The sequence below is a fragment of the Scyliorhinus torazame genome, chromosome 5 (genome assembly GCF_047496885.1).
Source record: "Scyliorhinus torazame isolate Kashiwa2021f chromosome 5, sScyTor2.1, whole genome shotgun sequence".
In the NCBI taxonomy this organism is placed as follows: domain Eukaryota; kingdom Metazoa; phylum Chordata; class Chondrichthyes; order Carcharhiniformes; family Scyliorhinidae; genus Scyliorhinus; species Scyliorhinus torazame.
The window spans coordinates 108,982,965-109,038,665 of record NC_092711.1 but is presented as its reverse complement, the minus strand read 5'-3'; the positions used below and the strand labels follow the sequence as shown (position 1 = coordinate 109,038,665).

The 55,701-nt window shown below is 48.7% G+C and overlaps 2 protein-coding genes across 9 annotated transcripts; one reads left to right on the top strand and one right to left on the bottom strand.

Moving 5' to 3' along the window:
- Positions 1-11,828: 11,828 nt before the first annotated feature.
- Positions 11,829-15,071, bottom strand: LOC140419386 (uncharacterized). The gene is made up of 2 exons (XM_072503255.1): positions 14,974-15,071; positions 11,829-14,451 (listed from the first exon to the last, which is right to left on the bottom strand). The coding sequence occupies exon 2, from the start codon at positions 14,038-14,040 to the stop codon at positions 13,018-13,020; it is 1,023 nt and encodes a 340-aa protein (XP_072359356.1). The 5' UTR covers positions 14,041-14,451; positions 14,974-15,071; the 3' UTR covers positions 11,829-13,017.
- Positions 15,072-15,263: 192 nt separating this feature from the next.
- On the top strand, positions 15,264-40,138 carry LOC140419397 (uncharacterized). 8 transcript variants are annotated; one of them, XM_072503267.1, is made up of 5 exons: positions 15,265-15,626; positions 17,491-17,614; positions 23,305-23,489; positions 30,023-30,148; positions 38,590-40,138. In XM_072503267.1, the coding sequence occupies exon 5, from the start codon at positions 38,708-38,710 to the stop codon at positions 39,827-39,829; it is 1,122 nt and encodes a 373-aa protein (XP_072359368.1). In that variant the 5' UTR covers positions 15,265-15,626; positions 17,491-17,614; positions 23,305-23,489; positions 30,023-30,148; positions 38,590-38,707; the 3' UTR covers positions 39,830-40,138. The 8 variants fall into 8 exon arrangements, with proteins under 8 accessions (XP_072359374.1, XP_072359368.1, XP_072359367.1 ...); XM_072503266.1 differs by having other exon boundaries at positions 17,488-17,614; XM_072503264.1 differs by lacking the exon at positions 17,491-17,614.
- The last annotated feature ends 15,563 nt before the right edge of the window (positions 40,139-55,701 follow it).

Genomic DNA, 55,701 nt, shown 5'->3' with positions numbered 1-55,701 from the left:
TCGTATTCAGCTGTCTCCCCTTCACAAACCCAGTTTGGTCCTCATGGACCACCCCCGGGACACAATCTTCTATCCTCATTGCCATTACCTTGGCCAGAATCTTAGCGTCTACATTCAGGAGGGAAATAGGCCTATAGGACCCGCATTGCAGCGGGTCTTTTTCTTTCTTTAGGAGAAGCGATATCGTTGCCTCTGACATAGTCGGGGGCAGCTGTCCCCTTTCTCTCGCCTCATTAAAGGTTCTCATCAGTAGCGGGGCGAGCAAGTCCACATATTTCCTGTAAAATTCAACTGGGAATCCATCCGGTCCCGGAGCCTTCCCCACCTGCATGCTCCTAATTCCTTTCACTACTTCCTCCATTTCGATCTGTGCTCCCAGTCCCACCCTCTCCTGCTCCTCCACCTTAGGAGATTCCAGCTGGTCCAGAAAACACATCATTCTCTCCTTCCCATCCGGGGGCTGAGCTTCATATAATCTTTCATAGAATGCCTTGAACACTCCATTCACTCTCTCCGCTCCCCGCTCCATCTCTCCCTCCTAATCCCTCACTCCCCCTATTTCCCTCGCTGCTCCCCTTTTCCTCAGTTGGTGGGCCAGCAACCTGCTCGCCTTCTCCCCATATTCGTATTGTACACCCTGTGCCTTCCTCCACTGTGCCTCTGCCGTACCCGTAGTCAGCAAATCAAATTCTACGTGTAGCCTTTGCCTTTCCCTGTACAGTCCCTCATCCGGTGCCTCCGCATATTGCCTGTCCACCCTCAGAAGTTCTTGCAGCAACCGCTCCCGTTCCCTACTCTCCTGCTTTCCTTTATGTGCCCGTATTGATATCAGCTCCCCTCTAACCACTGCCTTCAGCGCCTCCCAGACCACTCCCACCTGGACCTCCCCGTTATCATTGAGTTCCAAGTATTTTTCAATGCACCCCCTCACCCTTAGACACACCCCTTCATCTGCCATTAGTCCCATGTCTATTCTCCAGGGTGGACGCCCTTCTGTTTCCTCCCCTATCTCCAAGTCTACCCAATGTGGAGCGTGATCCGAAATGGCTATAGCCGTATACTCCGTCCCCCTCACCTTCGGGATCAACGCCCTTCCCAAAACAAAAAAGTCTATTCGAGAAATAAACTTTGTGGACATAGGAGAAAAACGAAAACTCCTTACTCCTAGGTCTACTAAATCTCCATGGGTCTACTCCTCCCATCTGCTCCATAAAGTCTTTAAGCACCTTGACTGCTGCCGGCCTCCTTCCAGTCCTGGACCTCGATCTGTCCAGTCCTGGTTCCAGCACCGTGTTAAAATCTCCACCCATTACCAACTTCCCCACCTCTAGGTCCGGGATACGTTCTAACATGCGCCTCATAAAGTTGGCATCATCCCAGTTCGGGGCATATACGTTCCCTAAGAAGCCTCCCCCTGTAATTTGCCACTCACCATCACGTATCTGCCCCCACTATCCGCCACTATGGTCTTTGCCTCAAACATTACCCGCTTCCCCACTAATATAGCCACCCCCCTGTTTTTCGCATCTAGCCCCGAATGAAACACCTGCCCCACCCATCCTTTGCGTAGTCTAACCTGGTCTATCAGTTTCAAATGTGTCTCCTGTAACATAACCACATCTGCCTTAAGTTTCTTTAGGTGTGCGAGTACCCATGCCCTCTTTATCGGCCCGTTCAGCCCTCTCACATTCCACGTGATCAGCCGGGTTGGGGGGCTCTTTACCCCCCCCCCCTTGTCGATTAGCCATCCCCTTTTACCCAGCTCCTCACCCGGTTCCCACGCAGCTGTGTCCCCCCCAGGCGGTGCCCCCCCGCCCCGCCCATCCCACCCCATACCAGCTCCCCCTTCTCCCCAGCAGCAGCAACCCAGTAAATCCCCCCCTCCCACCCACCCCGCTAGATCCCCCACTAGCGTAGTTACACCCCCCATGTTGCTCCCAGAAGTCAGCAAACTCTGGCCGACCTCGGCTTCCCCCCGTGACCTCGGCTCGCACCGTGCGACGCCCCCTCCTTCCTGTTTCCCTATTCCCGCCATAATTATCATAGCGCGGGAACAAAGCCCGCGCTTCCCTTTTGGCCCCGCCCCCAATGGCCAACGCCCCCAACTCCTCCACCTCCCTTCCTCCCTCCCCCACAACCTGTGGAAGAGAGAAAATTTACCGGGTCACAGGATTAACAGCATAAAAATCATCTCTCCCCCATTTTTCCCCCCTCTTCGCCGCCCATATTCACCCCACCACTTTGTCTCAAACGTTCTTTTTTAATAACCCACTCATTCCAATTTCTCTTCAACAATAAATGTCCACGCCTCATCCGCCGTTTCAAAGTAGTGGTGCTTCCCTTGATATGTGACCCACAGTCTTGCCGGCTGCAGCATTCCAAATTTGATCTTCTTTTTATGAAGCACCGCCTTGGCCCGATTAAAGCTCGCGCTCCTTCTCGCCACCTCCGCACTCCAGTCTTGATATACGCGGATCACCGCGTTCTCCCATCTGCTGCTCCGAGTTTTCTTTGCCCATCTTAGGACCATCTCTCTGTCCTTAAAACGGAGGAATCTCACCACTATGGCTCGAGGAATTTCTCCAGCCCTCGGTCTTCGCGCCATAACTCGATAGGCTCCCTCCACCTTCAGCAGACCCGTCGGGGCCTCCGATCCCATCGACGAGTGCAGCATCGTGCTCACATATGCCCCGACGTCCGCCCCTTCTGCACCTTCAGGAAGACCAAGAATCCTTAAATTATTCCTCCTCGCATTATTCTCCAGCACCTCCAGCCTTTCCACACATCGTTTACGGTGTGCCTCGTGCATCTCCGTCTTCACCACCAGGCCCTGTATATCGTCCTCGTTCTCGGCAGCCTTTGCCTTCACGACCCGAAGCTCCCGCTCCTGGGTCTTTTGCTCATCTTTCAGCCCTTCAATCGCCTGTAATATCGGGGCCAACAGCTCCTTCTTCATCTCCTTTTTAAGCTCTTCCACGCAGCGTTTCAAAAACTCGTGTTGTTCAGGGCCCCATATTAAACTGCCACCTTCCGACGCCATCTTGGTTTTTGCTTGCCTTCCTTGCCGCTGCTCTAAAGGATCCACCGCAATCCGGCCACTTTCCTCTCCTTTTTCCATCCGTATCCAGGGGGGATTCCCTTCTGGTTTACCGCACAGTGCTTTTAGCTGTTAAAATTGCCGTTGGGGCTCCTATTAAGAGCCCAAAAGTCCGTTCCACCGTGAGTTGCCGAAACGTGCGACTTAGCTGGTCATCGCCGCACCCGGAAGTCGAGAGTCACTTTATTAATCAGAACCTGGATATTATTGGTCTTTGAGTGTAAGCATTGAGTTCCAGGTCAGTACCACTTTCCATGGGGGTTCACTATACCAGCGATCCAGACACAGGCTAGTGTTCTGGGGACAAGGATTCAAATCCCATCATGGCAATTGGTGGAATGTAAATTCAATTAATAATCTGAAATTCAATGTTCATCTCGGTATTGGTGACCGTGAAACCATTGTGGTGAGTTTGTGGGAAGGGGAGGGTGTGTGGGACTGGGATTTGCAGCTTTGGGGAGATGAGAGCAATAATTAAACCCCGGGAACTAGAATTATCTGTTCTACGTTTCTGTCCTGGGCTAATCCGTGCAAATTGGTTTTAAAGGGTTACAAGGAGTGGATTGACAGAAAGGAAACTCAAATCAAACATCACATCAAGATCATTCAATTCATCAGGACCTGAATATCATTGGCTTTTGAATGTGGATGGAGACATGCTTGGCTGTGCTGTCTGTGGAAAAAGATTTCAAAACACCGGTGTGCCTGGGAAAGCACCGAGAGACACACACACCCGAGTGAGAGTGTTCCAGTGAACTGACTGTGGAAAGAGCTTTGACACTGCCTGAAAATAAATCACACCATTCAGTTTTCAACCGATTGTCCAACCTGGAGAGACACATGGACAAACCGTGGAAATGTGGGGACCATGGTAAGGGATTCATATCTGTCTGTGCTGGATATTCATCAGCGCAGTCACACCGGCGAAAGACCATTCACTTGCTCCAAGTGTGGGAAGAGGTTCACTCAACTAACCCACCTCACTACACATCAACTTGTTCACTCTGATACCAGACCTTTGAAATCTTCCGACTGTGAGAAGAGCTTCAAAAGAAAAGCAAATCTGCTGACACACCAACGAGTTTACACCGGGGAGAGGCCGTACCCCTGCTCTAAGTGTGGGAATTCACTCAGTTATCCAGCTTTCTGTTACATCAGCGAGTTCACACTGGGGAGAAACCATTTGCCTGCCCCAGGCTGAATAATTCCAATTCCCATTTGATGGTGTGACCGTTCTCTTTTATTCTCAGTGGGACATCCCATTAAGGATCATTCTATCTTATTCCGGAGCCCTGAAATTCCCTCCCAAGGTCAATGGACCTTTAAATTTTCCATTCCGCCCGCTACGATTCCCACAACCGGAAATATGACCCCAACAAATTGGATAAAACTAAATCTTTAAAAGACAAGTCTTTATTTCAAATCATTGCTGCGCTGTCAGGGGAAAGAGTTAACTTCTCTGCTTGTTTACAAAAGGGAAGAGGAAACAGTCACAAAGATTCCCACAGCTTGTGAGCTCCGAAACATAACTTCAAGGCTGAAGTTTATCTTCAGAGTTTGAAACGTTTTGGTGCCTTTTCCAATTGTACCAGTAAATTATGAGACACACTTAAAGGTTTACTTTCACTCACTAATTAGAACATTTCACTTTCTCAGCACTGATACTTTAGATCAAATCCCAATTGTTCACTTCTCTTGTAGCTGGTGTGTGGAGAAGATCATGTTCACTGTAGATCTGTCAGTACAGAAACCACACTGTGCTTCTGGATACACTCAGTCTGCAAGTAGATTAATCTTTAAACATGACCCGAGTGAAGGTCTTCCCCCTGACTCTAAGGAGTGAGATGTCCCTGTAGTTGATGCTGTCTCCTTTGTCACTGCTGTTTTTATTGCATCTCACATGTTCCGTGGACCAGTCTCACACCCCAAAAGAGGAGGTTATGAAGGTGGGACAGTTGATGGGACTTTCTGTGTGTGAGCAGTTCAGCTGGAATTCCATCCTCGCCGGGCACCTTGTTGCTTGTTCAGCAATCAATGGCCTTGTCCAGCTCAAATGATGAGGGTTCTTGTCCAATTCAACCATGATAGGAAGCTGCAGGAGAGTCAAACAGAGACGAGGAGCTGTCCGTCTCACAGGAGTGCACCTCACGGTCGTGTTCAACCCAACGGGACATCTGTTTATTTCTGTCAGTGAGGATTTTAGAGTCTGATGATTTCAGGACATCTACTTTGGTGAAAGCAGTACTAATTGTCCTCTTAATCCCATCAAATACATTACAGATATATTTCCATTGTCATAGGCAGTTGGGAATTCTTGATGTCGGCTCATCCCGTGTTTATTTGCTACTGTCCTTTGCTACTTTCTGGGTTACTTTCACATGATGCAGTGTTCTCGGTGTTGGATTTATGTTGTACATCAGGTCGGCTTTGCTTTTTGCTTCAATGACAGATGTCATCTCTGCTGAGTGGCTCTCAAACCAGACTTTGTTGTGGGTTCCACCTTTACCAAATGATGCTGCTACTGTGTCAGAAATGTTTCAACTCAGCGACTTCCAAACTTCATCAATATCAATGTTGACTGTTCATCAATGTCAATGTAAATTTTATTTGTGTCTGTGAAATACTTTACTGTTTTGTTCAATGTGCCGTGATAATATAATGGAGCTCCCAATGTGAAGAACGTATATGTCAGAGAGAATTGTCAGCAAGGATTAATCAGCACGTTACAATTGGAGATGTTCATCAGTGGAACCTTTCAGACACGGAATTGCAGATTTTACATCAAAGAGCAATTTAGGATTCGAGTAGAAGTTAATAATTTTATTGTAAAGTAGCTTCTGTTGAGAGTTCTTGACTGAAGGGGAAAGATCCCAGATGGTGTTTTAAACAGGGACATTGCAGCCCCGAGAATCAGGGTGATATCCAGAACATTACAGTTCCGTCTGTTATTGGGTTGTTTCACCAGAAACAAACCAAATATTATCAGACTAACAATCCTGGATGTGTGTAACAGCAACAATAATAGCATAATCCAATCCCTGCAGTCACTTGTGAACTCTCTGGTGTGTCCACAGATTGTGTGACCGACTGAATCCCTTCCCACACACAGAGCGGGTGAACGGCCTCTCCCCAGTGTGAACGCGCTTGTGTACGTTGAGATCAGATGAAGATCTGAAACTCTTTCCACAGGCTGTGCAGCTGAACGGCTTCACCTCAGTGTGAACTCGCCGGTGTGACCAAAGGCCGGATGACTGAGTGAATCCCTTTCCACAGACGGAGCAGATGAACGGTCTCTGCCCGGTGTGAACATGGAGTGCAGTGAGGTCGGAAGACTGCCTGAATCTCTTTCCACAGTGAGTGCAGGCAAACGGCCTCTCCTCAGTGTGAATTCGCTGGTGTAACATGAGGCTGGCTGATTGTGTGAATCTCTTCCCAGATAAGGAACAGGCGAATGGTCTCTCTCCAGTGTGAGTGCGTTGGTGTGCAGTGAGTGTAGATAACTGCCTGAAGCTCTTTCCACAGGAAGTGCAGGTGAATGGTTTCTCCTTAATGTGAATTCTCCTGTGTCCCACCAGGTTGGTTGACTGAGTGAATCCCATCCCACACTCGGAGCAGGTGAATGCTTTCTCCCCAGTGTGAACACACTTGTGGGTGCTGAGGTTGGATGAAGACCTGAACCTCTTTCCACAGGAAGTGCAACTGAATGGGCTCTCCCCAGTGTGATTTCTCTGGTGTGTCAGCAGGGCTGATAACTGAGTAAAACCCTTCCCACAGACAGAGCAGCTGAATGGCCTCTCCCCAGTGTGATCTCGCTGATGTAACGAAAGGCCAGACGACTGAGTGAATCCTTTCCCACATATGGAGCAGATGAATGGCTTCTCCCCAGTGTGACTGCGTTGATGGATTTCCAGCAGGCATGGGTAATAGAATCCTTTACCACAATCCTCACATTTCCACGATCTTTCTGCGGTGGTTATCATAGAATTTACAGTGCAGAAGGAGGCCATTCGGCCCATCGAGTCTGCACCGGCTCTTGGAAAGAGCACCCTACCCAAGGTCAACACCTCCACCCTATCCTCAGAAACCAGTAACCCCACCCAACACTAAGGGCAATTTTGGACACTAAGGGCAATTTATCATGGCCAATCCACCTAACCTGCACATCTTTGGACTGTGGGAGGAAACCGGAGCACCCGGAGGAAACCCACGCACACACGGGGAGGATGTGCAGACTCCGCACAGACAGTGACCCAAGCCGGAATCGAACCTGGGACCCTGGAGCTGTGAAGCAATTGTGCTATCCACAATGCTACCGTGTTGGTTCCAGTGTGACTGCGTCGATGGATTTCCAGCTGGCATGGATAATTGAATCTCTTCCCACAATCCTCACATTTCCACGGTTTCCCCATGGAGTTGGTGTCCTTGTGATTCTCCAGGTTGGACAATCAGTTGGAGCCTCGTCCACAGAACACGTGTATGGTTTCGCCCCACTGTGAATGATGTGATGTTTTTTCAGACTGTGTAACTGGTTAAAGCTCTTTCCACAGTCAGTTCACTGGAACACTCTCATGCGAGTCGTGTGTGTGTCTCGGTGCTTTTCCAGTCACACTAATGTTTTAAATCTTCTCCACCAAACAGAACAGACAATAATTTCTCCTTCCACATTCAGAGAGCGATGATATTTAGCTCCTGATGGACCTCTGTAAAGACTTTGACATGATTTTTGATTCGATTTTCTGTCTGAAAATCCTCCCCTGACCCCCTGGAAAGTGAATTGAAAAGAGTGCTCACTGCGAGTACAGGATAGAAATTCAGAACAGACAATTCTAGTTTCTCTGGAATATCCCTTCCCCAAACCTGTCAATCCCAGTTTCTGTCTCTCATGGGAAAGACCTGAACCCTGTCCAAGATGGCGGTGGCCGGTTGCCTGGGTAACTCGGGCCTGTCACCGGGGAGGAAGCCCCGCCTCCCTGACTCCCACTCGCAAGATGGCGACCAGTGAGCCCGCTCCCCCCGGGCCTGTCGCCGCAGGCAGCCATCTGAGGTAAACATGGTGCCTGTGGCCTTTTATTTGTGGCCTCAGGCCGACCCCAGAAGTTGATAAAGTTTCCAGTGCAGCCGCGGCTTCCATTCCTACCCTGTGCTCACAATCTCCTCCCGAACCATCCGCTCCTCCTCAGTCTCTCACCATGACTGACACTGAGCATGCTCAGAGCACGCACCCACACTGCACCTGTGCACTGGCCTCCTACACTCACTGATCGGTGACTTTCTGCAGCGTGGGGGATTCTGGGTAAAGCAGCCGCCATAGAGAGCAATTAGTAAACAGAAAGATTCTTTTTCCCAGTTAGCAAAACAGAAGACCACAGACAGGCAACCTGCTGGGCATGAAACACAATGAGAGGTTCGGATACTTTATTTAAGACCAGCACATTATTCTACAGTATGCACAGTATTTACCAGTGATAGGTTTGTTTACTGTTCATAATTGTGACTGGGTCACACTCACGATTCATGCAAAATGCAACTCCCCAGGTTTTTTGACCCACTCCCTCCAGATTTCCTTTCCCTCCAAGGATCTTGACATCTGCTTTAGTTGTTATCCAGCCATGTATGTTCAGCTCACACTGCCCAACAACCAACCTCTCCTGCACTGGGGCACAGGGTTTCTATTATATTGGGAGGGAGCAATCTGCCTCTCTTGCATTGGTGCACTGCATTTCTCTAATCTCACAGTGGCATAGAAAGGTGACAGCACAGAATGAAGGCACTCGACAAATTGTATCTGTGCCAACTTTCTGCAACAGTCACAATCCCCTGTCATTGGCCCTGAACTCTGCAGATATTTTTTTCCTCAAAAGATACGAACAGATGAGCAAGGAACTGGAGTTGGCTATTCAGCCCAGTCTGCCCCACCATTTAATAAGGTCATGGCTGATCTGATAGTAAGATAGTTGTCCAATTCTCTTTCAAAACGTCAATTGAATCTGCCTCCACCACATTTCCGAGCAGTGCTTTCATGTTATCACATGCAGCACAAAATGTTTTTCTTCACATCAGCATTGCTTCTTTTTATAATCACCTTAAATCAATGCTGTCTGTTTATAATCATGCCCTAAATATGACTTACTAGAACAAACGTCTGTTGCAGATCCTTACTTTTAATGTGGTCAAGTGCCTTTCTATTTGAGAACTGTTCAATAATGTTTTGAGAATTAGTTGTAGTTTGAAGGGGTGGAGTTCAGGTGTGGATGGTGCGGGTGAGCCCACAAATCATGTCCGTATGTTTTGGGCATGCCCAAGGTTTAGGGGATTTTGGCAGGGATTTGCCGATGTCATGTCGAAGATATTGACGGTCCGAGACCAGAGGTTGCAATGTTTGGTGTGTCGGAAGACCCGGGAGTTCAGGGGGTGAGAGAGGCCGATGTTTTGGCCTTTGCCTCCCTGGGAGTTGGGAGACGGATCTTATTGGCGTGGAGGGACTCGGAGTCTCCGAAATCGGGGCTATGATTTAGTGACATGATCGGGTTTCTCAGGCATGAAATGATCAAATTCACCCTGAGGGGATCGATGTTAGGATTTGCGAGGAGGGGCCAACGGTTAACGACTTTTTGGGGGATAATTAAGCTTGTAGAAGGGGGTGGGGGGTTGGTTGAGATGGGAAATAGTTAGTAGGAAAGGGGGATTGGGGAATTATGTATGTAAGCCACGTTGGCTGGGTTTGGCTGAGTGGGTGTTATTTACTTTGTTGTTTTTCCTCTTTAAAATTATATATGCTGTAATGAAATATTTTCAAAAAAATAATTATTTGGACGGTCCCCACCTGTCTGCCTTCTGTTTACAACCCCCCCCCCCCCCCCCCCGCACACACACACATCACCTCGGGGCGCAAGGTATTTAATCCTTTTGCTGCTTCAAAGCTTTCCTCTTGCTCAGTGCAAACATTCCCGTTGCATTTTTCTCTTTGTAACCTGTCTTAGATTCCTCTTCATCTCCCCATCAAGCTCAGGGGAATTAGCATAATCTGTAATACCAGGTTGCAATGATTCAAGGATGGTGCCCTGTATTGTAAACAATCTCACATTGATCACTGGACGGTTAAAACACTGGATGGTTAAAACTGCTCACAGTCCGGCAGGGATAGGTTTACTTGAATTTCGGCAAAACTGTGGACCTAACCACAGTAATAGTCAAGTTGGTTAGTGAGAGGAAAAATTTCCATCTGATTGGACTGGAAGTGTCCCCGTGTGTGTCTGTGAGTGTGTGGGTGCTTCTGTGTGTCTGTGAGTGTGTGTAGGTGCTTATGTGTAGAAGTGTGGTGGGAAACCTGAAAACTACATAATTGCAGTTGGATCAAACCTGGGACCTCAACGCCGTGAGGCAGCAGTACTAACCATTGCACCACCGTGCCACCTTTAAATGGTAACAGTATTAACCTTCTCCCTATCCTGTCCTAGTTGTTAGAATGTTAACCTTCTCCCTATCCTGTCCTAGTTGTTAGAATGAGAAACAATACTTGTTCTATTGGTGGCTTCTCCCTCTGTGTACCCGAACAGGTGCCGGAATGTGGTGACTAGGGGCTTTTCACAGTAACTTCATCATAGTGTTAATGTAAACCTACTTGTGACAATAAAGATTATTATAAAAATCAGCTTTCAAAATGATGCAGACTTTCAGCAATGTGGGACATCCGGGCTCAGCCCCGCCTCCCATTCACACTGATTGGTTGGAGGACCAGCCGTTCTCGTTTGGTCCTCCAGCCCGCAACTCTTCCGATTGCTCCATACCTGCCGTCAATCAGTCCCCAGACATTGTGAGCTGGAGCAAACCCTTCACAATCATTGTCAGCTCCCTGGTTTGCAGCTGCGGGGCTTCTCCCTCCCTCCCGGGAACAGGCCCAGGTTAACGGGCTTCATCCTGCTTCAGACACTGGAAGATGGTTCACATCAGAGGACGGGGGATGGCGGATAATAAATAAGAGCTTACACTTTGCATTCAAATCATTGAGGACTCTGATCTCTGGCAAGGAAGGAAACCCTGGCAGGTGGGCAGGGGGGATTCACAAATACCCGCTGGAGGCCCCAAACCCTCATTAAGAACCATTGATTTTATTGTCAGTCTGCAGACAGGAGCTGGAGAACTGAACCCAGGCAGAGGAGAGGGAGGGAGAAAACTGGGAGTGGAGGAAAGAAATGGTGCAGATGGTGAGATGGGTTTGGTTCTTATCACAGAAAGAAGGCAGAGTTTGTGAGATGAGAATTTACAGCTTTGGGTAATTGGAAGAAAACATTGAAAGTGGAATTGACTGTCCCAAATTTTGTACAAGGTATTAAAGAGGAAAATTTGCAGATGAGAAACTCAAACCAAACATCACATTGAAGGGTAACAGTTGTTCGATTCATTGGGACTGGAATATCACAGGCCTGTTAATGTGGAAGGAGTAATGTTAAGTCTATTCTGCCCGTGGGAAAAGATTTCAAATATTATTGTGACTGGAAACGTGCCGATACACACACACCCAAATGAGTGTTCCAGTGAACTGACTGTGAAAAGAGCTTCACCAAGTTACACAGCCGGCAGAAAGATCATACATAGGCTAAGTCAGTGGGAAATATTTGGCAGATAAAGTATAATTTTGAAAAAAAGTGAAGCTGTCCCATGTTGGGAATAATAATAATAATTTAAATAGAAAGACTGCAGAATACCACAGTGAAGAAGGATCTGTGTGTCCTTGTACATGAACCACAAGTGTGTTTATTACTTCACACTTCTCCAGATTGACAATCATTTGCTTCTTTGCTGCCCAGCTGAGCAGTCTACCGATATCTTCCTGTCGTCTCCAACTTTATTCCTCACTGTCAACCACGGGACTGCAAATATCTTAACCATGTCCCTTTCTTAAAGTCTAAATCATTCATATATACCACACAAAGCAGGGAATCTTGTACTGAACAATCCAGAGCTCCACTGGAAACAGTCTTCCGGTCACAAAAATACCTCTGGACCAATCCCCTTTGCTTCCTGCTGCTCCAGCACTTGTGATTGCCAAGCGTAATGGAAGTGCCCGATTTTTTCCACATGGAACTGGATGTGTATTCCACAGGGCTGAGATGTTCTGCCGTGTCTTTATTTATTTCATTATTAACTGACTTAAGTAAATAAACTTAAGAATAAAACAAATATAGATTCATCAGATCCTCACCAATCAGTTTTTTCCATTATCCTGAAGTGACCTTATTTTTATAGGAAGTTAACTGAAGTGTGTTCCTAACCTCTCATTATCTAAATTTCCATTCACCACTTTTCTGTCCACCTGACCCAGCCCATGGCTTTCTCCCTCATTGTCTAAAACACATCAGCAACTTTTGTATAATCGTGGTGCTTACATTTAAGTCTAAATCATTGATATATACCGGCAAACTGTGGAGCCCCACTGGAAACAGACGTCCAGGCGTCATTCAGTCCCAGATGTGACCAACAGCAGCAACAACAGCTAATCCAAACCCTGCTGTTGCCTGTGAACTTGCTGATGCCTGTGCAGGTTGTTTGACTGAGTGAATCTCCTCCCACACACGGAGCAGTTAAACAACCTCTCCCCAGTACCGCTCCCACGTATGGGCGTCACGGTAGCACAGAGGTTAGCACTGTTGCTTCACAGCTCCAGGGTCCCAGGTTTGATTCCCGGCTTAGGTCACTGTCTGTGCGGAGTCTGCACGCTGTCCACGTGTCTGCGGGTGCTCCGGTTTCCATAGTCCAAAGATATGCAGGTTAGATGGATTAGCCATACTAAATTGCCCTTAGTGTCCAAAAAGGTTAGGTGGGGTTGTGGGTTAGGTTGGAGATATGGGCTTAAGTAAGGTGCTCTTTGCAAGGGCCGGTGCACTTGATGGGCCAAATGCCCTCCTTCTGCACTGTATATTCTATGATTCTGTTTCAGTGTGAACTCGCTGGTGTTTCAGCAGATTCTGTTTACTTGTAAACCTTTTTTCACAGTCAGAACATTTAAAAGGTCTCTGATCAGTGTGAACAAGTTGGTGTCTAGTCAGGTGGGATGACTGAGTGAATTTTTTCTCACACACGGGGCAAGTGTACGGTCTCTGCCCAGTGTGAACCCGCTGGTGTCTCAGAAGCTGGGATGAACATATGAATCCCTTCCTACACACGGAGCAGGTGAACGGCCTCTCCCCAGTGTGAGTGATTTGATGTATCATTAAACACCTTTTACTTTTAAAGCTCTTCCCACAGTCAGCACATTTAAAAGGTCTCTTTTCAGTGTGAACACGTTGGTGTGTCCGGAGGTTCGATGACTGAGTGAATCCTTTCCCACATGTGGAGCAGGTGAACGGCTTCTCCCCAGTGTGAGTGCGTTGGTGGAACAGTAAATCATTTCTGCTTTTAAAGCTCTTCTCACATTCAGCACATTTAAACGGTCTCTGGTCAGAGTGGACCTGATGGTGAGTCCGGAGATTTGATAAAACATTAAATCCCTTCCCACACACGGAGCAGGTGAACGGCCTTTCTCCAGTGTGAGTGCGTTGATGCATCAGTAAATACTTTCTGCTTTTAAAGCTCTTTTCACAGTCAGCACATTTAAATGGTCTCTGATCAGTATGAACAAGTTGGTGTGTCAGGAGGTGTGATAACTGAGTGAATCCCTTCCCACATTCCAAACAGGTGAATGGCCTCTCCCCAGTGTGTGTATGTTGGTGTATCAGTAAATCCATTCTGCCTTTAAAGCTCTTTTCACAGTCAGCGCATTTAAAAGGTCTCTGATCAGTGTGAACAAGTTGGTGTGTCAGGAGATTCGATGACTGAGTGAATCCCTTCCCACACACGGAGCAGGTAAATGGCCTTTCCCCAGTGTGGCTGCGGCGATGAGTTTCCAATTCAGACGGGTAATTGAATCCCATCCCACAGTCCCCACATTTCCACGGTTTCTCCATGGTTATTGACAAGTTATCAGGTGTAGGTGGGCCGCAGATTTGAGGTCACTATCAGATCAGCCGTGATGTTATTAAATGGTGGAACAGGCTCATGGGGCTGAATGTCTAATTGCTGCTTCATGTCCTTCTGACTCTCGAGCTTGGATCACCAGTTGAAGCCTGAGTACGGTGTCTCCCTGATGTAAATGCTGCAATTTAATTTCATGCTGTGTGATTGGTTAAAGCTCAGTCCCAGCTAACTGTGGAAAATTATTTGATGTCGGTGTCTCGGTGATTTTCCAATGACAGTGATTTTTGAATGTTTTCCTCAAGACTAAACAGACAAACATTTCTCCTTCCACGTTGAAAGGCCGGTCCTGATGAATCAAGTGACTGTCAGATCTCGACATGATGTTTGCATCTGCAAATATTCTGTAAAAGGAGATTACATTGAATTACTGTGAATATATAAGACACAAACAGGCCATTCTGTCACAGATTCTGCTGCTGTCCATATGCGGCACACATCTCCGACTGTCCCACCTCTCAAATCTCAGCCTTTCAGCTGATTTTCGATTCCATTTTCTCTCATGTGTTTGTCCCGTTTACTTTTGAAAACATCTCAGCACTTTCCTCAACTCCTTTCCATGGTAATGAGTTGCACATTCTGAACCTGTGAGTAAATACATTTATCCGTATTGTCCCCTTGGATTTATTTGTAACTATCTTGTATTTATGACTTGTTGTTTATTGATGGTCCCTGGTTTTGGACTCTCTCACATCGCCCCTCTCCAAACTACTGATAATTTGAAAGATTTCTATCAGGTCACGGCTTAATTCCTTGTTTTCGATAGAAAAAAGGCCCCACTCCATTTAATCTTTCCTGAGAGTTGTAATCTCTCATTTACAAAGTCATCACTGTCAATGCAGGATAGAAATCACAAAGACACAAACCTTTCTGTTGGATTGAGTTTTTTGTGAGCAAATTCTCCACTTCTGACCCTGGCTGAAGATTTCCACCCCACCGCCTGAATCCTGAGCCGTCATCGACACTGCGCATGCTCCAACACACGTGGGAGGTCGGGGCTCAACCCCGCCCGTCATTCACTCCGATTGGTTGGCGGAGCAGCTGCTTCCGGTTGGATCTCCGAACCTGCCCTCGTCCGATTGGTTCAGAGAAGCCGTCAATCATTCCCCGGACATTGTGAGCTGGAGCATGCGCAGTGCCGATGCTGGACTCGGCCGGGAGGTTTCACTGAAACCCGGTGGAAGCTCCAAACCCCAAGAAGAAGTTTCCGGGCCCGGGTTTGCATCGAGCGGCGGGGACAGCTGCGGCCTGCTCCCGGTGACAGGCCTGAGTTAACGGCCGCCGTCTTTACAGAGGCTGCAAACCCGCAGGGGGCAAAACATCAGAGTTTGTTGTGAAACCAATGGGATGTAAAACAGGAGGTCAGGGTTACAGTCAACAACAACAACTTCTATTTATATAACACCTTTAACATCATAAACCATCCCAGTCAACTTCACAGGAACATTATAAAACAAAGTGAGAAACCCAGACACAAAAGGAGATATTAGGACAGGTGACCAAAAACCGGATGAAAGAGGTGAGTTTTAAAGAGAGTCTTCAAGGAGGTAAGTGAGGTGGAGTCGGAGAAGTTTAGGGAGGGAATTCAGTGCTTGGGGCCGAGAACTTAAAACCATGACGGAGTAATTAGAATCGGGAGTGTGCAAGAGTCCAGGATCAGAGCAGGGACCGAACACCCTGGATTCAGTCCTCTCCATATTTGATTGGAGTTACTTAGTCAGCAGGAAGAGAACCAGAAACCAGAATGGGCACTGACACAGATATCCAGTGTAACTTAGTTCGAGAGGGAGAGGAAGAACAAAGGTAACCTTGGGCAGCACGGTAGCATTGTGGATAGCACAATTGTTTCACAGCTCCAGGGTCCCAGGTTCGATTCCGGCTTGGGTCACTGTCTGTGTGGAGTCTGCACATCCTCCCCGTGTGTGCGTGGGTTTCCTCCGGTTGCTCCGGTTTCCTCCCATAGAAAAGAAAGGTTCCCCAGCAGCTGGGATTGTCTGTTCTGAATTTCTATCCTGTATTGACAGTGTGACCTTTGAAAACACCTTTAACAGGGCATTAGGAGAAGATTTTCAGACAGGAAACACAAACCAAATATCACATTAAGATCCGACAGTGTCACTGAATTGATCAGGACCTGAATATCCTCAGACGATAAATGTGGAATGAAAAATGTTTGTTCTGTTTGTGGGAAAATATTTCAAACATCAGTGTGACTGGAAAAGCACCGAGACACACACACACGAGTGAGAGTACTGCAGTGAACTGACTGTGGAAAGAACTTTAACCAGTTACACAGCCTGAAAAAACACACCATTCACTGTGGAGAGAAACCATCCATGTGTTGTGTGTGTGGGCGAGCTTCAACTGATTGTCCAAAGGAGAGGCCCAAAGACACTGACTCCATGGAGATACCATGGAAATGGGGAGATTGTGGAAATGGATGTTCAGCAGTTTAGTGAGAATCGGGTCAAAGGATAATTCTCACAGACAAGATGATCTCTGAGAGGGCATGATGGGAGATAGCAGAAAAAGAGGGGAAAGATGTGAGTTCAGAACTTGGACAAGAAAGGACTTTCGAGGCAGTTTTACTGAGTGGTTTAATGGAAGAGGAGCAGCAGAATCAACTGATCGGATTGTTTCAATGGGTGGGATTTTCCAGCCCTTCCTGCTGGCTGGAGCTTCCAGACCCACCAATGGCCAACCCCCTCACGGTGAGTTCCCACACGGCGGGATGGGTGAACCACACAAAACGCCAGAGACTTCGGAGGGACCGGAAGATCTGCTGGCGGCCAATGGCGATGTGCCTCCCCCACTGGAAAGCATGCCCGGGAGAACCGGAAAACCCTGCCCAATCTCAGTGACAAAGAAGCTCGATGAGCTCCTCACATTTGTTGGAGGTGAGGATGGAGGGACAGGGGAGGGAGAAAAAGGTTTGAGATATTAAAAAGACTCAACACACAGTATTTAACACAAGGCTGATTTTATTAGTATTGTACGCAGAATATTAACCCCTATAACTGGGCTGATGTTTATTAACATCAGCAGGAACAGAAACCAGTGAATCATCTTCACTCCTTCATGTGATTCAAAAATAAATAAATTTAGAGTACCCAATTCTTTTTTCCAAATTAAGGGGCAACTTAGCATGGCCAGTCCACCTACCCTGCACATCTTTTGGGTTGTGGGGTGAGACCCACGCAGACACGGGGAGAATGTACAAACTCCACACAGACAGTGACCTGGGGCCGGGATCGAACCTGGGTCCTCGCTGCCTTGAGGCAGCAGTGCTAACCCCTGTGCACTGTGCCACCCTCGTCCCTCATGTTATGAACAGCAAAATCCAATCACCATAATCACTTGTGACCTCGTTGGTGTCTCAGCAGATTGGATGATTGAGTGAATCACTTCCCACACTTGGAGCAGGTGAATGGCCTCTCCCCGGTGTGAATACGTCGATGTGCCAGCAGGTTGGATGAACGATTGAATCCCTTCCTACACTCCGAGCAGGTGAGCGGCCTCTCCCCGGTGTGAATTCTCTGGTGTTCGGTGAGTTGAGCTAATTTCTTGAACCCAGTCCCACAGCAGGAGCACAGGTCTCTCCTCCGTGTGAACACGTTGATGGGTCACCAGTTCCCCAGAGCTTTTAAAGCACTTCTCACAGATCAGGCATTTAAAAGGTCTCTCCTCAGTGTGAACCTGTTGGTGATTCAGCAGGTGGGATGACTGAGTGAACCCTTTCCCACACTCTGAGCAGGTAAATGGTTTCTCCCCAGTGTGAACTAGCTGCTCAGCCATCAGGTGGAATGACGAGTGAATCTCTTCCCACACACAGAGCAAGGGAACGGCTTCTCCCCAGTGTGACCACTTTGGTGTCCTAACAGATTGGATAACAGAGTGAATCTTCTCCCACACTCGGAAAATGTGAGCGGCCTCTCCCCATTGTGAACTCTCTGATGTCTCAGCAGGCTGGATGACTGAGTAAATCCCTTCCCACACTGAAGGCAGGTGAATGGTCTCTTCCCCGGTGTGACTGCTTCGATGGATTACCAGGTCAGATGGACAACTAAATGCCTTCCCACAGTCCTCACGTTTCCATGGATTATCCCCAGTGTGTCTATGCTTGTGTCTCAAAAGGCAGAAGATCGGCTGAAGACTTGACCACACACAGGACACGTATATGGTTTCTCCCCGCTGTGATCAGTGCTTTTTCCTTCCATGTTCAAAATCTGATGATATTCAAGTTATGATAAATTGTGCGACACTGTCAGATCCTTCTGTGGTGTTTGGTTTCAGTTTCCCAACTGCAAACCTTAAGAAATTGATTTAAATCGGTAACAAAGTGAGTGAGAGAGAACCCACAAAAACACAAAGGCAGGTTGTGAAATTCAGCTGAATGATTCTGCTAATTTGTGAAGCCGGCACTGGGGAAAATTGACTATGAAAATTACTGGATTGTCATAAAAACCCAACTGGTTAATTAATGTCCTTCAGGGAAGGGATCCTGCCTCCCGATCTGGGCCTGCACAGACCCGGACCTCTGCTTGAGGAGAGAACAAGGTAGGGGGAGGAGAAGAGGAATAGTGGGAGAGTTGAGGTTGCAGGGGCAGGGGGCATAGTTGGTGGGAGAATGAGAAGGATTTTACCTTTCTAAAACTCATCGAGAACTTTCACAGAATCTCCCACACCCTCAAACTCTACCACCTAGAAGGAGCAGGATTGCAGGTAAATAGGAAAGCCATCACCTCCAAGTATCCCTTGAAGGGGAAAACAGCAGCAGCCAGAGCAGTGGCACCACGGCTGGCTCTGATGTTCAGAAGGGTCAAAGTGCAGAAGAGCAATAGTAATAGGGGACTGTATAGGCAGGGGCACAGATAGGCGCTTCTGTGGACGTGAAAGAGACTCCAGGATGGTATGTTGCCTCCCTGGTGCCAGGGTCCAGGATGTCTCCGAACCGGTAGAGGGTATCCTGAAGGGGGAGGGCAAACAGGCAGAAGTCATTGTACATATTGGTACTAACGACATAGGCAGGAAGGGGCATGAGGTCCTGCAGCAGGAGTTCAGGGAGCTAGGCAGAAAGTTAAAAGACAGGACCTCTAGGGTTGTAATCTCGGGATTACTCCCTGTGCCACGTGCCAGTGAGGCTAGAAATAGGAAAACAGAGCAGCTAAACACGTGGCTAAACAGCTGGTGTAGGAGGGAGGGTTTCCGTTATCTGGACCACTGGGAACTCTTCCGGGGCAGGTGTGACCTATATAAGAAGGACGGGTTGCATCTAAACTGGAGAGACATAAATATCCTGGCCGCGAGGTTTGCTAGTGTCACACGGGAGGGTTTAAACTAGTATGGCAGGGGGGTGGGCACAGGAGCAATAGGTCAGAAGGTGGGAGCATTGAGGCAGAACTAGGGAATAGGGACAGTGTGGCTCTGAGGCAGAGCAGACAGGAAGAAGTTGCTGAACACAGCGGGTCTGGTGGCCTGAAGTGCATATGTTTTAATGCAAGAAGTATTACGGGTAAGGCAGATGAACTTAGAGCTTGGATTAGTACTTGGAACTATGATGTTGTTGCCATTACAGAGACCTGGTTGAGGGAAGGGCAGGATTGGCAGCTAAACGTTCCAGGATTTAGATGTTTCAGGCGGGATAGAGGGGGATGTAAAAGGGGTGGCGGAGTTGCGCTACTGGCTAGGGAGGATATCACAGCTGTACTACGGGTGGACACCTCAGAGGGCAGTGAGGCTATATGGGTAGAGATCAGGAATAAGAAGGGTGCAGTCACAATGTTGGGGGTTTACTACAGACCTCCCAACAGCCAGCGGGAGATAGAGGAGCAGATAGGTAGACAGATTTTGGAAAAGAGTAAAAACAACAGGGTTGTAGTGATGGGAGACTTCAACTTCCCCAATATTGACTGGGACTCACTTAGTGCCAGGGGCTTAGACGGGGCAGAGTTTGTAAGGAGCATCCAGGAGGGCTTCTTAAAACAATATGTAGACAGTCCAACTAGGGAAGGGGCGGTACTGGACCTGGTATTGGGGAATGAGCCTGGCCAGGTGGTAGAAGTTTCAGTAGGGGAGCATTTCGGGAACAGTGACCACAATTCAGTAAGTTTTAAAGTGCTGGTGGACAAGGATAAGAGTGGTCTCGGGTGAATGTGCTAAATTGAGGGAAGGCTAATTATAATAATATTAGGCGGGAACTGAAGAACCTAGATTGGGGGTGGATGTTTGAGGGCAAATCAACATCTCACATGAATGGGAGGCTTTCAAGTGCCAGTTGAAAGGAATTCAGGACCGGCATGTTCCTGTGAGGAAGAAGGATAAATACGGCAATTTTCGGGAACCTTGGATAAGGAGAGATATTGTAGGCGTCGTCAAAAAGAAAAAGGAGGCATTTGTCAGGGCTAAAAGGCTGGGAACAGACGAAGCCTGTGTGGAATATAATGAAAGTAGAAGGAACTTAAGCAAGGAGTTAGGAGGGCTAGAAGGGGTCACGAAAAGTCATTGGCAAATAGGATTAAGGAAAATCCCAAGGCTTTTTACACGTACATCAAAAGCAAGAGTGTAGCCAGGAAAAGGGTTGGCCCACTGAAGGATAGGCAAGGGAATCTATGTGTGGAGCCTGGGGAAATGGGTGAGGTACTAAATGAATACTTTGCATCAGTATTCACCAAAGAGAAGGAATTGGTAGATGTTGAGTCTGGAGAAGGGTGTGTAGATAGCCTGGGTCACATTGAGATCCAAAAAGACGAGGTGTTGGGCGTCTTAAAAAATATTAAGGTAGATAAGTCCCCAGGGCCTGATGGGATCTACCCCAGAATACTGGAGGAGGCTGGAGAGGAAATTGCTGAGGCCTTGACAGAAATCTTTGGATCCTCACTGTCTTCAGGTGATGTCCCGGAGGACTGGAGAATAGCCAATGTTGTTCCTCTGTTTAAGAAGGGTAGCAAGGATAATCCAGTGAAGTACAGGCCGGTGAGCCTTACTTCAGTGGTAGGGAAATTACTGGAGAGAATTCTTCGAGACAGGATCTACTCCCATTTGGAAGCAAATGGACGTATTAGTGAGAGGCAGCATGGTTTTGTGAAGGGGAGGTTGTGTCTCACTAACTTGATAAGAGTTTTTTGAGGAGGTCACAAAGATGATTGATGCAGGTAGGGCAGTGGATGTTGTCTAGATGGACTTCAGTAAGGCCTTTGACAAGGTCCCTCCTGGTAGATTAGTACAAAAGGTGAAGTCACACGGGAGCAGGGGTGAGCTGGCAAGGTGGATACAGAACTGGCTAGGTCATAGAAGGCAGAGAGTAGAAATGGAAGGATGCTTTTCTAATTGGAGAGCTGTGACCAATGGTGTTCTGCAGGGATCAGTGCTGGGACCTTTGCTGTTTGTAGTATATATAAATGATTTGGAGGAAAATGTAACTGGTCTGATTAGTAAGTTTGCAGACGACACAAAGGTTAGTGGAATTGCGGATAGCGATGGGGACTGTCAGAGGATACAGCAGGATTTAGATTGTTTGGAGACTTGGGCGGAGAGATGGCAGATGGAGTTTAATCCGGACAAATGTGAGGATGCATTTTGGAAGGTCTAATGCAGGTAGGGAATATACAGTGAATGGTAGAACCCTCAAGAGTATTGAAAGTCAGAGAGATCAAGGTGTACAGGTCCACAGGTCACTGAAAGGGGCAACACAGGTGGAGAAGGTAGTCAAGAAGGCATACGGCATGCTTGCCTTCATTGGCCGGGGCATTGAGTATAAGAATTGGCAAGTCATGTTGCAGCTGTATAGAACCTTAGTTAGGCCACATTTGGAGTATAGTGTTCAATTCTGGTCACCACACTACCAGAAGGATGTGGAGGCTTTAGAGAGGGTGCAGAAGAGATTTACCAGAATGTTGCCTGGTATGGAGGGCATTAGTTATGAGGAGCGGTTGAATAAACTTGGTTTGTTCTCACTGGAACGACGGAGATTGAGGGGCGACCTGATAGAGGTCTACAAACTATGAGGGGCATAGACAGAGTGGATAGTCAGAGGCTTTCCCCCAGGGTAGAGGGGTCAATTACTAGGGGGCATAGGTTTAAGGTGAGAGGGGCAAGGTTTAGAGGAGATGTACGAGACAAGTTTTTAACACAGAGCGTAGTGGGTGCCTGGAACTCGCTACCGGAGGAGGTGGTGGAAGCAGGGACGATAGTGACATTTAAGGGGCATCTTGACTAATACATGAATAGGATGGGAATAGAGGGATACGGACCCAGGAAGTGTAGAAGATTGTAGTTTAGTCGGGCAGCATGGTCGGCACAGGCTTGGAGGGCCGAAGGGCCTGTTCCTGTGCTGTACATTTCTTTGTTCTTGTCACACACCTTCCTGACTTGTCTGACATCCAGTGTTGGACAAACAGATGTTTAATATATTGACAAGACTGAAGCCATTGTCTTCAGTCCTTGTCAATCCTTCGCCTCTGATTCCATCTCTCTCCATGGTAACTATCTGAGGCTCAACATGATTGTTCACAACCATGATGGTATATTTCACCCCAAGATGGGTTTGCAACTGTGTGTGCTAAATGGCCTCTCTCTGTGATGCAATCATTGCACTGGAGGAAAGGGTCCGATCTCTGCCACCAACCCCATACAGACCGTTTCTTAATTGGCCCATCTGTTTCTAGATATAATTTTGTATGAAACTCCTGCAAAAATATTGCATTGCTCGAAATGTGAAATAAGAGAAAATGCTGGAAAAACACAGCAGGTTAGGCAGTATTTGTGGAGAGAGAAACAGAGTCAATATTTAATGATGTGCAGAATTAATTATATGGAATAGAAATGGTACAGAATCTGTTGGTCAAAGTAAGCTCAGAATTGAAAGAGAAATTATATCTAGTGCAGAAAATGTAATTCCTGACCATGGGAAGGTCAAGCTGGTAAATCAGCAGCACATCGCCAAGGGATGGAATGGAATGGAAACCTAATTTAGAAACAGTTGACCGGAAAAACAGTTCAATACCAAACATGGTTGGAATTAACCACTATTAGAGACAGAGGAAGTTAGACAATGGCAGAGAGGTGAATGGGAATCAAATGATCAAATAGGGAGCAGACTTAATGAGACGAATGTCCTAGTTGTAATTCTAATCTTATCTTTTTTGTTCACCGGACTGCCGTGCATTCGCCCCACCGCACATTGTCCATCCCTAACTCAGGTCTGTTAGGTTGGAACTGCTGGGTGCAGATTGAGATGAAAATGAAGACTCAGCGATTTTCTCTCCTGGTCACTGGGATCCTGAAGCCCCGCCCCTCTGTCTATGTGAGCAACAGTGCCGCATGCGCACTGCTCCTGCTGAAACAAGATGTTTTTATGATGTTGTGATGCCGGCGTTGGACTGGGGTGAGCACAGTACGAAGTCTTACAACACCAAGTTAAAGTCCAACAGGTTTGTTTCGATGTCACTAGCTTTCGGAGCGCTGCTCCTTCCTCAGGTGAAGGAAGAGGTCCGTTCCAGAAACACATATATAGACAAATTCAAAGATGCCAAACAATGCTTGGAATGCGAGCATTAGCAGGTGATTAAATCTTTACAGATCCAGAGATGGGGTAACCCCAGGTTAAAGAGGTGTGAATTGTACCAAGCCAGGACAGTTGGTAGGATTTCGCAGGCCAGATGGTGGGGGATGAATGTAATGCGACATGAATCCCAGGTCCCGGTTGAGCTCATGTGTATGGAACTTGGCTATAAGTTTCTGCTCGGCGATTCTGCGTTGTCGCGGGTCCTGAAGGCCGCCTTGGAGAACGCTTACCCGGAGATCAGAGGCTGAATGCCCTTGACTGCTGAAGTGTTCCCCGACTGGAAGGGAACATTCCTGCCTGGTGATTGTTGCGCGATGTCCGTTCATTCGTTGTCGCAGCGTCTGCATGGTCTCGCCAATGTACCACGCTTCGGGACATCCTTTCCTGCAGCGTATGAGGTAGACAACGTTGGCCGAGTCACACGAGTATGTACCGCGTACCCGGTGGGTGGTGTTCTCACGTGTAATAGTGGTATCCATGTCGATGATCTGGCACGTCTTGCAGAGATTGCCATGACAGGGTTGTGTGGTGCCGTGGTCACTGTTCTGAAGACTGGGTAGTTTGCTGCAAAAAATGGTTCGTTTGAGGTTGCGCGGTTGTTTGAAGGCAAGTAGTGGGGGTGTGGGGATGACCTTCGCAAGATGTTCATCGTCATCAATGACAGTTCCAACACGCCACAGCGAAAAACCGGACCGACCTCCTCAGAAGACAAACATGGGACACAACCGACAGAATACCCTTCGTCGTCCAGTACTTCCCCGGAGCGGAGAAACTACGTCATCTTCTTCACAGCCTTCAACACGTCATTGATGACGATGAACATCTTGCCAAGGTCATCCCCACACCCCCACTACTTGCCTTCAAACAACCGCGCAACCTCAAACGAACCATTGTTTGCAGCAAACTACCCAGTCTTCAGAACAATGACCACGACACCACACAACCCTGTCATGGGAATCTTTGCAAGACGTGCCAGATCATCGACATGGATACCACTATTACACGTGAGAACACCACCCACCAGGTACGCGGTACATACTCGTGCGACTCGGCCAACGTTGTCTACCTCATACGCTGCAGGAAAGGATGTCCCGAAGCGTGGTACATTGGCGAGACCATGCAGACGCTGCGACAACGAATGAACGGACATCGCGCAACAATCACCAGGCAGGAATGTTCCCTTCCAGTCGGGGAACACTTCAGCAGTCAAGGGCATTCAGCCTCTGATCTACGGGTAAGCGTTCTCCAAGGCAGCCTTCAGGACCCGCGACAACGCAGAATCGCCGAGCAGAAACTTATAGCCAAGTTCCGCACACATGAGTGCGGCCTCAACCGGGACCTGGGATTCATGTCGCATTACATTCATCCCCCACCATCTGGCCTGCAAAATCCTACCAACTGTCCTGGCTTGGTACAATTCACACCTCTTTAACCTGGGGTTACCCCATCTCTGGATCTGTAAAGATTTAATCACCTGCTAATGCTCGCATTCCAAGCATTGTTTGGCATCTTTGAATTTGTCTATATATGTGTTTCTGGAACAGACCTCTTCCTTCACCTGAGGAAGGAGCAGTGCTCCGAAAGCTAGTGACATCGAAACAAACCTGTTGGACTTTAACCTGGTGTTGTAAGACTTCGTAAGATGTTTTTAAACCTGGGCCTATTCCCAGGAAAAAGCCTCCGAGCTACAAACTCCGGACCTGCTGGGTCATATTTGGGCTTGGGATCTATCCTGGGTGTTTATGAAGCCTCCGCTCCCTCCCCACCCTCACCTCCCTTCATTCCTCCCTCCGCCCCGCCCGCTCTCTCCCATGAACAAAAACCTCTCCCGCCTCTGAACAAGGTGACACTGCGCATGTTCCGGAGAATACAGCACTGCGCATGCGCACTGACCTCCCGCACAGTGAATCGGGCGCATTCACACCTGCAGGGGATGCTGGGTAACAGCAGCGCCATCGAAGCATCCCAACATAAGAAAAACTATTTTGCTCCACAATTGAAATGAATTAATAAACTCAACAGGTAAACTATTGCGACCATTTGCGCAAATTAAGCGGTTATTCTGATGTGATAGAGTAGATGATTGATGTAGCATCCTCAATGTTACAGGCATTGGAGAAGATGGGCACTGCCTGGCTCAACACCTTCAGGGAAAACCACTCCACCCGTTACACACTGTTCAATGGGAGATAAAGTAATGTTAAAAATATTGCTAAAAGTGGCTGACTGGTCGATTGGAAAGACTCAATCATTGTGGTGCAACTGGTCAGCTATTCAGAGAAAGGTGGTTACTCCGATACCATCAGGACAAAGCTCTCGCTAGTTTTGTCCCAGACAGTATTCATTGTCACAGTCCCAGGTTATCAATGGGTACTTAAACCAAAACGTTGAAAACCAGTGACATCCGGTGAGTTGACACACCTGTGTTACTGATTGAATATTCATTTAAAAGAAACATCAAAATTGACAGACCATGTATCTAAATCAAACTCATGAGAAAGCTATGAAGTTATTAGGCTCCAATAAACTCATCAATGATTCGCTCATTCTCAGCTCCACAGTGAGTAGGACCCGGATAAGCAGAAACAGAATAGAAATTGGACACATTGCAGTGAGAGAGTTCACTGTGTGAAATGTTGAATGGCTCCTAATCTGCTCTGACATTCTGATGTTAGATCCGTTTCTCTGCCACGTGACTGTGTTTTCAGCTGAATTGGGCTTCCGCAATGAAAGATGTGAAGCACAAAGAGACTGCAAGGTTTGACACTGTGGTCAAGCTGCAACGTTGGGCAGATATTTTCCCCCCATTGATAACCTGGAGCTGTGTGATGATGAATGCTGGTGAGGGGAAAACAAAGATGTCTTCATCCCTCGATGGTCTGGAGCTAAGAAGAGAGGTCACGGAGCTGAAAATGAGCTTTGTTTTCCTGTGTACAAATGCCGCTGGATTTTTACGGCATATTGGCCCTTTGACGCAGAATTCTATTCGGCTTTGGATTGCAATTAAAGCATCCTTTGATTCACATCGATCCCAGAAAGTTGGTCTAGGGATATGATTCCCACTTCGGGTTTTTCAGTGTTGAAGTTTGCGACAGGTCCCGGGTTAAAATCCCGGACGAGCCCTATAGTGTTGTTTTTCTCTTGAACAAGGCAGAGAGGGCGGGAATAGTTCACAGAAACATTGAAAATAGGAGCAAGAGGAGGCCATTTGGCCTATCGAGCCTGCTCCACTATTCATGATGATCCTGGCTGATCATCCGATCAAAACCTGACCTCGCCTTCCCTGCATATCCTTTTGCCCCATCACCTTCAGTGCTGAATTTGACTGTTTCTTGAAAACATAAAATGTTTTGGCATGAATGACTTTCTGTGGAGGCTAATTCCTCAGGCTTGGCTTGGGTCACTATTTGTGCGGAGTCTGCATGTTCTCCCTGTGTCTGCATGGGTTTTCTCCGCGTGCTCTGGTTTCCTCCCACATGTCGAGAAAGATGTGTTGTTCGGTGGATTGGGCATTATGAATTTCCCTCTGTGTACCCGAACAGACACCGGAATGTGGTGACTAGGGGATTTTCACTGTAACTTCATTGCAGTGTTAATGTAAGCCTACTTGTAAAAATAATCAAGATTATTATTACTATCTCTGGGTGAATAACACTACCCTGAAGAACTCCTGCAGTGATGTTCTGGAGCTGAGATGATTGATCTCCAACAACCAATTTTAATCCTGCCTGAGGCAGCAAGAGGACTGACAGAGCTGGAAAACGTCACTTTCATTCCCATTTGACCGGAGTTTACTCGTATACCCGGAGTTACAATTAGCAGAGTGTGAGTCATTTCCTGCCTTTAACATTCCACTGAATAGGGAATGAAAGGTTCAGGAAAGTCAGACAGACTGAAACCTATTGTTAGGCAGAGAGTGTCAAAGTGCAGGAGTCATTAGTGAGTTTATATTGGAGTGGAAATTTGTTCAGGGAGATAGTGTCTGAGCAGGAGTTTGTTGGGATGGAATTGATCAAATATCCAAAGTGGAGAATTGAGCTGACTGGAGAGCTGGATCTTAACGCTGATCTCCTGGTCCTCGGCCTCCTGAAATGTTCGAAAGAAACTCAACAAACACTCGAGGAACAGCAGCGCATCTTTCTACTGGGCTCAATACAGCTTTCACACTCAGATTGTGTTCAACAGTTTCACACTGTAAATGCTGCCCCCATTCTGTGTGTCCTTACATCGCAGATTTGGGTTTGAATCTTGTTTCCACTTGTTCTTTGTGTCCGGGCGGCAGTTGTTGATCAATCTGCCATTGACAGCTCCTCCAGACACATCTTTTGTTTCTTTGTTTCTTCCATTGTTCTGACAGAGAGCTGGCACAGACACGGCAGCCCGAATGGCCTCATTCTGTGGTGTAATTATTCTCTGAATCGATGTTAACTTCACTCTGAGGCCGAGAACCGCAGTCTTTCCTTAGTTGGTTTGTTATCACATGAAAATGTGAGAGGACGCGGGTTCAAATTCCGGACGGACCCTTTGATGTTCTTGCTTACTGACCAAACCAAAGATTTTGTTCATTTCTTTCGGTGCAGATGGCGGGATTCATTCATATTGGGTTTGCTTTGAGAAGCTGAGCTCACGCTGCAGGGAATCAATACGTTCCCGAGACAATCGATACATTTTCGAAAAGCTTGTCTATGTGAGTGGACATTCACTTATCTCCATTCACTAATTCAGGCAGCTCTCTGTCTGTTTCATTTTATCCATTCGGGGATGTGAACCTCGCTGGCCGCTCCAACATTTACTGCCCAGGACTATTCGCTATTGAGGAGGTGGTGGTGAGCTGCTTCTTGAACCGCTGCAGTCCATTGGTGTAGGTACACCCACAGTGCTGTTAGGGAGGGAGTTGCAGGCTTATTTCCCAGTGACAGTGAAGGAACAGCCGATATATTTCCAAGTAATCTTAATTATTGTCACAAGTAATTTTATATTAACAATGCAATGAAGTTACTGTGAAAATGGCCAGGATGGGGAGCGGCTGGGAAGGGAACTTTCAGGGTGTCGGGGTCTTGGGTTTGAAAGGCGCTGTCTAAGATGCCGTTGGTGAGTTCCTGCACCCATCCAGGCAAGTGGACAGTATCCCATCACATTCCTGACTTGTGCCTTGTAGATGGTGGGCAGGTTTTGTGGAGTTAGGAGGCGAGTTACTCGCTGCAGGATTCCCAGCCTCTGACCTGCATTTGTCGCCATTGAATGAACTGTTAATATTTGTGCCGAGTCAAAATAGGAGCATCTATGTTCCTGCTCAGTGCACCGGCAATTTTCAGCTTCTCCTGAATGCATTTTGAGGTACATGTCAGGGCAAATGACACGTGCTTGTAAGATATTATATTCAGGTAATATTGGATGGTGGATTCAATGGGGGAGTGGCTGGTGGTTGAATAGTGTAATTGGCTCCAGACCAGTAAACCAGGCTGGAGCTCTGGGGACCAGGGTTCCACGCGGCAGATTAACTCAGCCACTCAATTCAAGGGCAATTCAAGATTGGTGTAAATGAATAATGAAAATGTCAATCATGTAACTTTTCCACACACGGAAATGAATGGAGTTTGACAATGTTTCTGTGCGGTTTTAAAGCCTTTGTGTAAAGCAAACTTGATAATCACCACACTGCAGAAACAGGGAACAGCGCTCAGCGCACTGGCCGAGAATAGTAAACTGTGCGTCCTTATTGCACTGAAGAACCTTCTATTGTCAGAGTACCATTCAACTGAAAACTTAGACAAGTGGCAGCGAAATCGATCCGACATTAGAATCATAAAATGTCAGCACATTAGAAAACCATTCAGAGTTAACACGTGTGAACTCGGACTGCGATTCCTGCCAGTATCAGAGTACATCAATACATCAGAGTATTTTGCAGGGTATCATTTGAAACTTTGCGGGTGTAAGATAATGTATTCGCTTAACTATTGAACAACAAATAGCAAGGATACAACTCATCTGCAAATTTAGACGAGTAACGTCAATAATGTTTCGAATAAGGGACATTCCCCTCACCATTGTCCCCTTCCCCCCACCTGGGCAATCTGCTCCCTGGTCCTCCTGTCCTTTGCGTCACTGCTTACCTTTGTTCTGCCATTAACACATTCTGATCTCTTAATGCGCCACTATCAGCACCTTTCTTAGCCTTGATCACCTCCTTTTGCATTCCCTTTGTCTTTCCTTCCAATACATCACAGTCATCCTCCACCTATCGCTGGCCCTCTATCCAGCCCCAATGCCCCACTCCCCCCCCCCCCCCCCCCCACACACACACACACTCCTCTCCACAGGCCACAGTCTAAATCTGACCCTATTTCCAGTTCTCCAGATTTCACAAAGATTCATCCAGACTGGAAACGACAGCTGCCATCTCTCTGCACAGAGGCTGCCAGACCTTCTGAGAGTGTCCAGTATTTGCGTTTCTGATTCAGATTCCAGCATCCGCAGTAAGTTGCTTTTATTGTATATTTAGACATGTTTGAAATGGTGATTAAATTTGATCATCTGCATCTGTAAACCCATTAAATTCTGTTGTGCACTGTGTCAAAATGGGAACATCTTTTTTCTTCTCATTGCGTCCTGAACATTCAGGTAATATTCAGTTTCAAAATTAGTTTGTGCAAACTTTCCTCACACTAAATGAGACAGATGTCTCAACTTTAAAAAAATTAATTTCGGAATACCGAATTACTTTTTTTCCAATTAAGGGGCAATTTAGCGTGGCCAATCCACCTAACCCGCACATCTGTGGGTAGTGGGAGCGAACCCCACGCAGACACGGGGAGAAGGTGCAAACTCCACAGGGACAGTGACCCTGGGCCAGGATCGAACCCCAGCAGATGTCTCAACTGACAAGAATATAAGATACAGAACTTAGTCTGCACTTCAAAATGTAAAAGCATTTGTTCAGCAATTTGGGGAAGCACGGTAGCATAGTGATTAGCACAGTTGCTTCACAGCTCCAGGATCCCAGGTTCGATTCCTGGCTGGGTCACTGTCTGCGGAGTCTGCACGTTCTCCCCGTGTGTGCGTGGGTTTCCTCCGGGTGCTCCGGTTTCCTCCCACATTCCAAAGAGGTGCAGGTTAGGTGGATTGGCCATGCTAAATTGCCCTCAGTGTCCAAAAAGGATAAGTGGGGGTTACTGGGATAGGGTAGAGACGTGGGCTTGAGTGGGGTGCACTTTGTAAGGGCCGGTGCAGACTCGATGGGCTGAATGGCCTCCTTCTGCATGTAAATTCTATGATTCTATGAATACTTTCTGTTCAATCAAGTAATGTTCCATGGCTCAGGGCAGCATGGTGACCTCACAGCACTGAGGTCACAGGTTCGATCCCGGCTCTGGGTCACTGTCCATCTGGAGTTCATGCATTCTCCCAGTGTTTGCATGGGTTTCACCCCCACAACCCAAAAGATGTTCAGAGTAGGTGAATTGGCCACACTAAATTGCCCTTTAATTGGGTAAATGAATTGGGTTCTCTAAATTTGTTTTTTTTTAATGTTCCATGACTCCAAACTTAATATCATTTGAAAGTAATGTCCTGATTTGAAATCGAGACTCTAAAATGCAAACATGACTGACAGAGAAAATAAATCGAATCACTGGGTAATACAAGTTCCCTTTTGTTCATTGTGAGATTGACCACAGTCAGTTTTTATACACAATCACAGGTCAGAGATTTAAGAATATGTTCATTATATTTGACCCTCTTTGTTCTGGGTATGATACATTCTGCAGCCTAAATCCCGTTCATGTATAAGAAAGGAGGGGTAACGGCAAATCCGCACTAAGTCTGGATTTCCTCATCTCCTTGAGTGGCTTTTCCTGTTTCTCCATCATGAAGACTGAATTTTTCAAAAAGCTGGTCCAGTTATGTCTCTGGCATTTCCTCTGATTCAGTTACAGTGTCGTTTGTGTCTGTCCTTTTGAGTACACATTACTATTAGACATCCTTCAATCTGGCCTGTTGCATTTGCTGATCCCAATGCCATCTACTCTACATTGGAGAGACAAAGTGCCGACTGGGTGACCGCTTTGCAGAACGCCTTTGCTCCATCCACAAGCTGGAGCCAGACCCTCCTGTCGCTTGCTATTTCAACTCACTAACCTGCTCTCCGGTCCACATGTCCAACCTTGGCGTGCTGCAATGTTCCCCTGAAGCCCAGCGCAAAGCCGAGGAACAGCCCCTCGCCCTCCGATTAGACATGTGGATTTAACAGTCAGTTCAACAACTTCAGACTGTGAACTCTCTCCTCCCCCTTCAGCACCTTCCACTGATATGTTTTCCCCATACCATTGCCCCCAGCTCCTGAGCAATCTGCTCCCTGTTCCTACTGTCCTTTGGAACACTGCTTACCTTTGTTCTGCCATTAACACATTCTAATATCTGAATGCGGCACGATTAGCAGCCTTGATGACTGGCATTTACATTCCCTTTGTCTTTCCATGACATCTTTGTCAACCTTCACCGCTGGCCGGCCCTCTATCCAGCCCCAATGTTCTGCTCCCCACCCCCTCCCCTCTCCATCCCAACAGTATAAATCTGAATAAAAGCAAATTACTGCGGATGCTGGAATCTGAAACATAAGAACTAAAAGCAGGAGTAGGCCACCTGGCCCCTCGAGCCTGCTCCACCATTCAATGAGATCATGGCTGATCTTTTGTGGACTCAGCTCTACTTTCCGGCCCAAAACGAAAGAGAAAATGCTGGAAAATCTCAGCAGGTCTGGCAGCATCTGTAGGCAGATCTGCACGTTCTCCTCTGTAGGGAGTCCAATGTCAAAGAATCATTGGACTCGAATCGTTAACACTGCAATGATGTTACTGTGAAAATCCCCTAGTCACCACACTCTGCCGCCTGTTCGGGTACACAGAGAGAGAATTCAGAATGTCCAATTCACCTAACAGCACGTCCTTCAGGACTTGTGGGAGGAAACCCATACAGACACGGGAGAACGGGCAGACTCCGCACAGACTGCTCCAAACAGGAACAGTGAAAGTGATGAACAGCAGAATCCCACCCCTACAATCACATGTAAACTCTCTGGTCTCACAATAGGTGCTGTGAGTGAACCCTTTTCACACACAGGGCAGGTGACCAGACTCTCTCCAACATGAGTGTGTTGGTGTGTCTGAACTCACATGTACTTCTCATATTCATTTAAAGAAAATAAAAAAATTCAGAGTGCCCAATTCATTTTTTCAATTAAGGGGCAATTTCGCGTGGCCAATCCACCTACCCTGCACATCTTTGGGTTGTGGGGGCGAAACCCACGCAAACACGGGGAGAATGTGCAAACTCCACACGGACAGTGACCCAGAGCCAGGATCGAACCTGGGACCTCGGCGCCGTGAGGCCACAGTGCTAACCCACTGCGCCACCGTGCTGCTCATAGAATTAACAGTACAGAAGGAGGCCATTCGGCCCATCGAGTCTGCACTGTAAATTCTATGATAATTCTATGATCAGCACAGTGGCGCAGTGAGTTAGCCCTGTGGCCTCACGGCGCCAAGGTCCCAGGTTCGATCCTGCCTCTGTGTCACTGTCCGTGTGGAGTTTGCACATTCTCCCCGTGTTTGCATGGGTTTCGCCCCGGCTCTTGGAAAGAGCACCCTACCCAAGGTCAACACTTCCACCCTATCCCCATAACCCAGTAACCCCACCCAACACTAAGGGCAATTTTGGACACTAAGGGCAATTTATCATGGCCAATCCACCTAACCTGCACATCTTTGGACTGTGGGAGGAAACCGGAGCACCCGGAGGTACGCCACGCGCACACGGGGAGGATGTGCAGACTCCGCACAGACAGTGACCCAAGCCGGAATCGAACCTGGGACCCTGGAGCTGTGAAGCAATTGTGCTATCCACAATGCTACCGTGCTGCTCCTACTTGTCATATTCATAACAAGAGGGCATTTACGAATGTGAACATGTTGATGTTCAATTTAGATGCCCCATTTAGAATACTGTGAGCAATTTTGGGCCCCACACCTCAGGAAGGACATACTGGCACTGGAGCGGGTCCAGCGGAGATTCACACGGATGATCCCAGGAATGGTAGGCCTAACATACGATGAACATCTGAGGATCCTGGGATTATATTCATTGGAATTTAGGAGGTTGAGGGGAGATCTAATAGAAACTTACAAGATAATGAATGGCTTAGATAGGGTGGACGTAGGGAAGTTGTTTCCATTAGCAGGGGAGACTAGGACCCGGGGGCACAGCCTTAGAATAAAAGGGAGTCACTTTACAACAGAGATGAGGAGAAATTTCTTCAGCCAGAGAGTGGTGGCTCTGTGGAATTCATTGCCACAGAGGGCGGTGGAGGCCGGGACGTTGAGTGTCTTTAAGACAGAAGTTGATAAATTCTTCATTTCTCGAGGAATTAAGGGCTATGGAGAGAGAGCGGGTAAATGGAGTTGAAATCAGCCATGATTGAATGGTGGAGTGGACTCGATGGGCCGAATGGCCTTACTTCCGCTCCTATGTCTTATGGTCTTATGTGCAGCGAGGGTGCTTAACCGAGTCAATCCCTTCCCATACACAGAGCAGGTGAATGGCCTCTCCCCAGTTTGAACCCGCTAGTGCCTCATCATTGTGGATGGCTGAGTGAATCCTTTCTCACACATGGGGCAGGTGAACGGCCTCTCTCCAGTGTGAGTGTGAGGGTTGCATCAGGTTCTTTCTGCTTTTGAAGCTCTTCCCACAGTCAGAACATTCTAAAGGTCTCTTATTGGAGTGAGCACGCTGGTGTGACTGCAGGTGTTGTGACTGAATGAAATCTTTTCCACACAAGGAACAGATGAACGGCCTCTCCCTTGTGTGACTCCATTGATGAGTTTTGTGATGGGATGTGTAATTGAATCCCTTCCCACTGTCGCCACATTTCCATGGTGCCGGTATGCTGGGGCCTCTCCAGGTCCACACACAGAAGATGTGTACAGTTTCTCCTCACAAAGAATGGTGTGACTTGTTCAGACTGTGTAACTGGTTAAAGTTCTTTCCACAGTCCGTTCACAGCTCGGGGCTGGTTTAGCACAGGGCTAAATCACTGGCTTTTAAAGCAGACCAAGGCAGGCCAGCAGCATGGTTCAATTCCCATACCAGCCTCCCCGAACAGACGACGGAATGTGGCGACTAGGGGCTTTTCACAGTAACTTCATTTGAAGCCTACTTGTGACAATAAGCGATTTTCATTTTCACTGGGACACTCTCACTCGGGGCGGGGCGGGGGGGTGGGGGGCGGTCTCATTGTTTTCCAGTCACACTGATATTTGAAATATTTTCCCACAGACAGAAGACAAACGTTTCTCCTTCCACAATATTATTAAAACCTGGGTAATGTTTGCAGACAGCATGTCTGCTGGAGATGTGATTAACAGTCAATGTGGTTAACACTGTTGCCTCATGGCCGGGTTCGAGCCCGGCCCCGGGGTCACTGTCTGTGTAGAGTTTGCACATTCTCCCTGCGTGGGTCTCACCCCACAACCCAAAATTGTGCAGAGTAGGTGGATTGGCCACGCCAAGGGATTGGTCCCTTAATTGGAAAATAAAGAATTGGGCACTTCCATTTTTTTTTTAATGACAGAGGATAACAATGCAAGGCAAAACTGGGTGACAATGAGGCAAGTAGGTAAACTAATAGGACAAGAGAAGAAATAAAAGACAGGTCCAGGTGAGGTATAAATGGCAACAGCAGAACCGTTACCAGCACCAACTGTCGAAAAATATCGGCGTGATGATTATAATCTGAAATTACTGAAATGAATGTTGTGTCTGGAAGGTTGGAAATTGGCTGATCAAGGATGAGCCGCACCAGCCTTCCCGAACAGGCGCTGGAATGTGGCGACTAGGGGTTTTTCACAGTAACTTCATTTGAAGCCTACTTGTGACAATAAGCGATTTTCATTTCATTTCATTTTCATGAGGTTCTGTTCCTCGAGTTTCCTTTGAGCTTTATTGGAGCAGTGCAGGAGGCCGAGGGCAGTGGGAATGGGGCAGGGAATTAAAATATTAAATGATCAGAAGCTCAGGATTATGCTTGCAGGCTGAATGGTGATGTTCCACAGTCACCAATCCAGACTTATCTCCTCAGTGGAGGGGAGACCAAATCGTGAGCACGATACTGAGTAGCACTGTGTCATCTGGAAAGTAAAATGAAATGAAAATCGCTTATTGTCACGAGTAGGTTTCAATGAAGTTACTGTGAAAAGCCCCTAGTCGCCACATTCCGGCGCTTGTTCGGGGAGGCTGGTACGGGAATTGAACCATGCTGCTGGCCTGCCTTGGGCCGCTTTAAAAGCCAGCGATTTTGCCCAGTGTGCTAAACCAGCCCCTGCAGTGTGTTTGGAATCCTAGAATATGGGAATGAAGGAGATGAAATGGTGGTTGTTGCATCTGTTGTTTCTGCGTGGAAAGATTTACAGTGATGTTCATAAGGACACAAGTAATGGAGCGGGGGGAGACCATACGGCTCATCAGGCCTCAGCATTTCTTGCTGGGTGTAACCTGCCCGTTCAGACATCATTCTGGCATACTCTCCTGCTTCTTCTCCGGGCCTTCTCGATCCATCTTATAATATGGAGACATTAGCTCAACAATCCTATGAAGTAAACTTTAGTCTAGCCTCGTGTCACCGAGCTGAAATCCAGTCTTTCTCTGACACATTATTCTTAATGTCATCACGGACAGGTTAAGAGTGAAAAAGTCAACTGTTTAGCAGTAATGATGTGGCGATGCCGGCGTTGGACTGGGGTGAGCACAGTAAGAAATCTTACGACACCAGGTTAAAGTCCAACAGGTTTGTTTCGAATCACGGAGCAATGCTTCTTCACCTGAGGAAGGAGCTGTGCTCCGAAAGCTAGTGATTTGAAACAAACCTGTTGGACTTTAACCTGGTTTAGCAGTAAGGGGAAGAGGCAAGTTTGTAGATGCTCTACAGTGGTACAGACCCGTTGGATCTGCTTCTTCTGTCCCATCTTATATTCAGCTAATGGTAAAATGATTAAAATACTGCAACATCCAGGCATTTGGGGGCAACTTTGAGTTTGCTGCTCAGATTAGGTAAAGTCTCCACATCATAAAATGGATCTAGAAGGACTGGAGAAGATGCAGGAAAAGATATTTAGATTATGCCTGAACTGGCAGGTTATACCCAGCAAGAAAGATTGGACAGGGTGTAAACCTTTTCTCTGGAAAAGGGAATGAAGAGTGACCTGATCCTGTAAGATTATGAAAAGGTTTGATATGATGGACAATTGGAAGATGTTTCCACTGGAAGAGAATGAATATTAGTTAGTCATTAATTAATCTAATGTGCAGTTCAGGAGCAGTTCAGAGGGAGATCACTCACACACTTCACATGTGCAAAGGGATTTCCTCAGTTTTCCCACTGGTCAACACTCCAACTTTAAAAGCTCAGACTATTTGATCCAATTTCAGCTCATTGTTATTGGTGAGGGGCAGTTTAACAGTTCGGTCTATGGGGACAAAAATCACTTGTTCACCCTAACCCGTTGAGACCCCAATGAGTTCACATCTCACTGTTGTCAATCACACCCAGGACAGAACTGTGGTGCTGTATTAATTGACTTCATACATTTGTTACGTTGGCCCAATATTACCAGTCACAATCAGTTTGCAAAGCATGATTTATATCCCAATATAGATTTCAATGGTGGGTTAATCACCCAACATGCACTGCAGCTGAGAATGTGCATGATCCACATTACACAACTTCGCACGTGTGCAGAGTCCGGCTGTGACTGGAGCGGACTCAACCCTGTGAAAGAACACCCCACTCAGGTCCACCCCACCCAACGTGCACATCCTTGGAGATGAAGGGGCAATTTAGCATGGCCGATCCACCTAACCTGCACGTCTTTGAACTGTGTGAGGAAACCGGAGCACCCGGAGGAAACCCAAACAGACACGGGGAGAACGTGCAGTCTCCGCACTGTCACCCATCTGAAATGGGTGACCCCTTATTTTGCAACAGTGACCCCCTTGTTCCAGATTCTCCCACAACAGGAAACATCCTCTCCACATCCACCCTGTCAAAACCCCTCAGGATCTTATATCGTTCAATCCAGGTTTTACCCAAAACTTTAAATCTATGTCCCGACTGCTTGTACGATCAGTGAATGGAAACAGAGTTTCTTTGTCCACCTGATCGAAACCTGGCATAATCCTGTGTCCCTGAATCAAATCTCCCCTCAACCTCATTTGCTTCCTGAAGAGTGGTGCCAGAGCTTTGTAAAGATTCATAGAATAGAATTAGAACCATAGAATTCCTACAGTGCAGAAGGAGGCCATTCGGCCCATCGAGTCTGCAGTGATTCTCTGAAAGGGCACCCTGCCTCGGCCCACACTCCTACCCTGTAACCCCATAGCCCCACCTAACCTGCACATCCCGATACACTATGGGGCAATTTATCAAGGTCAATCCACCTAATTTGCTCTTTAGACTGTGGGAGGAAACCTAAGCACCGGGTGGAAACCCACGCACACATGGGGAGAAAATGCAAACTCCAGACAGTCACCAAGGCCGGAATTGAACCCGGGTCCCTGGCGCTGTGAGGTAGCAGTGCTCATCACCGTGCCACCAGAAGCATAGTTTCAGTATCAATCTGACTGTATGAAGCTCAAAATCGAATTTGCTTTGCGAACTACTCTCTTAATATGTCTTGTAGATATACAAAATCCCTCTTCACCTCTTTCTCTCTCCTCCCAAAGAGGTCAATTGGGTTTTGTAACAATTCAGCCGTTTTCATGGTCACTTTTTCCCAGAGCCGGCCCCACAAATGAACAGATTCATTCAGCTCAATTTGATGACCTGCTTTTGTGGGTTCTCTCTCACTCCCTATTTTCTGTTTTCAATCAGTTTCACAGGGTGTTCGAAGGGGAGGCTTCAAAGGTCGGGAATCTCAAACCAAAACATCACATCCGGATCTGACAGAGTCCTCAATTTATCATATCCTGAATATCAGCTGATTTTGAACATGGAAGGAAAGAACATCGTTCACAGTGGGGAGAAACCGTACACGTGTTGTGTGTGTGGACGAGGATTCAGTCAATCATCAGGCCTCACAAGCCACAAATGCAGTCACACTGAGGAGAAACCGTGGAAATGTGCGGACTGTGGGAAAGGATTCACTTCCCCATCCCAGCTGGAAACTCATCGACGCAGTCACACTGGGGAGAGACCATTCACCTGCTCCAAGTGTGGGAAAGGATTCACTCAGACATCGGCCTTGCTAAGACATGAGCGAGTTCATACTGGCGAGAGACCATTCACCTGCTCCAAGTGTGGGAAGGGATTCACTCAGTCATCGGCCCTGCTAAGACATGAGCGAGTTCATACTGGGGAGAGACCATTCACCTGCTCCAAGTGTGGGAAGGGATTCATTCAGTCATCGGTCCTGCGAAATCACCAGCGAGTTCACACTGGGGAGAGACCATTCACCTGCTCCAAGTGTGGAAAGGGATTCACTGAGTCATCCACTCTGTCCACACACCAGCGAGTTCACACTGGGGAGAGGCCATTCACCTGCTCCAAGTGTGGGAAGGGATTCACTCGGTCATCCCACCTGCTAAGACATGAGCGAGTTCATACTGGGGAGAGACCATTCACCTGCTCACAGTGTGGGAAGGGGTTTACTATTTCAGACCACCTGCTGAGTCACCAGCGAGTTCACACTGATGAGAGACCGTTTCAATGTCCAGACTGCGGGAAGTGCTGTAAAAGTTCTGGGAAACTGATGAACCATCAACGTGTTCACACTGGCGAGAGACCGTTCAGGTGCTCTCACTGCGGGACTGGGTTCAGACAATCATCTAACCTCACTGTACATCAGCGAATTCACACTGGGGAGAGGCCATTCACCTGCTCCAAGTGTGGGAAGAGATTCACTCAGTCATCCACCCTGCGAATCCACCAGCGAATTCACACTGGGGAGAGACCATTCACCTGCTCCGAGTGTGGGAAGGGATTCACTCAGTCATCCACCCTGCAGAAGCACCAGCAAATTCACACAGGGGAGAGACCATTCACCTGCTCCGAGTGTGGGAAGGGATTCACCACTTCATCCCACCTGCTGAGACACAAACGAGGCCACAAGTAACCACAGTGATTGGATTTTGCTGTTCCTCACGTTCAGGACTGAACCATGTTCATTTGGGTCTCTTTCTGCTGATGACAAACTCCAGCCCATTTACAGGGGCTAATATTCTGGCTAAAAGTCAACTAAATCAGAATCGTGTTAAATACGAAGAGTGCTGACATTTTTGAAATATCTCTGACACAAATTAGATCCTTTTGACGTACTCTCGCTCTCCCCTGTCTCTTCCATCCTCACCACTAACAAGAAGTGTGAGGAGCTTGTGGAGCTTCTTTGTGACTGAGATTGAGTAAAGAAACAGAGTTTGTTGTCCCTTGTTGTAACAGTTCTGTAGAAGGGTCAATGGAATCTTAAAAAGTCCATTGAAGTGAAAAGAAAGTATTTTCCTCAGAGGTTTGACACAGGAAGAAGGTTCAGCCAGTGTGAAGCTCAATCTTCATTCACACAAAGCCCACAGTCTGATTGGCTGGAGGACCAGAGTCCATCCGGTCCTCCAATTCCTCCCATTGGTCAATGCCTCACAGGCAGGAAATGAGGTTGCGGAACCCGCGCCCACGTGGCCAATGGGAAGAACTCAAAAAGATGCAGAGTCTCAGCCAATGAGGGAGATCCGGAATCAGCCTCAATCATTAGCTCCGATTGCTTGGAAGACCAGTCGTTCCCACTCGGTCCTCCTCTCACGCCCCTTCTTCTTATTGGTCGGGAGCTGCCGTCAATCACTCCCCGGGCATTGTGATGTGGAGCATGCGCAGTGCGGCTCATGTCCAGGGACAGACCCTGGTTTGCCTCATCTTCCGGCGGAAGGAGGCGGATAAGTGGAGGCAGCGTTAGGGGCAGTGGGTGGGAGGGGAGGCTTCACAAACACCCAGTGGAGGTCTCAAAGCTAAAACAAGAAATTACCGCTCCCCACTGCAGTCTCACGGCTCGGAGTTCCCAGGTTCAATCCCGGCTCTGGGTCACTGTCCGTGTGGAGTTTGCATGTTCTTCCCGTGTTTGCGTGGGTTTTGCCTCCACAACACAGATATGTGCAGGGTAGCTGCATTGGCCACACTAAATTACCCCTTAATTGGAAAAAATGAATTGGGTACGCTAAATTTATTTTTTAAAAAAAAAAGAAAATAAAAGAAATTACCGCTCCCGAGTTTGCACCGAGCGGGAAGGTTTTCCTGCAGAGCCTTTCCCCAGTTAACCACCAGCATCCTCATAGGGGACAGTGTGCAGCAGGGCGCATGCGCGGTGAGCCCTGTCCACTCAGCAGGACTGACAGTGATGGACTCTAGAAACTCCTTTTACAGGGGGTTACAAGGGGAGGATTTAAACACAGCAAAGTGAAATCAAACAAGACATTAAGACCTGAGAGAGTCACTTGATTAATCTAAACCTGGATATTATGGATCCTTTTTTAAAAAAACTTGTTTTTATTCAACATTTTACAGAATTTTTACAAAACCACTACTAAAAGAAGGCAACAAAAAACAAAAAGCAGCATTAACAATTTAACAAAACAAGGTGGGATAACTACCATTTACAAGAAAAATCTATCCACAACCCATACATCCCCCCCCCCCCTCTGTCCCTACTGCACTGCAGGAACCCCCTCTTTACTCTCGGGGTCTTTCCTGCCCACACAAAGCTCGTAATGCTCCTGTCTATTTTTTTTAAAAGGCCTTTGTGATCAGAATGGGGAGGCACTGAAACATGAAAAGAAACCTTGGGAGGACCAACATTTTAACTGCCTGCACTCTGCCCGCCAGCGATAGCGGCACCATATCCCACCTCTTAAAGTCCTCCTCCATCTGCTCCACCAGTCGCGTCAGGTTAAGTCTATGCAGGGTTCCCCAGTTCCTGGCCACCTGGACCCCCAGGTATCGGAAGTTCCTTTCCACTCTCCTCAGCGGCAGAGCATCTATCCCCCTTCCCTGTTCCCCGGGGTGCATTACAAAAAGCTTGCTCTTCCCCATATTTAGTTTGTATCCCGAGAACTCTCCAAACTCCCTAAGTATCTGCATTACTTCTGGCATCCCCTCTACCGGGTCCGCAACGTATAGCAGTAGGTTATCTGCGTAGAGCGACACTCGGTGCTCCTCTCCCCCTTTAAGCACCCACCTCCACTTCTTAGAATCCCTCAGCGCTATGGCCAGTGGTTCAATTGCCAACGCGAACAGTAACGGGGACAGGGGGCACCCTTGTCTTGTACCCCTATGTAGCCGAAAATACCCCGATCTTTGCCGGTTTGTGACTACGCTTGCCACCGGGGCCCCATATAAGAGTCTGACCCATCTAATAAACCCCTCACCGAACCCAAACCTCTTCAGCACCTCCCATAGATAGTCCCACTCCACCCTATCGAATGCCTTCTCTGCATCCATCGCCGCCACTATCTCTGCCTCCCCCTCCGGTGAAGGCGTCATCATCACCCCCAGCAACCTTTGTACATTAACATTCAGTTGTCTCCCCTTTACAAACCCTGTCTGGTCGTCATGCACCACCCCTGGGATGCAATCCTCTATCCTTGTCGCCATCACTTTTGCCAGCAGTTTGGCATCTACATTTAGGAGTGAGATAGGCCTGTATGACCCGCATTGCAGCGGGTCTTTATTTCGTTTCAGGATTAGCGATATCGTCACCTCCGACATTGTCGGGGGTAGCATCCCCCTTTCCTTAGCCTCATTAAAGGTTCTCGCCAAGAGCGGGGCCAACAGATTTATATACTTCCTGTAGAATTCCACCGGAAACCCATCTGGTCCCGGGGCCTTCCCTGCCTGCATGTTCCCCAGTCCTTTAATCACCTCATCCACCTCGATTGGCGCCCCCAGACCTGCCACCTCCTGCCCCTTCACCTTCGGGAACCTTAGCTGGTCCAGAAAGTGTAACATTCCTTCTTTTCCCCCCGGGGGTTGGGACTTATATATCCTCTCATAAAAGGTCTTGAACACCTCGTTCACGTTCCCTGCTCTCTGCTCCATATTTCCTGTTTCGTCCCTAACTCCCCCGATGTCTCTCGCTGCCATCCTCTTCCGAGGTTGGTGGGCCAACTGCTGGCTCGCCTTTTCCCCATACTCATATTGCATCCCCTGTGCCTTCCTCCACTGTGCCTCTGCCTTTCCCGTGGTCAGCAGGTCAACCTCCGTCTGTAGTCTTCGTCTTTCTCTGTATAGCCCTTCGTCTGGGGCCTCCGCATATTTTTTATCGACCCTCAAGATTTCCCCCACTAATCTCTCTCTTTCCTTGCCCTCTTGTTTCCCCTTGTGGGCTCTGATGGAGATCAGCTCTCCTCTAACCACCGCCTTCAGCGCTTCCCATACTACCCCCACCTGATGCTCCCCATCGTCGTTGACCTCCAGGTATCGCTCAATACACCCCCTCACCCTTCCGCAGACCCCCTCATCCACCTGTAGTCCCATATCTAGTCGCCAGAGTGGGCGCTGCTCCCTTTCCTCTCCTAGTTCCAAATCCACCCAATGCGGGGCGTGGTCTGAAACGGCTATGGCTGATAACTCCGTTCCTGCCACTTTCGGGATCAGTGCCCTTACCAAAACGAAAAAGTCTATCCGGGAGTATACCTTATGGACGTGGGAGAAGGAAGAGAACTCTTTAGCCATTGGCCTGGCGAATCTCCACGGATCCACTCCCCCCATTTGTTCCATGAATCCCTTAAGCACCTTGGCCGCTGCCGGCCTTCTCCAGGTCCTGGATCTGGACCGGTCTAGCCCTGGATCCAGCACTGTGTTAAAATCCCCCCCATTACCAAGCTTCCCATCTCCAGGTCCGGGATACGTCCCAGCATTCGCTTCATGAAACCCGCGTCATCCCAGTTCGGGACATATACATTCACCAGCACAACCGCCTCTCCCTGCAGTTTGCCACTCACCATCACATATTTGCCCCCACTGTCCACCACTATATTCTTAGCCTCGAATGATGCACGTTTCCCCACCAATATTGCCACCCCTCTGTTTTTCGCGTCCAACCCTGAGTGGAATACCTGTCCCACCCATCCTTTTCTTAGTCTAACCTGACCCGCCACCTTCAGGTGCGTCTCCTGGAGCATTACTACGTCCGCCTTCAGTCTCTTTAAGTGCGCAAACACCCGTGCCCTCTTAATCGGCCCGTTTAAGCCTCTCACATTCCACGTGATCAGCCGGATTGGGGGGCAATTCACCCCTCCCCCCTCGTCGACTAGCCATCCCCTTTTTTAGGCCATCTCCTCATCCAGGTCCCGCGCACCCGTCTGTCCCCCAGGCAGCACCTTCCCGCCCCGATCACCTCATCTCTTACCAGCTCCCCCTTGCACTCAGCAGCAGCAACCCAGTTAATCCCCCCCTCCCCCTGCTAGATTCCCCTCTAGCTTGATTACTCCCCTCATATTGCTTCCGGGAGTCAGCTAACTCTGGCTGACCTCTGCTTCCCCCGTTCACTCTTTGACCTCCCTGCGTGTGGAGCTCCCTTCCTTCCTGCGCCCGTTTTCCCGCTATAATTTCCAAATTTCCATAGCGCGGGAAAATACCCGCACTTTCCTCTCGGCCCCGCCCCCAATGGCGCAGTTCCCTCATTCCCCTTCCCTGTCCCTTTTCCCCCCGGCGCCCACATTTCTTCGTGTCCCCCCCCCATCGGGTGGAGAGAAATTCCCCGCCCAACATTGCTGTACAATAGCCCTCCCCTTTCCCCACTTTACATTCCTGTACCATCACCTCGCAGCTTCTCTCCAAACATCAAACTCTCAAATCTAGTCCAGTTTTTCTTCTTGGATGAATGTCCATGCCTCATCCGCCGTCTCGAAGTAGTGGTGCTTGCCCTGATGCGTGACCCACAATCGCGCCGGCTGCAGCATCCCAAATTTTATTTTCTTCCTATGGAGCACCGCCTTAGAACATAGAGCATAGAACATAGAACGATACAGCGCAGTGCAGGCCCTTCGGCCCACGATGTTGCACCGAAACAAAAGCCATCTAACCTACACTATGCCATTATCATCCATATGTTTATCCAATAAACTTTTAAATGCCCTCAATGTTGGCGAGTTCACTACTGTTGCAGGTAGGGCATTCCACGGCCTCACTACTCTTTGCGTAAAGAACCTACCTCTGACCTCTGTCCTATATCTATTACCCCTCAGTTTAAAGCTATGTCCCCTCGTGCCAGCCATTTCCATCCGCGGGAGAAGGCTCTCACTGTCCACCCTATCTAACCCCCTGATCATTTTGTATGCCTCTATTAAGTCTCCTCTTAACCTTCTTCTCTCCAACGAAAACAACCTCAAGTCCATCAGCCTTTCCTCATAAGATTTTCCCTCCATACCAGGCCACATCCTGGTAAATCTTCTCTGCACCCGCTCCAAAGCCTCCACGTCCTTCCTATAATGCGGTGACCAGAACTGTATGCAATACTCCAAATGCGGCCATACCAGAGTTCTGTACAGCTGCAACATGACCTCCTGACTCCGGAACTCAATCCCTCTACCAATAAAGGCCAACACTCCATAGGCCTTCTTCACAACCCTATCAACCTGGGTGGCAACTTTCAGGGATCTATGTACATGGACACCTAGATCCCTCTGCTCATCCACACTTCCAAGAACTTTACCATTAGCCAAATATTCCGCATCCTGTTATTCCTTCCAAAGTGAATCACCTCACACTTCTCTACATAAAACTCCATTTGCCACCTCTCAGCCCAGCTCTGCAGCTTATCTATATCCCTCTGTAACCTGCTACATCCTTCCACACTATCGACAACACCACCGACTTTAGTATCGTCTGCAAATTTACTCACCCACCCTTCTGCGCCTTCCTCTAGGTCATTGATAAAAATGACAAACAGCAACGGCCCCAGAACAGATCCTTGTGGTACTCCACTTGTAACTGAACTCCATTCTGAACATTTCCCATCAACCACCACCCTCTGTCTTCTTTCAGCTAGCCAATTTCTGATCCACATCTCTAAATCACCCTCAATCCCCAGCCTCCGTATTTTCTGCAATAGCCTACCGTGGGGAACCTTATCAAACGCTTTGCTGAAATCCATATACACCACATCAACTGCTCTACCCTCGTCTACCTGTTCAGTCACCTTCTCAAAGAACTCGATAAGGTTTGTGAGGCATGACCTACCCTTCACAAAGCCATGCTGACTATCCCTGATCATATTATTCCTATCTAGGTGATTATAAATCTTGTCTCTTATAATCCCCTCCAAGACTTTACCCACTACAGACGTGAGGCTCAACGGTCTATAGTTGCCGGGGTTGTCTCTGCTCCCCTTTTTGAACAAAGGGACCACATTTGCTATCCTCCAGTCCTCTGGCACTATTCCTGTAGCCAATGATGACATAAAAATCAAAGCCAAAGGTCCAGCAATCTCTTCCCTGGCCTCCCAGAGAATCCTAGGATAAATCCCATCAGGACCCAGGGACTTATCTATTTTCAGCCTGTCCAGAATTGCCAACACCTCTTCCCTACGTACCTCAATGCCATCTATTCTATTAGCCTGGGTCTCAGCATTCTCCACAACATTATCTTTTTCCTGAGTGAATACTGACAAAAAATATTCATTTAGTATCTCGCCTATCTCTTCAGACTCCACACACAACTTCCCATCCCTGTCCTTGACTGGTCCTACTCTTTCCCTAGTCATTCGCTTATTCCTGACATACCTATAGAAAGCTTTTGGGTTTTCCTTGATCCTACCTACCAAATACTTCTCATGTCCCCTCCTTGCTCGTCTTAGCTCTCTCTTTAGATCCTTCCTCGCTACCTTGTAACTATCCATCGCCCCAACTGAAACTTCACACCTCATCTTCACATAGGCCTCCTTCTTCCTCTTAACAAGAGATTCCACCTCTTTGGTAAACCACGTTTCCCTCGCTCTACGCCTTCCTCCCTGCCTGACCGGTACATACTTATCAAGAACACGCAGTAGCTGATCCTTGAACAAGCTCCACTTATCCAGTGTGCCCAACACTTGCAGCCTACTTCTCCACCTTGTCCCCCCCAAGTCACGTCTAATGGCATCATAATTGCCCTTCCCTCAGCTATAACTCTTGCCCTGCGGTGTATACTTATCCCTTTCCATCATTAACGTAAACGTCACCGAATTGTGGTCACTGTCCCCAAAGTGCACTCCTACCTCCAAATCCAACACCTGGCCTGGTTCATTACCCAAAACCAAATCCAACGTGGCCTCGTCTCTTGTTGGCCTGTCAACAAACTGTGTCAGGAAACCCTCCTGCACACACTGTACAAAAAACGACCCATCTAATGTACTCGAACTATATCTTTTCCAGTCAATATTTGGAAAGTTAAAGTCTCCCATAATAACTACCCTGTTACTTTCGCTCTTATCCAGGATCATCCTCGCCATCCTTTCCTCTACATCCCTAGAACTATTTGGAGGCCTATAGAAGACTCCCAACAGGGTGACCTCTCCTTTCATGTTTCTAACCTCAGCCCATACTACCTCGGAAGATGAGTCCCCATCTAGCATCCTCTCCGCCACCGTAATACTGCTCTTGACTAGCAGCGTCACACCTCCCCCTCTTTTGCCTCCTTCTCTGAGCTTACTAAAACCCCTAAACCCCGGAACCTGCAACATCCATTCCTGTCCCTGCTCTATCCATGTCTCCGAAATGGCCACAACATCGAAGTCCCAGGTACCAACCCATGCTGCCAGTTCCCCTACCTTATTTTGTATACTCCTGGCATTGAAGTAGACACACTTCAAACCACCTACCTGAACACTGGCTCCCTCCTGCGACGTCAAATCTGTGCTCCTGACCTCTATACTCTCATTCTCCCTTACCCTAAAACTACAATCCAGGTTCCCATGCCCCTGCTGCATTAGTTTAAACCCCCCCAAAGAGCACTAACAAATCTCCCCCCCCCCCCCAGGATATTTGTGCCCCTCAGGTTCAGATGTAGACCATCTTGTCTGTAGAGGACCCACCTTCCCCAGAAAGAGCCCCAGTTATCCAGAAATCTGAATCTCTCCCGCCTGCACCATCCCTGTAGCCTCGTGTTTAATTGCTCTCTCTACCTATTCCTCATCTCACTATCACGTGGCACGGGCAACAACCCAGAGATAACAACTCTGTTTGTTCTAGTTCTGAGCTTCCATCCTAGCTCCCTGAACGCCTGCCTGACATCCTTGTCCCCTTTCCTACCTATGTTGTTAGTGCCAATGTGGACCACGACTTGGGGCTGCTCCCCCTCCCCCCTAAGGACCCGTAAAACATGATGCGAGACATCACGTACCCTTGCACCTGGGAGGCAACATACCAAACGTGAGTCTCTCACGCTCCCACAAAATCTCCTATCTGTGCCCCTGACTATCGAGTCCCCAATTACTAATGCTCTGCTCCTCTCCCCCCTTCCCTTCTGAGCAACAGGGACAGACTCCATGCCAGAGGCCCGTACCCCATGGCTTCCCCCTGATAAGTCCCCCCCCACAAGTATCCAAAGCAGTATACTTGTTTCTCAGGGGAACGACCGCAGGGGATCCCTGCACTGACTGCTTTTTCCCAGTCCCTCTTACAGTTACCCATCTATCTCCAATCTTTGGTGTAACTAATTCCCTGAAGGTGCTATCTATGACCCCCTCTGCCTCCCGAATGATCCGAAGTTCTTCCAACTCCAGCTCCAGTTCCCTAACTCGGTCTTGGAGGAGCTGGAGATGGCAGCACTTCCTGCAGGTAAAATCAGCAGGGACACCAACGGCATCCCTCACCTCAAACATCCTGCAGGAGGAACATTGCACTCCCTTCCCTACCATCCCTCTAACTTTCTACCAAGATCTGGCTAACAACTAAATTGCCTTGGCCCGGTTAAAGCTCGCCCTCCTTCTCGCCACCTCAGCACTCCAGTCCTGATACGCACGTATCACCGCATTCTCCCATTTGCTACTCCGTGCCTTCTTGGCCCAGCTCAGGACCATCTCTGTCCGTGTAGCGATGGAACTTCACCACTATTGCTCTTGGTGTTTCACCTGCCTTTGGTCTTCTCACGAGGACCTGGTACACTCCCTCCACTTCCAGGGGGCCCGTTGAGGCCTCAGCTCCCATTAGCGTGTGGAGCATCGTGCTCACATAAGCCCCAACATCAGCTACCTCTGCTCCTTCGGGGAGACCTAGAATCAGTAGGCTTTTCCTCCTCGAGCTATTCTCCAGGGCTTCCAGCCTTTCTATGCACCTCTTGTGTGGTGCCTCGTGTGTCTCCGTTTTTACCACCAGGCCCTGTATCTCATCTTCATTCTCGGCTGCCTTTGTATTCACTTCACGAAGCTCCATCACCTGGACCTTTTGTGTTTCCTTCAGTCCCTCGATTGCCAGTAGCATCAGCGCCAGCACCTCTTTCTTGAGCTCCTCCACACATCGTCGGAGAAACTCCTGCTGGTCCGGGCCCCATACCATCTGGGCTCCATCCACCGCCATCTTGCTTCTCCCTTCTCTTCTTTGCCGCTGCTCCACAGGATCCTCCGCAATCTGGCCACTACCGCTGCTCCTTTCCATACACACCCAGGGGGACTCCTTCCTTCATCACCCCACACTGAGTTAGGTCGAAAAAAAAATCCGTTGGGGCTCCCGATAAGAGCCCAAAAGTCCGTTAGAACGGGAGCTGCCGAAACGTGCGGCTTAGCAGTGCATCACCGCAACCGGAAGTCCAACCACAACATTTCTTGAAGGACATTAGTGAACCAGATGAGTTTTTACAACAATCAAGAATGTTATCATTAGACTTTTAATTCAAGACTTTTATTCAGTTTCATCATCTGTCATCGGCAGATTCAATCCCAGATCCCCAGAGCATTAACCTGGGTCTCTGGATTACTCGCCCAGTAACAATACTATTACTCCAATGCCTAGCCCACATATTCTTGACAGAATATGATATCTCATGTTCTGTTCTGTGATCTTGTCTTGTAGTGATTCTACAGAACTGCTGGTGAATTAACCACAACGATGATTTATTAATGTACACGTGGTAAGGTAACGATCAGAATGCTATACAGACCAAGTTACAATAGACTCTCTTGGAATTACCCTTATGTGCGACTGGCCTCATGTACGCTTTACAACTTTCTGCTGGTAGCCGGATGTCACCTGATGCCTGACGCCAACTACTGGTGGGAGGTCACACTGCTGAGTACATGTAATATATACAGGCTTATCACCACATCTCGTAACTTCGCAAAATTATCGAATCATTTTTTTTTTCAAACAAATTCTGATAGCTCTGCAGTTTCTGGAAACATTTTGGTTGATCATGATATTTTAAAAAATAAAGATCTAGTCTTTGCAAAATAATAACCTGACACGACTTCTGGTTGCGGCTATGCAGAGCTAAGTCGCACGTTCGGCAGCTCCCCCTTGGAATGGACTTATGGGCTCTTTTCAGGGCCACCAACGGAATTTTTTTCCCCAACATTTCCCGGTGTGGGAAGAAGATTGCAATATTCCCCCGACAGTGTATGGCTTGGACCAGGAGCAGGGCGACTAAAAAAAGTGGTGGTGAACCCAAAGAAGTGCGAGGGAAGAAGAGCAACATGGCGGCAGGTGGGGACCAGGCAGCGTGGATGCAGTGGGTGCAGGAGCAGCAGAAGGGTATCCAGCGCTGCTTCAGAGAGATTAAAGCGGACCTGCTGGAGCCGATGAAGGCTTCTATCAACAAGCTGCTGGAAACCCAGACGGCCCACGGGGTGGCGATCCGCGAGGTCCGACAAAAGATCTCCGACAACGAGGACCAGATCTTAGGCCTTGCGGTAAAGGTGGAGGCGCTCCACAAGAAATGGGAGGAGCGGTTCGAGGAGATGGAGAATCGGTCGAGTCGGAAGAATTTGCGGATCCTGGGCCTCCCGGAGGGGCTGGAGGGGTCGGACGTGGGGGCCTATGTGGTCACCATGTTAAACTCACTGATGGGAGCGGGGTCCTTCCAGGGGCCCTGGAGCTGGAAGGGGCCCATAGAGTGCTGGCGAGGAGGCCCAAGGCTAACGAGCCTCTGCGGGCGGTGCTGGTGCGGTTCCATCAGTTCGCTGATCGGGAGTGCGTGCTCAGGTGGACCAAGAAAGAGAGGGGCAGCAGGTGGGAGAATGCGGAGGTTTGAATATATCAGGACTGGAGTGCGGAGGTAGTGAAGAAGAGGGCTGGGTACAACCGGGCGAAGACGGTGCTGCACGGGAAGTGGGTGAAGTTTGGCATGTTGCAGCCGGCGCGTCTGTGGGTCACCTACAAGGACCGGAACCATTAATTTGAGTCCCTGGAGGAGGCGTGGGCCTTTTTTCAGGCTGGGAAGCTGGACACAAACTGAGGGTCGGGATGGGTGGTCGGGATTGCTGTTGGTGTGTTATATTTTGAGGGGAGGTTCTTTGCTCTCGTTTCTTTTTGGTTTGGTTAGGGTGGGTTGGGCACTGTTTTGTTTGGGTCTGTCGGGTGGGCTCTTGGAGGGAGGTAAGTAAATGGAGTAGGGGTGGATGGCCGGTAGGGGGGATGGGGCCCCGCGGGGGAGGGGGAGGCCCGAGTCGGGGGTGAGGGGACTGGGCCTGTAAAAGGAGCTGCGGCAGAGGCGGAGGGGCCGGGCAGATGGAAAGCGCGGGCTTTTTCCCACGCTGAAGGGGGCCGGGCCGGGCCACAAGGGTTGTTTCCTGCGCTTGGGATGGAAGGAGGAGGCGGAGAGCCTGCTGATGGGTAATGGAGGAGGAGGGTATGTCCCACAATGGGAGGAGTCGAAGGAGTGGCGGGAGTGGCCGGCATGGGGAACGGGCTGGGCGTGGGGTGCGGGCGTGTGACTGGCCAAGGAGGGGTTATGGCTAGTCGGCGGGGGAGGGGGGCGGGTAGTCCCCTGATCCGGCTGATAGCCTGGAATGTAAGGGGTCTGAACGGGCTGGTCAAGTGAGCCCAGGTGTTCGCGCACCTGAAGGGGCTGAAGGCGGATGTGGTCATGCTCCAGGAAACACACCTGAAGGTGGCAGACCAGGTAAGATTGAGGAAGGGGTGGGTAGGTCAGGGTTTTCATTCGGGGCTGAATGCTAATAATCGGGGAGTGGCGATCTTGGTGGGAAAGAGGGTGTCGAGCATTGTGACAGACAATGGCGGCAGGTATGTAATGGTAAGTGGTGAGCTGCAAGGGGAGAGGGTGGTGCTGATCAACGTGTACGCCCCGAACTGGGACGATGCGGGTTTTATGTGGCGCATGTTGGGTCGGATCCCGGACTTGGAAGTGGGGGGGGCCTGATAATGGGGGGGTGACTTTAACACGGTGTTGGATCCAGCACTGGATCGCTCCAGGTCTAGGACAGGTAGGAAGGCGGAGGCGGCCAAAGTGCTGAGAGGGTTTATGGACCAGATGGGAGGAGTGGACCTTTGGAGATTTGCAAGGCTGGAGGCTAGGGAATTTTCATTCTTCTCGCATGTTTATAAGGCTGATTCCCGGATCGACTTTTTTATTATGAGTAGGGCGCTGAGAGTAGAGGATACCGAGTACTCTGCGATAGCCATTTCGGATCACGCCCCGCATTGGGTAGACCTAGAGCTGGGGGAGGAGAGGGACCAGCACCCGTTGTGCTTGGAGGTGGGGCGGTTGGCGGACAAGGAGGTGTGTGAGCGGGTCCGAGGAAGCATAGAGAGATAATTGGAGGCCAACGATAATGGGGAGGTCCGAATGGGGATGGTCTGGGAGGCGCTGAAGGTGGTGGTTAGGGGAGAACTGATCTCCATTAGGGCCCACAAGGAGAGGAGAGAGCAGAGGGAGAGGGAGAGACTGGTGGGGGAGATGGTGAGGGTAGACAGGAGGTATACGGAGGTGCCTGAGGAGGGACTGTTGAGGGAGAGGCAGAGCCTCCAGGCCGAATTCGACCTGTTGACCACCAGGAAGGTGGAGGCGCAGTGGAGGAAGGCCCAGGGGGCGATTTATGAGTATGGGGAAAAGGCAAGTCGGATGCTGGCACATCAGCTTCGGACGCGGGACGCAGCTAGGGAGATTGGGGGAGTTAAGGAATCGGGGAGGGAGTGTGGTGCGGAGTGGGGTTGGCATCAATGGGGTCTTCAGGGACTTTTATGAGGAACTGTATCGGTCTGAGCCCCCACTGGAGGAGGGAGGAATGGGCTGCTTTCCGGACCAATTGAGGTTTCCGAAGGTGGAGGAGGGACTCGTGGTGGGATTAGGGGCCCTGGTTGGGCTGGAGGAGCTGGCCAAAGGGATAGGGAGCATGCAGGCGGGGAAGGGACCGGGGCCAGACGGTTTCCCAGTCGAATTCTACAAAAAATATGTGGACCTGTTGCGGGGGGGGGGGGGGGGGGGGGGGGGGGGGGCTTTGCCCCCGACAATGTCCGGGCACTGATCTCCTTGATCCTGAAGCGGGACAAGGATCCCTTGCAGTGTGGGTCTTATAGGCCGATTTTGTTGTTAAACGTAGATGCCAAGGTGCTGGCGAAGGTCTTAGCCACGAGGATTGAGGATTGTGTGCCGCAGATCATCCATGAAGACCAGATGGGGTTCGTGAAGGGGAGGCAGTTGAACGCGAATGTGTGGAGGCTCCTGAACGTTCTTCTGATGCCGACGAGGGATGGTGAGGCGGAGATAGTCGTGGCGATGGACGCTGAGAAGGCCTTCGATAGGGTAGTATGGGGGTACTTGTGGGAGGTACTGAAGAGGTTCGGGTTTGGGGAGGGGTTTGTCAGGTGGCTTAGGCTGTTGTACGAGGTCCCAATGGCGAGTGTGGCCACGATCAAGAGGAGGTCCGAGTACTTTCGGTTGCATCGAGGTACGAGGCAGGGGTCCCCCCTGCTCTTCGCACTGGCGATTGAACCCCTGGCTATGGCACTGAGGGAGTCGAGGAACTAGAGGGGGTTGGTGCGGGGTGGGGAGGAGCATAGGGTGTCGCTCTATGCGGACGACTTGCTGCTATATGTGGCGGACCCGGTGGGGGGAGTGCCGGAGGTAATGAGGATCCTCAGGGAGTGAGGGGATTTCTCACGGTACAAGCTCAACATGGGGAAGAGTGAGTTGTTTGTGGTTCACCCAGGGGACCAGGAGAGTGGGATTGGCGAGCTCCCACTAAAAAGGACGGAGAGGAGCTTCAGGTATTTGGGGGTCCAGGTGGCCAGGAGCTGGGGGGCCCTGCATAGACTTAATTTCACGAGGCTAGTGGAGCAAATGGAGGTGTTTATGAGGTGGGATGCACTGCCGATGTCCCTGGCGGGTAGGGTGCAGTCAGTTAAGATGACGGTGCTCCCAAGGTTTTCGTTCCTGTTCCAGTGCCTCCCCATTCTGGATTGGATTGGATTTGTTTATTGTCACGATTACCGAGGTACAGTGAAAAGTATTTTTCTGCGAGCAGCTCAACAGATCATTAAGTACATGAGAAGAAAAGGGAATAAAAGAAAATACATAATAGGGCAACACAACATATACAATGTAACTACATAAGCACTGGCATCGGATGAAGCATACAGGGTGCAGTGTTAATGAAATCAGTCCATAAGAGGGTCATTTAGGCGTCTGGTGACAGTGGGGAAGAAGCTGGTTTTGAGTCTTTTCGTGCGTGTTCTCAGACTTCTGTCTCTCCTGCCCGATGGAAGAAGTTGGAAGAGTGAGTAAGCCGGGTGGGAGGGATCTTTGATTATACTGCCCACTTTCCCCAGGCAGCGGGAGGTGTAGATAGAGTCAATGGATGGGAGGCAGGTTTGTGTGATGGACTGGGCGGTGTTCACGACTCTCTGAAGTTTCTTGCAGTCCTGGGCCGAGCAGTTGCCATACCAGGCTGTGATGCAGCCTGATAGGATGCTTTCTATGGTGCATCTGTAAAAGTTGGTAAGAGTCTATGTGGACATGCCGAATTTCCTTAGTTTCCTGAGGAAGTATAGGCGCTGTTGCGCTTTCTTGGTGGTAGCGTCGACGTGGGTGGACCAGGACAGATTTTTGGAGATGTGCACCCCGAGGAATTTGAAACTGCTAACCATCTCCACCTCGGCCCCGTTGATGCTGACAGGGGTGTGAACAGTACTTTGCTTCCTGAAGTCAATTACCAGCTCTTTAGTTTTGCTGGCATTGAGGGAGAGATTGTTGTCGCTACACCACTCCACTAGGTTCTCTATCTCCCTCCTGTATTCGGACTCATCGTTATTCGAGATCCAGCCCACTATGGTCGTATCGTCAGCAAACTTGTAGATGGAGTTGGAACCAAGTTTTGCCACGCAGTCGTGTGTGTACAGGGAGTAGAGTAGGGGGCTAAGTACGCAGCCTTGTGGGGTGCCGGTGTTGAGGACTATTGTGGAGGAGGCGTTGTTGTTCATTCTTACTAATTGTGGTCTGTTGGTCAGAAAATCGAGGATCCAGTTGCAGAGTGGGGAGCCAAGTCCTAGGTTTTGGAGCTTTGATATGAGCTTGGCTGGGATTATGGTGTTGAAGGTGGAGCTGTAGTCAATAAATAGGAGTCTAATGTAGGAGTCCTTGTTTTCGAGATGCTCTAGGGATGAGTGTAGGGCCAGGGAAATGGTGTCTGATGTGGACCGGTTGCAGCAGTATGCGAATTGCAATGGATCAAGGCGTTCTGGGAGTATGGAGGTGATGCACTTCATGATCAACCTCTCGAAGCACTTCATTACGACTGAAGTCAGGGCCACTGGTCGGTAGTCATTGAGGCACGTTGCCTGGTTCTTCTTTGGTACCGGTATGATGCTGGTCTTCTTGAAGCAGGTGGGGACCTCGGAGTGGAGTAGGGACAGGTTAAAGATGTCCGTGAATACCTCTGCCAGCTGGTCCGCGCAGGCTCTGAGTGCACGACCAGGTATCCCGTCTGGGCCCGTCGCCTTCCGAGGGTTCACTTTCAGGAAGGCCAGTCTGACTTCGGAAGCTGTGATGGTGGGTATGGGTGAATTATGGGCTGCT

Coding starts and splice junctions, on each gene's coding strand:
- LOC140419397 (XM_072503273.1), top strand. CDS start 38,708: ATGGAAGGAAAGAACATCGTTCACAGTGGGGAGAAACCGTACACGTGT.
- LOC140419386 (XM_072503255.1), bottom strand. CDS start 14,040: ATGGAGAAACCGTGGAAATGTGGGGACTGTGGGATGGGATTCAATTAC.